Source organism: Neodiprion virginianus, chromosome 3 (genome assembly GCF_021901495.1).
Source record: "Neodiprion virginianus isolate iyNeoVirg1 chromosome 3, iyNeoVirg1.1, whole genome shotgun sequence".
In the NCBI taxonomy this organism is placed as follows: domain Eukaryota; kingdom Metazoa; phylum Arthropoda; class Insecta; order Hymenoptera; family Diprionidae; genus Neodiprion; species Neodiprion virginianus.
This window is the reverse complement of record NC_060879.1, coordinates 9,905,451-9,975,770: the sequence shown is the minus strand read 5'-3', so window position 1 is coordinate 9,975,770 and position 70,320 is coordinate 9,905,451. Positions and strand designations below refer to the sequence as shown.

The 70,320-nt window shown below is 40.1% G+C and overlaps 3 protein-coding genes across 8 annotated transcripts; all 3 read right to left on the bottom strand.

Moving 5' to 3' along the window:
* Positions 1 to 30,583: 30,583 nt before the first annotated feature.
* LOC124299512 (uncharacterized) lies at positions 30,584 to 35,509 on the bottom strand. Its single transcript, XM_046752768.1, has 3 exons — positions 35,446 to 35,509; positions 30,810 to 34,906; positions 30,584 to 30,640 (listed from the first exon to the last, which is right to left on the bottom strand). Exons 1-3 carry the CDS (start codon positions 35,507 to 35,509, stop codon positions 30,584 to 30,586), a joined length of 4,218 nt encoding a protein of 1,405 aa, XP_046608724.1.
* Positions 35,510 to 49,279: 13,770 nt separating this feature from the next.
* LOC124300644 (uncharacterized) lies at positions 49,280 to 59,218 on the bottom strand. Of its 6 annotated transcripts, none has more exons than XM_046754941.1 (5): positions 51,252 to 51,433; positions 50,658 to 50,942; positions 50,278 to 50,353; positions 49,968 to 50,136; positions 49,280 to 49,875 (listed from the first exon to the last, which is right to left on the bottom strand). In XM_046754941.1, exons 1-5 carry the CDS (start codon positions 51,393 to 51,395, stop codon positions 49,710 to 49,712), a joined length of 840 nt encoding a protein of 279 aa, XP_046610897.1. In that variant the 5' UTR covers positions 51,396 to 51,433; the 3' UTR covers positions 49,280 to 49,709. The 6 variants fall into 6 exon arrangements, 1 of the variants encoding a protein (XP_046610897.1); XR_006907269.1 differs by lacking the exons at positions 49,280 to 49,875; positions 49,968 to 50,136; positions 50,278 to 50,353; positions 50,658 to 50,942; positions 51,252 to 51,433 and adding exons at positions 57,192 to 57,281; positions 57,516 to 57,654; positions 57,718 to 57,838; positions 57,955 to 58,068; positions 58,663 to 59,218; XR_006907272.1 differs by lacking the exons at positions 49,968 to 50,136; positions 50,278 to 50,353; positions 50,658 to 50,942; positions 51,252 to 51,433 and adding exons at positions 57,718 to 57,838; positions 57,955 to 58,068; positions 58,663 to 59,212 and having other exon boundaries at positions 49,799 to 49,875.
* LOC124299511 (uncharacterized) lies at positions 52,870 to 55,778 on the bottom strand. Its single transcript, XM_046752766.1, has 3 exons — positions 54,257 to 55,778; positions 53,156 to 54,121; positions 52,870 to 53,075 (listed from the first exon to the last, which is right to left on the bottom strand). Exons 1-3 carry the CDS (start codon positions 55,776 to 55,778, stop codon positions 52,870 to 52,872), a joined length of 2,694 nt encoding a protein of 897 aa, XP_046608722.1.
* Positions 59,219 to 70,320: the final 11,102 nt, after the last annotated feature.

Genomic DNA, 70,320 nt, shown 5'->3' with positions numbered 1-70,320 from the left:
GGCTACGCTGCAGCTTAGTCAGACCGAGTGAAGTACGATCGTACTTTCGAAATTGGTTTTATAGGAGATATCTTTTGGTGAGGATTCCTTCCGGCTGTATGTGAAAAGAGTTTTACAAGTGAAAGCTCAAGAAAAATTTCGCTCCGAAACCTGCAAACACACCAATATGAGTCATCGGTATAGGTATACCTAAGCGTCGGTCGTTCAATAAACCGAATATCAACCCCCCGATGTTGAATGGGCTCGCGTTTTGGATTTGGCATTAGTCAGTTTTCAGTCATTTGGAGTTGTGCACAGTCAAAGGGCTCGATACAAGGGTATAAATGACTTACCTGAGCCGTACGAGAGACAAAATGCATTCCCGAATCAGTGGGAGGTTTAAGGTTGAGCAAACGTTCGAGGAACGAAGGACAAAGAAATCGGTTTAATTTCTCCACACTGCCATGCGAAGTCCTCGAGCCGTCCCAGATTTCGGGGCGACGATTTCGCAACGGCTCAATTACGCGCTAAAAATTCGTGAATAAAGTTTTGAAACTTGTGTGACTGTATACAAACGTTTTAATTAAATGAAGTAAAGGCGTTTACATCGATCAATTGTTTATTCGATCAGCGAGAATATGAAGTATTAATTCCTACGTGGAAACGCAGCTTGTAGATATTCTACCCTGGTTCAATCCCCTTATACCAATCGCCGAATAAGCGCGATAGCTGGCTTTAATCTTTGCACCAGCCGTTAAGCGGCTCGTGAAAAAGCGACACCGCGAATACGAGACTTGTGTGAAACCGAATGTCGAAATTTATCGCGAAGAAAAAAATCTAAGGCCGATTATCTCGTTCTTCGTCAAGGTATACGAATTTTATGTAATAATTGTGATAGCATTACCGTTAAAAAAAAGACTGAAACCGCCGTAAGCGCTGTGTTCAAAAATTCGACTTTCAAAAATTTCGTTTTCTCAGTTTTAGCCGGTAATCTGGTCCGACCTTCAACGAAGAGACTCACTTCGTTCCGTTCAACAAGCAAAATCCTTTCTGGTCTCAATTACAGCTAAGGATTATGGATTGACGAAAAAGCCATCATGACTCCATTTTCCCAGAAGTGTGCAGCGGTGGCCTTTATTTGACAACCTTACAGCAATATTTGTCTGGAATTTAGTGCCCTCGCAGCTAATTATTTCGATACTCCGCCAATTTGTCCTTCTTCGAATAGACGAGCCCGGGCAAAGTCCATAATCCAAATCCGACAATCAAGGATGCAGGTATAAGTCTCAAATGTCAACGGAAATGCGGTTATTAACCTGACAATATCGAGCGGCTTATAATTCCCCAACATGATCCTCGCCTTTTCTGTCCGGGGTAGGTGGTGAATTTTTAATTGCACTGGGCAGAACATTTTTCGGAATCAGGAGCGTGTAAATAGAAATAAAAATAATTCGCGATTGGACGATTGCTCGGAATTATCGTTTGCCGACAAAGAATGTGGAAAATCTTTCCAACGTGTTCAAAGTCGGCATTTTTTTAGCTTCGTACATCAATACATAAATGAGTATAATCGTTGTAGAAAAACAAATCCAAGAAAAATGATAAACTTGTTTTAAACTTGGGACAATCGTGTGAAAGAAAATGCTCCAGTCAATAATTAGAATCCTGAACAATAACAAACACTATAAGTCGAATAAATAAAAAAGCATCATCGCTCAATACGTACGAGAACGGGATTCGTCGGAATTCATTTCCGATAGACTTGAGAAATATTTTCGTCCGATAACCATGATAAGAATGGCACAAAATCTCTTCTTTTCCCTGAATAGAAGATGTACGCAAATTTTTCGGTTAAAGGATAAAAATGGTGAAGCTTTACAGCATAGAATTTTCTAAACCGCGAAAATCTATTTCATAGAATTTAAAAATGTAGAAATGCCAAAATATAAAGTCTTCGGAATGATTAAGACCGGAACATACAATCGTCATGATTCAAATCCAAATCTTGTGCTTCGCCTTATTCCACACTTCGACTTTTTACATTATTTAAATGTAAAAGTTACGCTTTCACGTTTTTGAATATTTGATATTGCGACCCTTCAAATTTTCGATGTTTCTACTTTTTCACCCAGATCGAAAAATGTTGAAATCTAATACCGCACCGCCTCTCTCCCGACATTTTCGAAAAGTCTGCTGCAAGGCAAGTGCAGCAGAGGTTCGGGCGGACCGTCGAATCACAAACACCCTTCGGCCGGCCAGGTAGTCCCTTTGCTCATTAGGGCGGCACCTGATTGGTCAGCCTGAAACTGGCGGTGATAACGGTATTTCTAGCGTAGAATATAAATATCGCACGTCTTGACCCGATGAGCATTATTCCTCAGTCAATCGCAGAGGTAGTAACACCTGTAGAGTCTGAGCTAGTCCTTGACGTTGCAAGGTTTCCCGAGTTGAAGTTTCGAACGGAATCTATTCAAGTCCAGTTGGATTTAAAGTTTGATTTGTCTAGTTGTTGAGTAGAAAAAAAAAATCGACTACGATGGCTTCGATGTCTGTTCCCGGCTGTTTCAGCAACACAACTTGCCAAAACGACGAAGAAGACGTAAGTTGAAAAGTTTTGAACTTTTTTCATTTATTCTTTTGGTAATTTGACACAGACGTTGATGTTTTAACGATATTAATAGACGTAATGGTCATTTTGAGAACTTTGGAGTGTTCGTCTTTTTCCGAATAAATGACTCGATTATAACCATGTTTCTTTCCTACTTTTTTCAGAAGCCACGTCGACCGAGCGAGATCGAAATGAGGGCCAAGAAATCATTCGAGCGGCTGACGGTGCCCGATTGGTTTAAGAATAGGCGTAGAGGTGGGCTGAAAATCCTGACTGACCCACGACCGATCCTGAGCCGCCCATCCCCTTGGAAGAGCTATCAATCGACTAGGACACGCTTGGTCAAACTCTGCAAAAAGCAGAGTGCGGCAATGGAAGGTAAGAATCGATGTGTCATTACAAAAAAGCGGTGTAAACGAACCAAGTTGAACGACAGTGAGATACGCGGTTGAAATCTTTAATTGAATGCTCCATACTCATCGTCTGAAGGATCTATGTTCCAGGTATTGAAATATTTGCAACGAACGTACCTTTGTATGAAAAAAGAGTTGAAAGAAAAATTAGAAATTTTAACCTCATGATTATCGAAAAACTTGGTTCTGAAATTCTGGAAATAAATTGAATTCAACGTCTCGTTTCTTTAGAAAAATCAATTTCTTGGCGGCTGACAAACGGTGTCTTATTTAAAATTGTATCATATTGTTTTTACAGCCGATGCGATGCCGATTCTGACAAGGGCCGCACAACGGTCTCCACGTCCGGAATTAGACATGCGTGCGGAGATCATGAAACTGTCAGCGGCTGACTCGAAGATGCACGTGAGTAAGACATTGCCGAAAATGTCACGGTCACGGAAGGTAGAGAACTTGAACCTGGTCCTTCCGCTTGTACCTACGGAGAAACTAGACAACCTGGAGGAAGACGAGATGGTCGTTAGCACCGACTGCGTAACTCGCGTCGAGAAATTCGCTCCGGCGAAGAAGTCGAGTTTAGAGGACCAGGAACCGCCCGAGGATAACGTCGACGATGACGAAGTCTCGTCGTCGGAAATTTCGAGCCTCGAAAACATTGAGCAAATACTACCATTAGCCACATCGACTCCGAAAAAATTTAATTGCCCGGTGAAAACGCAGGGCGAAAGGTGGCTGAGTGATATTGAAGAGATCCTGGCCGATAGCGAAATGAAATCCGAAGAGACAGAAAAGAGGGACAATTTTCTCGAAGACGAATTGGACGCGGAGGACCACAACCGCTTCTTCGTGTCGTCAAGGAAGTCGACTGTGATGGAAAAGATTATACAAAGACACAAACAACGATCGCCGACCAGAAGCTTCGTAGAAGAAATAATCGAGGAACTGAACGCGAAATGTCGTGATCCGGAGACGGCAATGTCAAGCTACTTATCTTCAACTTCTGCGAACTTCGTGAAGAAGCTGGTGGAGGCACTGGAATGCAAGGAGGACGACGAAAAAGAGAATCGGCCCATCTCGATCCCCGCCAAGAGTTCGGGCAGCAGTTTCTGTTCAAAGGCTCCGTGTTCGAGCAAACCACGTCCTTCTTGTAGCTTCCACAAGGCGTCGGGTTCGAGAACCAAACGTTCATCCTACAGCTACGTAGTGCAGGGGAGGGACAGAAACGGAGAGATAACGTTTACGACCTGCACCGTGGAAGGCGGTGCGATCTGGATATCGCTACCAAAAGACAAGAAGAAGAATGGTCAAGAGCGGGGCGGAAGTTGCATCCGTTCGCCGCAGGCTGACGGGCAAGACGGCTGTGGAAGGACCTTCGATCGAAACAGGAAAGCCAGTCCCAAGAAGGTCAGGTTCCACGACCCACTGGTGGTCGATTCAGGATTCTGTGAAGGTTCGCGAGCCGTTCCCTGTGTGAGTTCATTACTGAACGGGTTATCCTTGTATAACAAAGATACCACGTGCACCGAAAACGAGACTGACAACAGATCAGGAGACGGAGGAAATTTGAATGACGCACCGGACACATCCGATCGCCACATGCAGCGCACGACACTTGTGTAAGTTTTTGACGTGACTTAAGCGTCTCTTTCAAAGGAGCTTATCTCATCTTACGACAAATGGTACGCAAGTTATTGACTAAGACTTATGCTTGTATCGATATCTTAATTCTTCAGCACTTTTCAGTTTCTCCATTTTTGTAAATTTCTTAATCCTTGAACATATTTCAAAGTTTCTCCATTTTTCTTTGACGGCAGCTAGTAATTCTTTCGATTGACAATAAATGTTGAAGGCCGTCAAAGTAACGTGAACGATTTGATAATAATACTAGCGATATAGTAGAATAGAAAAAAAAAAAATTTCAAACATAAAAAAAAAATTTCATCCAAGTGTTTCTGTTAGAGGGATAGGTGTAACATATAGGTTTAAAACATTTAATGTTATATTTCTATGAAATTTATCATGCATTGATTAGAATGTGATGATAATTTTGAACCGATTATAACGTAATTCATATAATGATGTATGTATGTAATGATAAGAACTCGCATATTCAATTTGTAACGCTCTGTTGTCATTGTAAATGATTGAATTGACAAATAAATGTCTGATACTAAAATCTGTAATTCTGATACTATTATTTCACTTCATTAATCGTTTTAAAAACGGCCAGATTAGAAATTGCAAATCAGGATATTTTCGTTGATTTTATAAAATTATCCTTGCAGACTGAATCTATAATCTAAATTGTAAAATTTTACCAGTAAGTCATCAAAATGCAAGTGAATTTCTCACTTGAAACATTTGAAAACAACTTTTCCCCGAATATTATATCAGTAGTTATATTGAACAAGCATGCAATAACGTATTCTTTTACACTTTGTTGTCAGTGAACTTCGGGTCGAGATTAAAATATTCGATTTTAGAAATGTTACATTTTCTCATAAAAAAAAAAAACCTCAAATAGAGAACTCGGTTACCGAGTCTTATAACTAACAATAAAGAACATACAAGTGCAAGTATAACTCACAGAAATTTTTCTTGGGCTTTCACTTGTAAAACTCTTCTCAGATTCAGCCGGAAGGAATCCTCACTAAAAGATATCTCTTATACAACCCATTTCGAAATGTCGCTCTGAGAATTCAAAGTTTTCCCTATTTAAAATAACATGGGGAAGACATTAGATTTCTTTTTCTCTGAATTTGTAGAGCATTTGAATTCTTTACAAAAGTATCATGCGAATTCTTACCGTCAAGTTAATATAGTACTATAGTTTAGCCATTATAAATGATGTTCAATAGAGACGAATTTTTACATTACAAAACTGACTTTTCAGCCGAGGCTTATAATATTTTTGACTTGTTTAAGGCAGTTCTATCGTTTTTTCAAAATCTTACGAATCATTTGAAATTTTGATATTATATAGAAAATACAGTTATATAAGAAATGCTCAAATTTTTAAACCGATTCACCATCCAGTTTGTTGAATAAACGCTATCAAAAATCATTTTTCTGCAACACGTTTTCTATACTTAACCCGTGAGAGACTCTGACTTCAGTTACACAAGTAATTATAACTAGAGAACGGATCTTACCATTTGTTCGAAAAGTGAACACGATGTTCTCAAATACATAAAGATCATTCAAACCAAAAAATGAAAATGATTGACCATCTAGTTTCGGATTAGTCGTCTTTCGAAAGTAATAATTTGCACAGACACTGCACGTGGAGGAGAGTGATTGTGACGATGTGGCAACGATGTAAGGCGGCAGCGGGCAAGATGCGCGCGAAATTTGAATCGATAGAGCCCAAGTTTTCTGTTTTGGCAAGATAAGGGAAAGAATGTTCGTTTGTTTCTAAACGATTGACAAAGATTTATTGAAATAGTAATAAAGTAATGAGACGTAAACTTTAATTATAGAAAAACAAAGTATTAACGAAGATTATACCTGGAATAACGAAAACTCAATATTTTTCCATGTACTTAACAGTTTTAAGTTAAGACCTGTTTTGCAGGCGCGCTATGATCTTATCAATAATTTTTTTCATTTTAGTGACGCTTGGTTTTTTTGCAATCGTTTCTTTGGCCATTCATTCTCGAATTGCAGCTTCTCCGCCTGTAGAGTAAACTGTTGTCAGAATTTCGAAATCGAACCCAGCGCTTGCTATTCTTTTTATTATTTCGTCCAAAACTACGCCTTTCAAATTTTGCAATGATGGTGCACAAATTTTCATCAACACTGAGTTTTTGTATGGTTTACGGTGCAATCAAAAATTTTCTTTCTTGATAAGCAGATGGCACAACTGCTCTAATATTTCAACATCGAATAATGCTTCGTGAAATTCGTCAGTTATTTTTAATTTCAAAAATCACGCGCCAACGTCACCAGTTCAAACATTCCATTTTCTTTTCTTCTTTCAGGTCAAACTTTTCGCAAAATTGCCAAGCTGTCTGAAAATCCCGCGATCTTTCGAAAATTAGCAATCATTCCATTTTCGATAATATACCGAAGCAAATGACCGGAATCGAACGAAACATTATTGGCCACAAAAATGCAAGGTTTGGACGAGAAGTCGATAAATTCTTAAAATGATTCTAAAGCATCCCGCGGTGACATCGACGGGACTTGTTTGCCGTCAAAAAACAGATGTCCCTTTATGAACTTCAGTCCTGTAATTCTGGACGCAGTAGAATCAATAGCTTTTGATGGATTGACATACACACTGAACTTTCGATCCTTAAATTTTGCTGCAATTTGTAAAATTTTGGAATTTTTCGACAACTCAGATGTTTCAAGATCGAAAAAGATGATGTTGCAGTCATTCTTAGATGAAAAAACATCGGGTAAATTTTCAGCAGTATTTCTCAGTGGTGCATTAATACTTGTAGAATTTTGAACGTCGATATCCATACCACAATTTCTCTTGTATCGTGTCCCTTCAGACTTCTCCATTGATTTTCTACAAGTTTCTGTCTTTTGAGCGAGTACATTTCGACGTGCTTTACTTGAAGCCAATTTTGCCTTTACCGCTCTTTTTTTTTTCTTCTGGTCCAACTTGTTACTAGAAGATTTGGTTCATTTTCCAGGAGAAAGATTCAAATATTTTGAATTGACGTTCAAAATATACATTTCTCCTTCGTTTTTCGTGCACACGGTACTGGCTAATCTATAATCCGCTGCTTTGCTCAGACTATAACAACAGTTTTCCGGCGTTTTGTGAGCCATCATGTTGTTGAAACTTTCGTTCGGCTGACGTGAAGCGACAACCGAAAATTTAGCAGCGTTGCCCGCATATTTCTCGAATATTTCCGACAATTTTGCGTACTGTTGTACGTTTTGTAGCACTATTTTGTGCGGCTCTTTGCACCACGTTCCGCAATTTTCGTGGCGACCGAAGAAATGCTCGGGAGTGTTGCAAAGACCTTTGGCTAAGTTGGCGCTGTCCCCTTTATTTTGAACCAAAGTGTAAGAGAAGCATTTCTTTGAATGTAGGATAACTTCCTTATCCCTCACTTCTTTGAAATTTTTTCTCAAATCGTATAATGCGCTTATAAAATTTTTCCTCAGATGATTTGCGTCTGTTAATTTATGAACTGACTGGGGATTGCCTTGTCGTACTGCAGCGATTGTTGAACTGTCTTCGTCACCGATAAGCACTTTGACGTTTGATCCAGTTTCTTTGAGGATCGTACTGTCACTGACCAGAGTTGCTCCTACATCAGGCTCCATCGCCTTGGCACTACCAGAAAAGTTTTGTCGGCAATCATGGTCGGATTTATCATGACCAGCGGTGCAACGTCTGCATTTTCTATTACGCGCTGCAAAATCTAAAACTTTGCCACTTAGGAACCCGATTATGGTACCATAACCATTTAAGCTATTATAGCTCCGTCCGTTGCCGCGTTTGCTCCAACCCACATCATATGACACGATGATGTTGACGATATTCCCAACGTCTGCATCAAATGTTCTTCTTTTTTCCAAGGTGTCCTCTGTACCTTCAGGGTGCTGAACGTCGACACTAGTTGAAGCTCTCAGAGACTCCATGAAAGGGAAGATCTCTTGGACTACGTCTTTCGGCCTGATTACGGTAGAGAAACAAAAAAGGAAGAGAAAATCTGTAGGATGCTTGAAAAACTATAAAACTCAAAAATTCTCAAATGTTCCCGTTTATTTGTCAACATCCACTACAATTGGTAAAAATACAAGTATTTAGTGAACAACGTTTGTAGGTCAAAAACCAGGGAAAAATCGTATTATACAATTATTCATATACAAAATTCCTATAAAAATAGCTGTAAAATGCTATAAAAATCTAATAATTAATTTATGGAATGAATCCTATTGTTGCAGCTCTGGTTTTCCAATAATTGGTGTCAAAGTACTCTATAGTTCCCCAAATTAGAAGAAATCGTAGTCAAGAGTAATGATAGCGAAATTTTGCACTGCGAGGGAAATTAAAAATATTACTATAGCGTTGTGGGAGAAAATTAACTTTGATCCACGGCCGAGTTTCTTTTTGAATACAAACATTTCCTATTTCAGAATTTTTTTAAAAAAATTGTTGCGAATACAGAGTAAACTATCTACGGCCATCTAACCGCAGCAAAAAATTTTGTAATTTCTTATCTCCCCCAGTATCTAGTCTCATGATCATCACTCATTCTGCGAAGAATGTCTTCTCAATATTTTTTACTCACCGTAGCCAATGCTTTTGTTAAAAAGCTTTACTACGCTGAGGAAAAAAACATGAAACTTACATCTCCTGACTTGACTTGTCGACATTAGCTATCACTAATTGTTTTTCTTCCTCCGCAGCTTTCCGACATGAGTCTTTTGCAGCAGCTTCTATAGCTGGCCCGATTTCCCGTTCATATCTCTTGTACAGGTTTGCTGATATCGGAGGAACACTCAAACAGGCCAATAGCTTGTTCAAAGCGGTTTCCCCAATGCCGGAGTGAACAGCGCCTAAAAAAATATTTGAGATATTTAGGTTCTACCGGTTCTACTTAACTCATTTCGGAATATCAAATAGCATCCTATAATTTATAAGAATAATTTACGTACCCAACACAGCTTTCGTATTGACGTCGGCTCTTTTTTATTTTTCTCCTGTGCCATGCATTTTTCCGGTGTGCACTTGTGTCATCGTTGAACACTCTTCGCAGGGAATATTTAATATATAGTTCAGACCCTTTCGCGATTCCTCTACCGTATTCCTCAAGAAAATATTTTTTTTGCATTTGATGCATTTCAGATGGTCCGAAAGATATTGTAGGTCAACAATACGCCTACCGTCAAACATAAATTTGAGGTTAGGGGGCATCCATAAATTATGTAAGGTGGTTTTTTTTCAATTTTCTGTCCCTCCATCCCCCCCTGGTGAGATGTCGTGAGATTTGACTCAATCCCCTCCTCCTTGCCCCAATCTCACGTGAGATTTTTCAAAATGTGGGTTTCTTACGTAAACACGTCAGATTGTTATTGTAAAAAGAAAACAAAATTTGCTTTGTGCTTTTATTTACGACTAGCTAAAACTAGTAATCAATATTGCTGAGAGTTTAATTTTAAGTGTAATAAAAATTTAACAATAGAATACTTAAATCGTAAGTACTGTGATTAAAAAAAGAATATCTACTCTAATTCAGTCCATGGAGAATCATGCGCGGTCTCAAGAGAGACTATTGGAACCAACATGTCCATATGATTTTCACTAAATTCATCTGCTCCTTCAACTTCGTTCTGATCTAACCACTCTAAGCCGTTGGCACTTGCGCACAGTAACTCATCAGCTCGTCTTGTGACAATCCGTGAGGGTCGTACTTTGCGGAACATACGCGCTTGCTTAGCTGGTGCAATGTGGGCTGCTCGTCTGTGTTCTGCAGCTCTTGTGCTAGATGCAAAGTAAATACCGCATGTACTGCAGCATCTTTTCTCTAAATCATCTCGGACACTTGGGCAATAGAGATCATAAGGCGTGCTCGTGAAGGCATACAGCGGTTGAATCGGTAGGCAGTGGTGTATTGGAAATGGAGCAAATGACTTTCCGTCATGCTCTTTAAAGTCCGGAATTGTCAAATGTCCATCAACTTGAGTAATAGGGTATGGAGGTGGCAGAAAACGGTCGTGAAGAAACATATGCAGATCACTCCGGCCAGGGTTGCAGCACTTATGGTCATCGCATTTTACAACCTAAAAGAAAATTAAAAAACAATTTCCCTTAGTAACTCCTAATCAAAATTTTCTGATCTTCGTACTTGTTAAAAAATTGAAAAAAAAAATTAATAAAATAGGCACGCATAAAAATTTGATATGAACCAACTGCAATGTACCTGGAGTAAACATTGGCTCTTTCTAACGTGCTCAGTGTACCATTCTTCGGCTGGCAGGTCTGGAACGCTGGAACTGTCATTATTCGGGTCTATCTATATATTTAGCGACTACTTCGTGTCCGTCAATGCACACTGCAGACCATATTTCAGCCAAAATATCCCCTGCCTTTTTGAAATTATCCTTTTCGAGACTTTAGTCTAATGATCTGCCGCTGGAGTGAAGATGTGTCCCAAAAAAATCATGGGGAAGAACAACACCTGTTAGTTCTCGACTGAGTGGAGCCTGCGTCTCTCTACTCTGTTGAATGCTCTCCTGCCAGGGGCATTAGTCACAATAAATACTGCGTGTAAATCAGATTGTTTAAAATGCTCTATGGCGTGTGCGATCACTTTGCGATATCGCGGATTCTCGTCAGGCCCACCGTCACTTGAAATTATAAGAACAGGTTTAAATTTGCTGTCTATATTCTTTATAAATATGGAAAAAGTCTAAATTGTTGGAAGAGTGTCCGAATCTTGAGCGTGACTAGTTGCAGTTGACGAAGAGTGCTTGCCACTTCGTGTTGCTATGTAAGTTGGTCCACTATATAAAACAGCTTGAGTCGTCCCATTTCATTGGGTTTCACTTCACATAAAGCATTTACGCTTGGAATTAATTTGTGCCTCGAAGCAATCACAAAGTCGTGATCTGGTAACGACACCTTATAATCAACGTGCATTAATAATGGCGCCTGCTTGTTCGCGGCTGTCTGGCCGATGGGGACGCGGGCTTTGTCATCCTGAGATAAAAAAATTACGGAGTCAGGACCAAGTACTGAGGCTATCGTTTCCAGCGACCTTATGGAGGCCACAGAAAAGCATTGGTCTTTGTGTGCCTTATGATGGTCAGCTTCAGGACGACTCAGCTTCACCGGCACAGTCACCACATGGCGCTTAGCTTCTCGTGTATTTACTCGTCTAGGTCATAGTCGAATATAAGTAGCACTTCGTGAAATGTTAAATCCCGACTCGCTTAGTTTATTTGTAAGTTCTGAAAGCGTATGGACCGTTCGAACTATCTCACAAGGACGTCGCTCTTCAGCAGAAGCACCAAACAGGGCTAAATCACTTATTGTTTTTAGCAATTCAGACTGTTTTTCCTCTAAACGTGGGCGTCCAGGGTTAGCACGAGGCGTCAACGACTTAGCTGCATCGGGATTCTTTGAACATAATTCAATTATTTTTTGTTTTTGATTTTGTCTGTGCGTCATGGAGTACACTCTTTGTTTTTCTTTAAGCTTGAGCTTCTTCTCACAAATGTCAATTTCTCGCCGCAAATTACATGCTTTATCGAATTCAGTGCCGTCAGCTACAAGAGACCTTTCGCGCCTTTCCGTTAAGTCAAGCTCCATATGCAGCTTAGCAATATTTTTCTTCATAGTATCTTGTGCTGGAGTGGGACGTACGTTGGATGGTGTAGAGTTCAACATAGCTTCATCCTCATCATCGCTGATCAAAAGAGGCTGATTTTTCCGTTTCGAAGCGCCTGTGAAATGCAGCAAACTTTTATTTAAAATAGGACAGAATGAATAAGACGTCACCTATAGAAAGAAAGACAAATACTAACCTACCGGTTGAGGACCAACGTCCAAATTTTGATCTCTTGACTGCTGTTCAATAATCTCATCCTTAATCGCAGATTCCGCGTGTTGAATATTATGATCGTTAATCTGAACCTGACCTGCACATTCCATGTTTGGAACACTCGCAGTGCTTGTCCCAGCCTAAATCGAAGAACTGTTAGAGATTCTAGTGTTAGTCTAAAATCAAAGCATCATAATAGAGAAATGAATCTAATAAATTGAAAAGATAGATCAACACAAAATTAAGAAATATTAAATTATGTGAAAACAGTAAAAGTGACCGCGCTAATATTTTGTAGTTATGATTTTATCATATTTTATCAAAAGAATTTCACTGCTTCAGTTTTTTTTTATGCTATTGATTGTAACAATAAAGTTTATACAAAACAGTATTTTCTCGAAAAAATATATTTAACCTACCCTTTGAAGGAATGCTAAGGTAGACCGAACTTTTCTCTCAGTGGCTTACCTGAGAAGCCGTTCAATCTCATGTTGAACGTGATGTATCAACTCTTCTTTCTTCGGGAATTTTTGCTTTGCTGTATTCCACAATTTTATCACATCGTCTTGACAGGACTTCTTCGTCTTATAGACGTATCTTTTGACGTATGCGTTATAAAGATCTTGATAACTCATTTTGAATAAGTAATAGCATGCACTGAGTCGAGCAAAACATTTACAAGAATAAACAAGGCAGGTTGGAACCTGTCCGTGTGTCACTGCCACTCAGCTCGTACGCTCTTGTTCATCGAGTCGCGCGTTCGGCTGACAGTGGCGCGAAAACAAAGGACAGGCTACCCAGACCGTAAATTCAGATTAAATTGAGCTATTTGGTATAAAACAAATATGGTGGTTTGACAGTTAGTAGATGTATAACGTCGAAGTATGAATGAAATTATTTTCTTTCGATCGAATTAGTGAGTGATCTTAATAGTATTACGATTACGCTCAAGATTAAATCTTAAGCATGTACAATCTGGATTAAATGGGCCGAAATAGTATAATTTTTTTTTGTTTCAATCGGAAGAAAAATTGCTTGATATTTGCCGGGACCCCACCTCTCTCCAACGTAAGATTAGATGAGATCTGAATCGACCCCCTCACCCCCTCAAACACCTTACGTAATTTACAGACGCCCCCTTGAGCGGGGAACCTGGTGCGTTTTTAGAGAGATGCGCTTGACGCATAGCCGCCACGGCTTTCACTTGTTTGTCACGCACTTTTTTCATAATGAAACGACCCTTTAGCCGTACTCTATCTGACATTTCTTTGAAATTTTATAAAACCGTTGAACTGTTTATAAAAGTTGGAAATCGCGCTGTTGCCGCGTTCAGCGTCGCTATGCGTCCATGTGCGAGTGGCCATTTGTATATGACTGTTCTGTGTATAGGCGGTACAGTCTCTGTTGAAAATTTTTGCCCTACAGCCGAATCTAGAAATAAGACGTAACTATACGGAACGGACAAAACTTTTGGCTCATATGTACACCGATAGAACTGCCTTGAGACATATTCTCACAACGGAAGTCAAATTCGTTTGCAATTTACACTGCTATAGTTTAGAATATGACTAGATCGTAATTTTTTTATCGAATAATTGCTCAGTCTATTCATTGACGAGATTTCTCTCGATCGTATATTTTTTCCACATAATTTCTCCACATACTTGTTGTGCAACTGTTCGAAACAATGACTTGCAGACAGTGTTGACGCTGTGTCACTTTGCCATCTTTTGTGAAATGACGCCGAACTTCAAATTACAAAAGGGCCATCCTGGATCACTTCTCCTTGAGATCGAAACAAAACATTTTTTCATCAAGGCGAGGCTCACTACGGACGATAAAAAGCTAGAGTGCGGGAGAGCTGATGCAATGCGGTTCGTACAAGACCGATACAGAGGGTTTAGCTGGGTGAACAAAACTCCGAAGAAATTTTGACGTATTTTTCTCGAAAACGCCTTGGTGGAATAAAATTAAGACCGTGTACCGAATCTCGCTTATGCGCGCATTCAGCGCAGAACAGTATAACGTGCTCTAATTTTTTGAGATTATGTTGTCCTCATCCTTCGTCTTGGTTCTCTCCAGCGATTTATATATCTAAGTATATTTTTTTATCTTCAAAATGATCTTACTATAAAATCATTACGAAGGGAAGCTTCTCGTGAAATGAGTTTTTTTGCGTTGCAGAGAGAGTGAAGTGTCTCTCACGCAATGGCGACTCCGACCGACGAACCGAGGCACACCGTTCTCCTTTATCTCTCCATCCGTTTTGCGTACTATAAAAAAAAAAAAACGAGTATCGAAGCAAATATCGAAGGAAAAATATCGATATACGCTGATAGACCATGACCTATAATTCGATTCGATATTTCGGTATATCGAATTAACGATATCGATATATGTAATATCGAACTGATGTCGCCCGTCCCTAGCTAGTGGTGTCTTCCACTGATATATATATACACTGGATTGGATTAAGCGTGGTCCCGTCACGCCGATTGAACGGTAGTCATTTTGTGCAGATTCTTGTCACTTGAGATATGTATATATATATATATTTATACATATACATATATGTACGTGATATATGTATGTGTATATAATGGATTGCGATGGAAAATTACGGTAACAATTATTAAGGTAACAATGAGTACCTGCGTTTTTTGCTAAACAAAGCAATCAAAATATTGTGGGCGATCATTTCACGAGTGAGTATACAACGCTGAAGCGTTCTGCAAATGATAACTTACAGAGGTTATGTCAGCATACGAAGTATTTACTAATTATATTCAACGAGTATTATAACGTACGAATCGTGTCAGTAAAAATTCACAATATTTGAATTATGAACCGATCTTATTATAATTGAAATTGAAAACTCGGGTATTATTGACTCAGGGATTAAATTATATATCGATATGTAGATTACTCGAGAAAGATGTGTTGCGCCTTCAGCAGTGGTTAGAAGAAATGAAGAAGAAGGACTGGAAGCCAAACCGAAATAGCACAGTGTGTTCAGCTCATTTTACAAATGACTGCTTTGATAGGACAGGATTCCTAATTACATTGAAAAAGAACAGTCTACCAACTATATTTGACACAAAATCAGAGTGTTCATCTTGTCACCGATTAAGGTAATATAGACGTGGCCATACATCCTTCAAGTAAGTACCGTTACTCAATGCAACATAACGTGTGGATTAATAAATTTAAACTTTGCTTGTTATGTAGGTTCCCATTGGATGAACCTGATATTATGAAGCAGTGGATCGCAAATATGAACATTGGACCGTGGTCTCCTTCAAGTGATAGCTTTCTGTGTTCCGACCACTTTGAACCCTCTTACTTTCAGAAAAAAAGTAAAAATTATATAACTCTACGCAAAGGCAGTATTCCAACGTTATTTGGTAAGATCTGAAACTTTTAATCCCTTCTAGGTCAGAGAAAACTCAGTGTGCGTAAAGACACGTTGATGTGATGCACTATTGCGTCAATGCCATCGAAGCGGTTGATTACCTACAGATTATAAAGTGCTCTGTTACAGAAAAATCGTGTGTGACACATTTCTGTGTATTTCCATTGTCGTTATTTATTATTAACTTATCTGTAGGTGAAAACTTGCAGCAGACCGAATTTCAGGATGAATCCGAACGGCCCACCACAGTGAATGTGACCAAATTACATGATCACCCACACATTTGTACCTGATTTGCACGCTCAGATATGTACATCTTTTTTATTTTCTTTCGATTGTGCTTGTAACTTTTTCTTCATGCGAATGGATTGTGGATTGATGCTACTAATTATATTACGGTTGTGGTTTATCGCACGCAACTCTATAAAAATGCCTTAACGTTTGCAAGGAATGTTATATTCTCCATATTTTTGAATAAAGTTTTTACTCACCCAATTCGATATAATTTAATTCAAAACTTTTTTTTACATATCTGAAGCTCCACTTCGAAGATCAATGGATGGTGAATGGATTCTCTAACAGTTGAATTAGTGTTATACAAATTTTTGAATAAACCGTATGGAATTCAGCCCATCATAGGATAAAGGATAATAGACGGAAACTTCTTAGAATTGAGGACTTCTTTTGAACATGAAGAAAAATGACGCTTAAATACAAGTTTTCCGTCATAATATTTAACGATCTTTTACACCATATAATTGTAAATAATAATATACTTTCGAAAAAATGATTTGTTCTTCATTTAATGTATCAAACATTATTTTACTCGTCAAAAAATTTTTTGTGTGACGAATATATCGTTAGATCTAAATTGCATATATTACGCAGTTCAAATCTAGCGAGCATTTTGTGACAACTTTCTGTACGAGATGGCGGAAATTCAATTGTTCAATTGGACGCACGAGCTTACACGTAGAGTATACGGTAATATCCTAGTCCAGTGTATATAATATCACTGGTGTCTTCACCTACCTTCGTGACCTCAATGTCGCGTTGGGGCCGATTTCGTAACTTTGAACTATTCCTCTGTAGCGATATTCTGTAGACGAGATTCGGTAGCTAACGATATTGTTAATCGCAATTATCGACGAGCGTTGCTACGAACGATTCTGTAGGTAGAAGATAGCGATGTTTATCGCTGAAGTGTAGCGCTACTTCGCAAAAAGTATCGCAAGTTTTATTCATCGAGGGATCTCGGAGGTCTTGACAGTGTTTAGTGACGCTTGATACACATATTTGCGAGCGATAATTTAAAAAAGAAACAGGCGCGCGTATGGTTATGTACTCGAGTCTTTAAAGCATTGTGCAGTTATTGTAAAATTATTATCGTTATATAATATTTGTTCGAATAAGTATAATATATTTGTTAATTATCGAATCAATTATTTCGATGTACATGTCGAAATGTACATCTTTTGTAGGTTATGTACTCTGGAATGTTTTACTAATAAATTGCAGCATATGATATCATTTTTCAAATCTTGTATAATATTCCACGTATGATGACTTGTGGAAAAAATTGCCAATTGCATATACTGTAATCCTCTTGGTAGGACAGAATAGCAGAGGGGCAAGAAACTGAAATCCTCAGCCGTGACGACTGGTGGAAGAAATTCGAAAATATTGTAAAATGCATACTTGATGCAATTAAAATAGAAAAGCAATCAAATCAAATTCAAACCTCAGTTTATTTCAACTGCAAGGCATCGCAGGTAGGGAATACACGAAGAGTACCACTAAATATCTCTAATCCGGAGTTAATTGAACGGAAAGCTGCAAGAATCTGCCATTTTATTACACCTGTAGGACTTTCCGCCTCAGTGACCTCCTTAGTCTAGTGACCATAAAAGTACAATGAATGCAACTTCACAGAAATTGTAAAAGCGAAGAGATCAACCACGTCTGTTGAGTGTTTTTCATAGTGCATGACGCACAATAAGACTCGTTTTGATTGCTTCTACCCGTTAGGATGAAAGCGATTTCCATGCAGCAGCCGGAGTCGTCAAAGTGAATTGGGTGTATGGTATTGGTAAGCAAATGGAAAAATTGATTTTCAGTAATAATATATATCTATCGATAATAATTCGATGCAACCTCAGGCGCTTTCCGAATTAGGTATTGAACGATGCTGACATCGTGGAAACGCCATATCAATTAATTTGTATACATCCGTGTGACTGATGCCACATTTGCACCTGTCGGGAGTGGCTTGGGACGTATGTACAATACATACACTTCCATTGTTCAATTACGCATTATTTTTGGTTCTTATTTTGAATATTGACAATAGATAAATATATCTATAAACCTAGAAGCTAGAAGTATTCAGTTCTTTTGTTTGCCTGTAAAGACTTTGAAATTCATTCTCGGGATCATGAATGAATTTGAGGCATTCCGCAATCTTCGTCGAATTCTCGATAATCTATTATTTCGATTTGGCATGAAAAATACGACCATATAATTATATTTTATTTCTTACGACAAATGTTCAATGCTTGTGGCTTGTTAGGTTAACAGTTAAGGCTGACGCCGACTAAACCGCGGCGGACGGCGGTGGACGACGGCGAAATTTTCGCTCATACAGTTGTCCATACAGACGTTCATATTAGACGGCGGCGCACCGCGGCGATTTTTTGTGAGTTCCAGGTTGGGAATATTTCGGCTGTGTGCCGCGCGTCGCCGCGCATCGCCGCCGTCTAGTGTGAACCACAACCGATGCGGAAATTCACTCCAAGTATGAAAATAGGGCAACCCGCGTTACTTTGGTATGAGTGGTTATGGTTTATAAGGATTCTTCTCTTTCCGCTATTCTTGAGAATAATAAATGTTACGTAAGTAATTACTTCATTTTTATGGAAATGTACGGAGATGTGAGTTTTAGAACGACAAGTTGTAAACAACGGATTATTTTATGTGAAAATATTTTTTTTTTATTGTTCGGGTATAATGCCGATTTCGTGAAGACTATTTTTTATTTTGAATACTTATGAATTGGAAATGAAAAAGTATATTTTGAAATACAATTCGTTTCATTTTTACTACACATGTACTGTACAAAAATGTAACTCAATATATTATATTTGTACATTTATTGTACATTAGCTATACAGCATTTGAAATTTACTAAACATTCTGCTAGATTTCACGCAATATATGTACAATTGAATTTGATTACAGTCTGTTGAAATTAAAAATGTATCGCAGCACAAGGAGTTAAGAGGATCTCAAATATCTCAGAACTAAATTTGGAAATATCGCTTGTGGACCCTAAGTTCCTTAGTCAGATTTCGAATTTCCCAAATCTTAATTCTGAAATCACCCTGGAGAATTTTAGTTTTAGTTGATAGTATGTCACGCGTACTGTATCACAAGATTTCTCCGATGGTTTCTCAATGGATTTTGGAAACTCACGGAATTTTCTTGTGAATCTAATCAAGTTGTGCGCGTATAAACTTAACACAAAATACTCAACAGTATCAGACCTCAGCAAAGCCCAAAGAATTACCACGTTAATTTTGGTATAACTAATTTTTCAATTTCAGATAATTACACTGTAAATCACGGACTATCTAACAATTCACTAAATTTGAAAAGAAGCAAGAAGCTTTTGTAAATTCATAGAAAATTGTATCGTGAGTACGAATTCTGAAATTATAATCTTATTGATGAGTTTTCAGTGACTGCATTATCTGTCATACCTGTCTGTAGACCGTGCATTGTATTAGCAATAACATAAAGTCACGAATCCTACAAAGTAGTTTGGCGTAATAGGTAGGATACCCTAATAGTAAACTTGAACACTGCAATCGACGGGGTTCGAGCCCCGGTTAGCACAAAATAATGCGTTACGTTTTCTAATAATTGTAAAATGCGTTATGATGAATGTTATTTGCTAATAAGTTGTTTAAATGCTATTTGTGCTTACAGAAAATATTAACATCAACAATTTTTTTAATATTCTTTTTTATAACGGCAAATCCTGGATAGTTACCGTATAGCGCAACTGGGCCTAGGCTGTCTAGCCGAGCTTAACATTGTAACGGACTTTTCTTATCACGGTTTGTTCCCACAAAGATTCAAAGGGTATTGAGGAGCCTCTCGCAAATACAAAAATTATCCGTTATTATTTTTTTGTTATCTATTTGCCTTACAGGACACAGATTAACACGAGACTTACTTAATGTTTCAAATGATTGGAACGGAATTTAGGACATTTGGTTCGAACCAATTACATGACTATTAAACCGAAAACCGAATAAAAGAGACGAATAAATATTTAAAAGGACGATGTAAAGAAATTGTACAACTAAAATTGGTACGACGAACATCTATCACGATAATAGTTCAATAAAATGTGTACCAATAAAATTACCGAAATAACATGTCAAATTATAACTTATCATAATCGTTTCTTTTAGGATATTTTTTCATGTTCCCGCTTCCCTTTCCTCTGTTGAACTCACTAATTCTTGGCCTGGCCAATAGAACTCCCATCGTCCGTCATGTTCTGGTGCGATTTATTTGTTGCTGATCCGTAAAAATTTGGTCGCTGATAGTTTCCTTTCTTTGTAACCACAAGTTTAATCAATACGCGTGAACGTTATTTCGTCAAATTTTTATCTATATCTGGATTTTCGTTTTTGAAGAGCGCGCTCGAATAAATCTCGATCGTTCAATCGTCGTCCAAGGAATCCCTTGAGATCTGGAGAATCTATCATCCCAATAACCGTCCTGGTCAAGGCTTCTCCTACGGGCTTACCTATTAATGAGTCAAGTTGTCTTTGTTTTTGGCGGGCGTATTCAAACTGTTACAACATTACTGTCCGGGAGCTGGCCGGAAAAGCTGCTCAGCGCCCGGTTTGAAACCTGGAGAACTGATCGGTACCCGACCAGTTCCCGGTTTGAATTCGCGCACGGAATATATTGTATACCTTTCGACCCCTAGCATACGGACTATGTCTGATCCATCGCCACCGGTGAGTTGCAAAGGGCTGAAACTCGGTGGACTATCCAATCTGAGTACAAGTTATGAAAGACTGAAATTTTTGATCGAATTTCTGACGTCCCATTCATTTGTCGTTGATTGGTGGAGTTACCCATATGTACGATCTATTATTTTTTTAAATCCGTGAACAAACAATAACACTTTTAAATCCGCATCGGACGCAGAAGGACCTCGAGGTGTCTCATAAAAAACAAGATTTTGAGGGTGTCTATTAAGGGTTGTGGGGAAATTGATATTTCTATAAAAGCATGCTTGTCTGATACTAGCGAGCCAACAAATTATAAGAAAAACGTTAGTTGAGATCGGAGAATGACTTCTCAATTTCAACGAATCTCTATTGTATTCGAACACTTCTTCATCTGAGCTATCTATAATGACGAACCAAGAAGTAGGGGCAAATATGCATAATTATTTATTGTGTGCCCATGACAACTGAGACAAATGGCGGTCATCGGATAGTCGATAAATATCTCTTTACTGATGTGAGTCTAACTGTAACTGTGTGATCGATTTCAGTGTCTAGCATCTCGAAATTTCCACGAGGTACCGTACGACGTCACAAACCCTTGAAATCTAGTGTACACTATATTTCCGGCATTTTGATTGGTTACCGCTAGACCGCGCTGCGCGCTATCACGCCCATGTGAGCCATAGAACTAGTAACGTAAAACCGGTGTCACGTCGGAACGGTACCTGGTGGAAATTTCCAGATGTTAGACACCGGAATCGTTCACACAGCTACAGTTAGACTGACATCAGTAGTTTGGGTCACCAATTACCGATAAAGTATTGAAATACACCGGACAACGGGCCTTTCGTCGCTTTAATCGAACGAACCGAGGAAGGAGTAATTGTTGGACGAAAGGTTCAATTAATTGGCTTACCTTTAGAGAATAATCTGGATATGATGACTTACAGCGTAGATTGGTGAGAGAATTTAACGGAATGAGTGATTTTAATGTATTTGGATACTTCGATTAACTTGGATTTATTTTATAAGTTCAATATTTCGAGTCACAAACAACGGAGTTACTTAGTGTAAAATCTTAAATTAATATGACAAAATGGAGCTGAAAGCTCGCTAGACTTTTGGGCGGAGTAACGTTGTACGAAACGTTTGAATGCAAAAGGCAAAAGGATTTTACCGTAAGACTGGACCGGAACAAGATTGACGAATCTGGTGGTAGAAACCAAGAGGACGATCAGATGATCGGTCGCCGTTTTTATAGGTGTCGATCGTTGCGCAGAACGATCCCCTTCTTTAGATTTTGTCAACTTTTGCGAACCTTCCCCCTTTTCCTAGGAATTAGAATCAGGGCACGACATTTTCGCCGCATTCACGCCTGTGATCTTAGTTCTTTAGCTATTACTATGTTGCAAGCTTTTACAGATGGTTTAACGCTGCGCTGGTGCGGTGGTGTAGGTGCAGGGTCGTTGCTCTGTGATTTTCCATCCGGCGTGGGCTTTTGGGGACAAATCGACCTACTAAGGATTATGAGCCAACAACAAGAAGCCGCCGAAAGATATCAACGGCAGCTTCTGGATACGGCTAGTCAACAACAACAACAACTTGTCCAGTTGCTTCAAGAGCAACGAGAACAGCGGAGGCTAGACAGAGAAGCTCTAGAGCGTTCCGAGACTAGTCTTCACGAACTACTCCGGACAACTGTGGCGGCTCTTTAGTCCATTCATCAAATGAGTGGCACTGGAGGACCAGTTGTTACACCGCAGGGTTCCAGAGTTGTTACTCCGCTTCCCTCTCCTTTTCCTTTTCCTGTTCTCCTGTTCCTGTTGAGGAGATCCGACATCCAGGACGAATCCAGGATGTTCGAGATTCAAGGTCTGTGCCTTTTACTAGGGGAGTAGTTGAATCCCCAGTTTGTAGAAATAGAGTAAACAATGAGGTTGATTTTTCCGAGCCTCTGTCTCAGGTTCGGCCTCAATACTCTCATATGAGTCAACTAAATAATACGAGAACTCCTGAGGTTGCTTCTCTAATATTAACGAGAAACCTCCTTATCCTTTGAAACCGCCAATTTTTGACGGAAAGATTCCATGGGCAAATTATGAACGTCAGTTTAATACGATTGCTAAACATAACCAGTGGGACTCCGCCATGAAGGCCCACAGTCTTGCCTCTTGTCTTCGAACGCCGGCTTTGAATGTTTTAACGGCATTGTCTGAGGAAGAAATTTCCGATTATGAGAAACTTAGTTCTGCACTCAAATTGAGATATGGAAATGACCACTTGACGAAACTGTATACGGCACAATTACAGACAAGAAGACAGGGACGAGACGAAGACCTCGCGTCTCTTAGTCAAGATATTGAACGGCTTTCTCGTATAGCTTTGCCAGATCACGAGCCGTCTCGTAATTTATTAGCAACACAAGCTTTCTTGAATGCGATCAATGATCCAGAGATTAAAATGGCCGTTGGAACGTCGGGCCTCACTTCTCTGCGGGAGGCAACGGCCAAAGCCCTCGAGGTGGAGGCAATGAGGAAACAATATTTTGGGCTGAACAAGCTTCGTCGGATTGAGGTGTCCGAAAACACCTCAAAAAGACGAAGTTTTGAACACTCGGAGAAATCAAAACCTCAAAATTATAGAAATAAAAATAACAATAGTAATTTTAAACCAAGCAATCGAGGTTCTCTTCAAAACCAGCAAAACAAGCGTGTAAACAAGAACGCGGTCATGACGAGTCAAACCGGCTTGACCTGTTTATTTTGTCATAAAATAGGACATGATGCTAATCATTGCTTATTACTTAAAAAGAGTAGTAGAGAACCAATGCAAGGCTCGAATTCAAACTCTTTCAACTGGCGTAAGAAAAATATAGAAATAGGGGAAGCAAATCCTCAATCGAGTTCTTCGATAGGAACTCACCCAAAAAACTAATTTCAGATGATTTGTCAGGGCAAAAATCATCGCAGATTGTTAGAAGTGAAAGCCCTCTTAGAGAACAGTTTTTAATTAGAAGTCTACGACAGTCTGGTCTTTACGCGCGTGGTACTGTTAATGGCATCGATTGTCTATGGGGTAATAGACACCGGCGCGGAAGTAACCGTAGTTCGATCGGATCTCTTTAAATCCGATGACCAGATTGTTCCCTTTTTTTCTCTGCGAACAGCCACTGGAGAGACGACCCCGGTTTTGAGACAGGCTACTGTCCAAATTAACCTTTTTGGGTGTATCGACTCTCCGCATAAGGTTTTTATAGCAGATATAGAGGATGAAGGAATTTTGGGAATAGACTTTCTTACAGCTCATAACTGTGTTATCTCGACTAAGAGAAATTCACTAGCTTCAAACAATCGCGAAATAACTCTTTTTACAAATAGAAATGGAATTTATTGGACTCCTCCTAGAATTCGAGAAATAGAACTTTCGGAGGATAAATTGCAACGACATTTCCCTTCACATTTACAGAGCCTTGTTGAGAAATCTTCGATTTCGTTAAATTCAGCTCAGGTAAAATCGTTTAAATCTCTTTTGCTAGAATTTATAGATTCTTTCGCCAAAGATAGTGGTGATAAGGGCCGATGTACTTCTGTCAAGCGCAAGATCGATGTTGGAGAGAGTTCACCAATAAAACAAGCTCCTCGAAGACTCGCTCTCAACGCCCGAGAAGAGGTGAAGAAGCTCGTGGAAGACATGCTAAAGAATGAAGTTATTGAACAATGGTCTAGTCCCTGGGCCTCACCAATCGTCCTTGTTAACAAAAAGGACGGATCCAAACGATTTTGTATCGATTACAGAAAGCTGAACGATATAACGAAGAAAGATTCTTACCCTCTACCCAGAATCGACGAGACACTCGACCTGATAGCTGGTGCAACTTGGTTCAGCACCATAGATCTTCAGAGCGGATACTGGCAGGTCGAAATGGATCCTCTAGATAAAGAAAAAACAGCTTTTGTTACGGGTTTAGGAGGATTATGGCAGTTCAAGGTTATGCCGTTTGGTTTGAGTAATGTCCCGGCTACCTTTGAACGAATGATGGAAGCTGTTCTCGATGGGCTCACGGGCAAAATATGCCTCGTTTATTTAGACGATATGATCGTTTTTGGCAAGAACTTTGAAGAAGAAGTTCAAAATCTCAGACAAGTTTTCGCTAGGCTGAAGCAAGCAGGTCTGAAAATGAGCCCGAAAAAATGCCATCTGTTCCAGAAAGCAGTAGGCTTCCTCGGACATATCGTTTCAGCACAAGGTGTGAAGACCGACCCATCCAAAATAGAGAAGGTTTCTTTTTGGCCGACACCTCAGAATAAAGAACAAATTCAAAGCTTTTTAGGCCTTTGTACGTATTACAGAAGATTTGTAAAAGGTTTCGCTAGTATAGCTAAACCTCTCCATCATTTGACCGAAATCAAGATTCCTTTTGACTGGACCCCGGAATGCGAAGAGGCTTTCAAGGAATTGAAAGAAAATCTTATTTCTTCGCCGATTTTAGCTTATCCAGAGGTCGAAATTCCTTTTATTTTAGATACGGATGCATCTCTTTCAGGAATAGGCGGGGTTCTGTCACAAATTCAGGGAGGTCAAGAGAGAGTGATAAGTTATTTCAGCAGAGTTTTGAGTAAAACCGAGAGGAATTATTGTGTCACTCGTAGAGAGCTTTCAGCTGTCGTTAAGACAGTAGTACATTTTCATCATTATTTGTACGGAAGGAGATTTTTGATACGTACAGATCATGCTTCTCTCAGGTGGCTACTTTCGTTTAAATCTCCTGAAGGTCAGGTAGCTAGATAGTTAGAAAGGCTCGGTCAGTACGATTTTGATATTCGTCATCGAGCAGGAATTCATCATGGAAACGCCGATGCTCTCTCTGGAAGACCCTGCGAGGAAATGCCAGAGTGTAAACAGTGTGCACGATTAGAGAAAAATCGTGACCCCTCTCTTATAATACGGAAAATTTCTTTCGAAAATAACCAGGAGGAATGGAGAAAATCGCAACAAGAGGACGATACTTTGAATCAAGTGAAGACTTGGAAAGAAGCAGAAACTCGCCCGGACTGGCAGGATATATCTTTAGCCGAGCCAGATTTGAAAATTTATTGGGCTCAATGGGACTCTATTCTTTTAATTGATGGAATTTTATACCGAAAATGGGAATCTGCAGACTTGAAAGAAATCAGGTGGCAACTTTTGGTTCCCAGGTCACGAGTTCCAGAGATTCTTGCTCTTTATCATGATTCTCCTGCAGGCGGACATTTCGCTTCAAATAAAACTCTAGGCAGAATTCGCAACTTCTACTTTTGGCCCCGTTGCCGGATGGACGTTGAAGATTGGTGTCGAAGATGTCGAATCTGCACGGCAAAGAAAGGACCTCGAGCGAAGCGACAAAGCTCTCTTCAAATTTACAACGTGGGAGCTCCATTTGAAAGGATAGCAATGGATATTCTTGGACCTCTCCCGATAACCCATTCTGGAAATAAATATGCTTTGGTTATTGCTGATTATTTTACTAAGTGGCCAGAAGTGGTTCCTCTCGCTGATCAAGAAGCCTCCACTGTAGCACAGGCATTCGTTAAAGAGTTTGTTTGCAGACACGGAGTTCCTCTAGAACTTCATACTGATCAAGGCCGAAATTTTGAGTCAACCTTAATGAAAGAGGTTACTCAGATTTTAGGGGTTAGAAAAACTCGTACAACTCCTTTGCATCCGCAATCTGACGGCATGATAGAGCGTCTGAATCGGACTTTATTACAGTATTTGTCGTCCTTCGTGGAGCAGAACCAGAGAGACTGGGACTCCTGGATCCCTTTCTTCCTCTTATCTTACAGATCTGCGATTCATGAGACGACGAAGCAGACGCCAGCCCTTATGCTTACTGGAAGAAATCTTCGACTTTCGTCAGATTTAGAGAAAGGCCCTGTTCCTGTGCAAAGACAACATCAAACAGATTATGCCTTTTTATTACAACAACGTTTAGAAGAAATTCATCACTTTGCTAGGAATAGAATTTCTATGGCTTCAGATAAATTGAAAACTCGGTATGATATTCGAGCCAGAGATTTAAAATTTAATCCTGGAGATTCTGTCTGGCTCTTTCAACCTCGTAGACAGAAAGGACGGTGTCCAAAGCTACAAAGAAATTGGGAAGGCCCTTACTTAGTGGTTAACCGGATAAATGATGTTGTTTAGAGAATCCGAAGATCTCCTCATTCGCGTCAGAAAGTGGTTCACTTGGATCGTCTTGCTCCTTTTGAAGAGGATCAACCTGGAACAATCTCTCCAAGACCAGGGACATCCTTCGAGGATAGATCTTCAAACGAACACCCTTGACGACTGTGATCGACTTGACCTTCTTTACAGTCGGTTATCGATTGGGAGAAGAATTTACCTTTTGGAATTCATTTGAGTAAAACTCGACCGCTTACGATTATTATTGAAGGAAATATCGGATGCGGAAAAACAACTTTCACCAAGAGGTTTTCAGCAGATCGCCAGGTCTGTACACTTTTAGAACCTCTTGAAGAATATCGAAATGTAGCTGGAATTAATCTTTCAGATTTGATGTATCAGAATCCAGATCGTTATTGCTATTATTTTCAGCATTTCGCTCAAATGGTTATGTTAGATAGACATCTGCAGACGACTTCATTGCCTGTAAAGGTGATAGAAAGATCGATATTCAGTAGCAATTGTTTTGTAGAAGCTCGTCGAAGGTTAGGTAATTTTCGCGACTTCGAATCTCATTTATTGACAAAAAATTTTGATCTTCTCATTCGCTCGTCTGAGCTCAGAGTAGATTTGATTGTTTATTTGCGAGTTTCCCCAGAAACTTCTTTTGCTCGAGTTAGTTCCCGTTCTCGTGAGGAAGAATCGAGTATTTCTTTAGAGCTACTCAGAACTATTCATGAGGTTCATGAAGATTGGCTAGTAAAACAAACTTTTTCTCATTTATCGGCTCCTGTCTTGGTTACAAATGCAGAAGCTACAGCCGATCAAGTTTTTAAAGATTTATGTACGTCTATGATGTGCGGGGGTTAATTCAGAAATGAATAATGAAAAAGTATTCTTAATTAAGAGAAAAACGAAAAACAAAGTTTAATTTTCTTTATTAAAACAAGATAAAAAAAGAACGAATGGTGAAAACAAGAGGTTACATATATAAAAAAAAAATTAAGTTTCAAAAATTTGTTCCGCCATAATCTTTAGAGCGGACTTGACTTCTGCGCAATCGCTGCAACCTTCGGCGGAGTTTGTTGCGAATAATTTCTTCCGGCGTCCGCGGCAAGCTTTGCTTTCTCCCGCGAAGGTAAGATGAGTTTGCTTGAGCTCATAGAAGTTCTTCATGTCCGCGCTGAAATAAATCAGACACGGGGAACTTATAAATTTTTTTAACTAGAAATTTGCGTGAGAACTTACCGAGTAACCCAACAATTCAAGCATATTAGCCCCATTTTTTGTTTCTCTCTTATGGTCTCACCCCGACCACATTTTAGGGTCCTCCATTGATTTTCGAAATAGATCTTGAATTCTTGTTGTGTCATATTTTTTATGTTCTCCCACGAATAACTTGAGATGATTACGCCTGCATTGATGAAGGCGGAAACGGGTGGAGTCTTTATGATTGACATTTTTCTTTTTTTTGAACTAATTGGGACTGTCTTCGATGAGGACTTTTCTTATAATGATTTGTTATTTCTGCGTTGCTAATCAATTTGAGATTTGTTTTCTTCGGTTGTTTCCTTCTAGAAATTTCTTCTTCAGAATCGAGTTTTGTGTCGGATAGGCTTTGGTTTAAGGAATAATGTGAAAAGAGCCACGATTATTTTTCGAGGTCGATGAGCGATTGCTTGATTTTCACATTTTATTAACCTTAAGTGTCAGTTTTTGTGAGCACTTTTTCAGGGTATTTGACACAGCCTTTTCCTTCCAATCTTCCCCGATTCCTGAGGATGACTGGTGGTCTTATTTTGAAGAAGGACGCAGAAATAATTCAGATAAGATCGTTTCTTTTCTTTTGAATACATATTCAATTTATTTTATCCAAGTATTCTCCCAAATTCACTTGGTGAATTTGAATTGTTATACCATTACTCACGTTTGTCCTTCCGAAACTCTAGGGTGAACTATTTCTAAAGAAGTCACCCCACGATTTCCTTATTTCCTATGAAGAGAAGTCTGTTTTCATCTTATTTGGTCCTGGAATTGTCGGTTCCCGGTTCGATGTTTTCATCTGAACCTGTTTCGGAAGGATCCTTCATGAAGGAGATTGAATTTCTTTCCGACATCAATCTGGGCCGTTGCGGATAACTTTGAATTCATGAAGCCACATAACACCTAATAACACTAACCTTTATAAAACATGGCACATAAATTTTTGAGATTATTTAACGCTGAACTATCTGCTCAAGGTTTTCTGTGGTTTACCTTGAGACTGTGGGCAAATGCCAGATAGTAAAAAAGGGAGTTCTTAAATTTTTAGAGCCACAGCTCCAACTCACCTTTGAGCACTGACTACTAGACTATTTTTATAATTGTTTTATCTTTCCCGAGTCGGGACGACTCTTTTCCTCGGGGGGGAGTAGTCTTACAAAGGGTGAAATCACCCGTTTTGCCCCCTCTTCAATGATCTAGTAGTCAGCATAGATAAAAGACGTTTATAAACCTCTTATGTCTTTAAAAAGAATAAGGTTGCTGCGCCAACCGATATTATTGTAAAAACAGTCTTGTTTCAGACTTTAAACGAGAAACACGTATCTTGCATTAAAAGCATTTATCACGATATTTTATTCACGCTCTTGATTTCTTTCGATTTGATAATAAGTCAACTCGCGGATCCATATTTTATTAACGTAACGTCAAAGTACGTTACAGTATATATATTAATATTGTCATATCGGTTATTCGTCGTTTGTTAGTTTTATAGCGTGTAAGTATGTAAAATTGCATATGTATTATAATTGATTACTGTCGTTATTCACCTGGAGTACAATAGCGATTGTTTATGAGACATATGTTGCTATTTGCCTAACATTATTAGGATCGCGCTGCTGCGAATATTCTTAGGTGTGTGTGTTATAACTATTTTAACAGATTTAGGGTATTCAACAATTTGATAATTCGTAGTTTTAGAACAGATTCACATGTGTGCTTTCGTATATAATTCTCTTTTGTAATTATTAATTCTCATATTAATACTAGCTGACCCGACAAACGTTGTTTTGTCATATAAATTATTTCTAGAGAATATTTTTCTAGAAAAAAATAACTAACTTATTGTAAGTACGTAAGGGATGTGGTATATAAGTGAAAGAGGTAGGGAGCGTTGTGAACGGTGACGGAATATAAAAATAACAAAACACCGAACACTATTTTGTTTAATTTATTAAAATTGATTCTTTAAAATTATATACATATCGCTAGTTATGACAATATTACTAAAAAACAATATCAATCCTTTAATGCAACAGAGTGTACAATATTTTTTGTTATTCCATCTTTCGCCAACACAAATAAACTGGATGGTTTGCCCACTCGAGAGCACGCCACGTATAATTGTCCGTGTGAAAAACATGATGTGCTCAAATCTAAACCACAGACAGACATCGTTTGGCCTTGAGACTTATTGATAGTCATTGCAAATGCCAATCTAATTGGAAATTGAAGGCGTTTAAATTGTATTGGCACATCTGTGGGTATAATAGGAATTCGCGGCAGTAATACAATTTCACTCCGAAATTTGCCATTTAAAATGATGGCTTCGATAACATTTTTCATTAATTTTTTAATGACTAATCGCGTGCCATTACACAACCGTGGTGGGTTGAAATTACGAAGTAAAATAACCGGAGATCCAACCTTTAGTTGTAAATTATGCGGTGACATGCCTGGTAAATCCAATGAGTTTAAAAACTCTGTTGGAAAATTTACAGCTTCGGTGTCATCGCAAACTGTATCAATAGATTTGTATGACACCAATTCTCCTGGTAACAAATGTTGAATCTTAAGATTCAATTCGTTGACGTCCACGTTTTTTGCTGCTAAAATTGCTCTCTCTGCCAGCCACCCATGATTTGCGTACTGTCTGCGTACATCGGGAAATATCTGGTCAATGAGAGCATCTTGCGAATCAATGACTGTGCAGAAATCAGCCTGTAATTTTATGCATCCACTTTCATCTCTAGCAACTTTTCCATCGCCGATATCTAACAGTTGTTTTGAAAATGTTTCAGCGGATGGGTCTTGAAGCATTTGAACGCGCATATTTACTTTCAGTTGTACTTTTTCAACATTACGCCACAGTGGCGATGATTTTAAGCACGCGTTGATTTCATCAGCGTATGTTGAACGTGGAATAACGGGAAGTGTTTGTCTGAAATCACCTGAAAGGAGTAACAGAGTGCCGCCGAATAGTTTGTCGTTGTTTTTTATATCTTTCAATGACCTGTTCAACGCCTCAAGCGAATGTTTGTGCGCCATAGTGCATTCATCCCAGATGATAATTTTACAACGTTTAAGCACTGTGGCCATGGAAGATTGTTTTTTTATATTGCACACTGCGTCTGGGTTGTTTTGAATATTTAGCGGCAGTTTAAATACTGAATGAGCTGTTCTGCCTCCATCCAATAAAGTTGCCGCAATGCCAGATGATGCAACAGCCAATGCAATGCCATTATTTGATCGTATTTCGGCGAGAATTAGCGAAATAAGGAATGTTTTGCCAGTTCCACCTGGTGCATCCAAAAAAAAGAAACCACCTCGTCCTGCCGAAACTGCGAGCATGATGCGGTCGTAAATTGTTTTTTGTTCTTCATTCATTAGTGGGACATTGCGAGCAACAATCGCTGCCATTTCTGCAGTATTGTATTGTAGTTCACGATTCAATTCAGTGTTCATTAAATCAGATGCATTTCGATTTGGTGAATGCATACCGAAATGACTGAGTGGTAAGTTGGCAATGGTAATGCAAAGATCCTCAATAGCAATCAATGCTTCATTGTACATAGCGTCACTGAAAACTATCGTTAGATCGTTGCACCGTGTACGATGTTGATGCAATATATCATCAGTCATTGAATCTTTGTGATTGTCCCATAATGTCTCTGCTCGGGTCGGGAAACATGCAGTCAACACTATAGCGAATAGTAGACGAATTTGTTTTGCTGCACAGTTCAATCCCGCTTCAGCAAGCATACATTCCCACTGGTTGTCGTCTTCCAGCAAGCCGAGTGCATGGCATGCATCTTTATACGTTGGATACTGTTGTCCATCCACTTTCCGTATATCTTGAAATGACAATGGCCCGATGACATTAACCAATAACAGGCGAAGATAAAAGCACTCAGTCTGCCTTGGATTGACTGTAAATACTCGCCCCAAGGTGTTTGATTTGAGTAAACCGGGATATCCATCAATCGGCGTGCCTTGCTTGCGGGGCATCCATTTTTTTGTTGGAGCCCATGTGAAATAGCGTGGTATTTCTGAATACAGCAATGTCCGTGCAAACGCACCAAAAACATCCGCACGATTGCACAATTCAAAAAATTCAGTGAGTGTTGTTTTTGGTGGATTTATAGCACGATCGATCGCTGTCTCGGTCGTGAAATATACGCGCTGGCCGTTTTCAAGATGGACGGCCAAATGAATAACTGCTGGATCCCGTTCATGAATTGGGAAACCAAAGATACGCCAACCGGCTTCATTGGAGCTGACGTACCGACCAATTTGGTAAAGCGTTATTTCATCGTTAGTATTCACCGGAGGAGCATTCGCATTGATATTGTCAACTCGAAATACAGCCATATCGCTGCCTTTATTGACATACTTGCAAATGTATTTGATGTTCTTTACTGAACTGCAGAACTCAACATTAATATGAGCATTGAATGTTTTGCTCAGCAGAGGCGAATATGGGACCACCCAACGGTTATCAATGTCAATTTCTACTCTATTTATATTTTTAACGAATGATTGCCCGCCATTATCGGAACTTCTTCGACGATATATGGGGTATCCGTCAACATTTGTGATCGTATCGTTCGTGAAATTTTTCGGATAACTTTTGGTACATTTTCCATCTACCATGCAAGGCGATGTACGATTCAGAATGCCGCATGGGCCATGAATCATGTTTGCTGTAACAATATCAAACAGCATTTGATCAGTAGACGGATCTGGAATTTCCGCAGAAATTATACTGTCGATTTCTTCAGGTCGTATTTTATCGATTAACCAAACCAAAATGTGGGCATGAGGTAATCCCCGCTTTTGCCATTCAACGGAATACATCCAGCAACGTGTGGGACCGAATACATGTAGTTTTGTAATGAAATTTATCAAAGACTTCAATTTTTCTCTGAACACACGTGCTGTAATGTCATGACGATGTACTGCATTTTGGCCAGGCAATAGTAAAGATGTAATCTCCGGCCATTTTGGATTACATGTGAACGTGATAAATAAACACGGCCGCCCATATTCGCGCACGTAAGTCAGAGCATCCTGTATGTATTCTTGCATATGACGTGGGCTGCCGATGTATGATGATGGTAGAATGACAGAATTACCGATTTGAGCGGCATCGGCGTTGTTGACAATAGCGTCTCGCAGGTGAATGTATTCTTCCGCACGCAGCTTTTCTTGATTAAATCGCAAGTATCGTAATCGTTCGCTCTCTATCTTTACATACATGTCGACCATGAATTGTTGACAAAGCTCACGACATCGTAGAATAACGTTGTCCTGATCACGTCTAATCATCAACCGATACGCATAATAGTCCTTCGAACTAACATTCTTGTTCGTTTCGGCACCTGTTGCGGGATTTCGTTGTTTAATATTTATGCAATACCCGTCTTGTCCCTTCCAGAACATTAGCGGATATTGGAGAGCGTCATATGAACGGTGTGTATCAGCAATGAACTGTAGATTATTATTTCTTCTACGAATCACTATTTCTCGTTTAGCTGTACGATCGCCAACCATGATTCCAGCGACATCGTCAAGAACAGGTGCATTAAATCTACGAATATGCTCTCCAGCAGGTGTTTTATCCGGATTGATGACAATAGCGTGATTATCACTTTGTAATTTGTGCATGTGTGATTTGAATATTTTCAACAATTCATTGTGCTCATTCAATAGGGAATCCAGGTCACTGACGATGCGTCTGGCAAAAAATGAATCGAGGTTATTATAGCCACAACGTGCATCTACACGTGCATCCTCACCGCCCATAAAGTAAATTTGTAAAAATTTAGGTGATCCGTTTGGCATTGGCAGCAATGAGCCCACTTTATGATAAATTTGGCCTTTGATTTTGAATGTTGAATTAAATTGCTGAACATTGATAGCATTATTTCTAATTATTTCTGTTGCTCCGAACGATGTCATTTGAAAACATGAATTAAATGTTCGAATTGACTTTAGGAATAGATTAGAATCTGGATCCGTGCCGATAAGTAAACCGTTCAATGGTTCAGGTGGTGTCTCAATTGCAGGTAATTGCACCTTTCCTGACGAACAACACATTCCAGGTGGCTCAGTTTTAAACTTAAGAGCATGACAATGCGGACATTCCTTGTCCATAGCACCAATTACCACTTTTGAATGAGCATAATATTGAATATCGTGCTCATACTCGAATGCTAGACGCAGGAATGAATTAGATGTAAATAATCGATGCACCTGTTGGCGCTGTTGTTCATTCGCTCTGCATCTGCCAACTATAAGACGACGCGATTGCCTTTGTTCTAATCTTCTTCGTTCATTTCGTTCAGCTCGTACATCTTCTGATTTAGCTTGACGCAATCGCGCCATGTTCTCACGCACATGAGTGTTATCTTGCTGGATTTGGTCTTCTGTTCTTAGGGCTCTTGTATTTCGCCTGCTTGCAGATCTAGGTGTGTGACGGGCTATAGAAGCTCCTCTGCGTCTTGCTGGCATTGTACTAAACACTTGAATCGAAGAAATCCAATTAGTTAATGATGAAAAGCAGTATATTAATTAATTATTTGTGTATTTTCGTTTATTATTTATTTACCATTTACAAATTACCCACCGAATGTGTATGAGTCTCCTAGCAGCGACACCTGGCGGGCTAATTATCGACCGATGCCAAAAATTATTAAATTAAGCAGCGACACCTGGCGGGCTAAACTGGTATCAGCCGGTGATGAGCAATTATCACTTGTGCAGTTATCGACCGATGCCAAAAATTATTAAATGAAGAATATTTATTAAACAATAGCACTAAGAAGTATGAAAAAAGTTATAAACCTATTCTCAGACCTACCGAATGTGTATGCAAAATTTCATTGAAATCGGTTCAGCCGTTTCGGAGGAGTTTGGTGACAAACACAGTGACACGTGAATTTTATATATATTAGGATAAATCGGCTTGTAAGCTTCTAGAACGTTTTTCTTGTGTTTGTTGGTTGCCTGTTATTGGGCGTTGCCACGTATGCATCTTTGAGTTTATTGCGAGTTGATTTACCTTCAATCGTTTCGTCGCTAAGTTTCTTAATTTGTTCTCTACATGGAGCTCTGTATGGCTCCATATTGAAGATCGGCTATTTCACTAGCTTGAATCGTAGGCGGAGCATTAGGGTGATTCAACAAAATACCACCCACTGTCCCTCTTACAGCTAAAAACCTTTCAAGCATGTGCAATTAAGAATTCCACCGTGTTGAAACATCGCGTATCAGGTGTTTAATATTTCCTTCCGGTACATTTTCAGCCTTTTGAGAATTCGTCAATTCGTCTGCACCAACTCCGCTCTGATGGAACCATTGTACAATTTTGCGAACTTTATCAATGAATAATTTTATTTTTATCACCATGACAGAATTTTGCACAACAAGGTTCAACGTGTGTGCTGTGGAACGAATATGCTTTGCTCTTCCAAATGCTAATTCAATGGTTTTTACAATATTTGCACCATTGTCGGTAGTAACGGCCACAATTTTTACTTCAGGTATTTCCCATTCTTCGCAAATATTTTTTATGGTGGTTGATAGGTATTCGGCGGTATGACTCTTTGCAAGCGGCTCACAAGCTTTATTGAAAGAAACAATCCTAAAATTTTTGATAAAATGAATAGTTACTCCTAGATAGCTTTTCATTTGCAAATCTTTCCATTCGTCAATCTTTAAACATATATTGGTAACGGATTGTAACTTGTTGATTATAATAGCTTTTTCCTCTTCGTATTTTCCATCAATCATGCCGGTTATCGTTTTGCGACATGGGATTTTATATAATGGTGCAAGTAATTTAATCAATTTTCCAAACCCTTCTCCTATGACCACGCTGAAAGAAAGATTATCGCGGTATATCAATTGTGCCATAGCGTCTGATCCAAATTCTAATATTTTTGAGAATGATGCTTCTATGCCCATTTTTTGTCGTTTAGGAGATGAAGGCCCTACAGGATCTTCAATTTGAGATGCGGAAGTGGTCGGCATCATAATCATAGTCTTCAGAATATGTACTGTGACGTGGATTTTTCTGCACCTCGGTCACTCGGAGAAAATGACCGAGAACTTACCTCGTACACAATAAATCGGCGTCCACGATGTACCCTGGAGCTAAAACAATATCGCGAAATTTGTTGGGCGCCTGGCGTGATTAACACGCCTCGAAATCGGTAATGCGAAATACCGCGACCATATACCCGATAGCTCAGTACCGCGGAGAGGGAAGGGGTAATTTTTGGGTAGAGAGAGATGTAACACAAGTAAGCCAACGCGTGGTTTGGCCAAATCACTATGAAATTCCAATAATATATTTCTCGTCAGCGATATTACAAAAAAAAAAATAAAAATAAAAATAATCATACGACTGCGCAAGTCGTCCTTCGCGATTCCCAAATACAAAGGTTTAAATTTAATCCAAAAGAAATAAGCAAGGGAGAAACAAACCAAATAATAAAAAAAAAGAAAATAAATAAATCTAGGAGACCTCTACGGCCTACGTGCGCTAGTCGCCGTCTTAATAATACCCTAACTCGCAAAAACCAAAAACACAATCGGACTCGATGCGCTGCCCGCGATCGGCCTCAACTACGACGCTACTCGTCACTTAATTATAAACCGCTAAACAAAAACGTAATCTAGATCATACTCGACGCGCTAATCGCAATTGTGATTAAATCTAGCTGGTATCTTATTTCTACGGGCGCTAGTCGCCACCTTGCCGATGCACAATAATTCATAAACTAAATCAAAAAGACGTGACTCGACGCGCTAATCGCGACCAAATTAATCACACTAGGGGGCTTTTCTAATCGCGCGAGTGTATAGCGTATTATGACGCATCCGAGCTCCAGTCGTAGTCTCTATTCCCCCAAAGTTCACCACCCTTTTTACGTACGCAGACTCGACGAGACCCCGTGCAGCGGAATTTGGCCGCACTCAATTTCACTCCGAAATTGTTCCCCACGCGAAACCGTGACTGGACGCGAGACTTTACAGGGATCCCCTTGACTCTACGCGTTATCGCGAAACTCAGGCTACGGTCATCCTCAAGGAGATCGGCAAACAGATTTCGAGCGCTACTCTAACTCTAAGATTACTTGGGCCGACCGTTTTTTTTTTCAGTGTGCCAATTTAACTTGCGTTCGAAATATGCCCGCAAAGAATTATAAGCGCTTATCGCTCCGCAGCCACACGAGGAATTCTCCTACTCCCGTCTCTGCCATTTCGCACACACAGATCTCTTTTTCTTTTTTTTTTTTTTTTTTTTTTTTTTTTTTGAATTTGACGCAACTCAACCGTTGCGAACTGTCGCCAGGACTCAAGTGACGAGTCCTGCAAATCGGAGCCGCAATTCGAACATGCCCCGAACATAGGCGCCATCCATAGTCAAAATTTTCCCGATCGCATTGGGGTTCTCGTTACGCAATTCTTACAATCTAGCGTATCGCTATCGTTGAATTCCGCTGTCGCGGGGTGTTGATTGGCTGGCCAGTCTCGGGTACCCCGTAGCTTGGCAGTGGCGTGGTGATGACTTGGCGAGGGCACCTGTCGTCAGTTGGGCGACGGAGGGGGGGGGGGGGCTACGGCTCGCCGGCCACCAACGGGAATCTCGTCCGCCTCGGATTCCCTCGCGGCAGAGCTCTCCGTTGACGCTCTCTCCGTGGCCTCGTGCGAGGCCCTCCTTTCGTCGCGATCCGCCGCGATTGCCATCCAGTAACGTCGTTCTGACTTGCTGCCGATCCCCTGTCCGAAGCCGCATTTACTCGCCACCCAAAAAAAAAATAAACAAAAATCCTGAAAAGTCTTATTCGCTTAACCGGCGATGGTCCCCTCTTAGATTCTCGGATGCGTGACTGTTGTCCTGGCGCTCTTTTTCGAAATGAGCCGCGGTCTACTTCGCGTGCTCCCTAAGTCTGTGGTCCGTCTAGAGTTCGGGGAGCCGTGTGGAACGCGCAGTAAAACTGCCACGTTACAGTACATGAAGCTGCAATTGATTCTTCCTGCCAATTGTTTCCCGAATCGGCTGCATGATCCTACAACAAAATTAAAATTGTTTAAAAATATCCTTTAGCAAATGGCCACTGAACTAAAACAAATTAAGGGCGTTTATTTAAACAAACAATGTTCCCCCGGGCTCACATTGTTTGCCCAGGGGTGATATGTACACAGATTCTGCCCCTGGCGGTGGCTTAACAATAAAATATAAAATTGTATTGTATATAATGCCATAAAAAGATGAAAAAGATAAAAGGAACATGCATCTTTGGCTTAAATAAGAAGTGTTGTGTTGCATGCACTCTAGGGACCAACGCGTGTAGAGAAAGAAGTTTAAAAGTAGAAAAGAAAAGTACACTATATCCTAGAGTGCATGCAGCTTATTAAAAAGAGAAAGAGAAAACACCTCAGTAGAAAAAAAGAAGAACGGTGAAAAGAACCAAGTACATAAAAGAAGATGATGCAAGTCGGAAGTAGAGCAAAAAGAAACAATCAGTAAAATATGTAGCTAAAATGTACAAAATATTGAAATGTAGGGACCAGCTCCTAGCCACCGCCCTTAGATTTGAATATAATAAAATAAGAAAAAAAAACGAAAAGAATAGAAAAGAGAGTATGTAGATGTAAATTAGTATCTAGGACATACATTCAAGAAATACTAAAGAGTTGGGACGCAGCCTAGGCTTGGCCCGTAAGCGGCGGCCTTTCGCCATTTGAATTTTCCATCAGATTTCCATTAGAAATGAATTTTGACTCGATTAATCACTGTTTAAATCGTAAATCGATTTATTATCTGAATCGGTAACTACATCTTCCGAATTGTAAACACTCAACCCTAAACTACAACTGTCAAAATGAAACTTTGACTTGCATGTCATTATTCATATTGCCCGGGCAATTTAAATAGTACCCTGATTTATCATTTGGTTGATTCAAAGCACAAAATAGTAGGTACTTACCTCTTTATTTTCAATATTACTTATAATACCAGAGTGTTTCCTTTCCATGTGTTGCTTTGAATTGGTTGTATAACTACAAGTTTTTGAAATTTGAGGGCAATATTTACATTTAGCATTGCCAGATTTATTGTCAACATGAAAATATTGACGCCAACTACTTGCCGCTCTTTTCGTTGTTGACATTGTTAAAAACGAGATTTTTAGAAGTACTAATTTATTTTTGTCGCGAAAAACTTTCAGAATTGTCGTTTTAAGAATGGAGTTTCAATAACGAATGATGAATCACATATCAGCCGAATGTTGGTAAAATAAATGGTACAATCGTTGCCTAACTCCTGCGACGTGGATTTTTCCCGCTTCTCGGTCACTCGGAGAAAATGACCGAGAACTTACCGCGTGCACAATAAATCGGCGTCCACGATGTACCCTGGATCTAAAACAATATCGCGAAGTTTTGTTGGGCACCTGGCGTGATTAACACGCCTGTTTTGGTCGTTTGACCAGAGTTCTTCTCTAACTTCAATCGGGATGGGATGAGTGAGTGAGAGGGTGAATGAATAAATAACACAATTTCGCGGGAAAGACAAGATGCTTGCTTCGGCATAAAAACCCTCACGATGCAGAGGGAAAAGCCGAAGCAAGACCAGTGTTTATTAACTGCCAATTAGATCATCATAAAACAGGATAATACAGCCGCTGGTGCGTTCCTTGTCAACTAGATTGAATGATCATTCAATAATCTTAAGCCAACTTATCTAAGTCTCCATGAGAAACCGTGCTCCGCAACTTCCACGCACTCGTGGAAGCAGGGAGTAGGGAGCGTCAAGGTGGCCCAATGCCGTGCAAACAGCGGTCCCGACGTCTCGGGAACCAACGCTGAAGCAATGACGCTCGCCCAGGGAGACGCGACACCCCCGCCCCAACCGGAGGGTGAACCACGTCTCCCCCGACCGTGTTAAACGGATAAATCTTAAAACTACGCGAAACGAAATAATCGACGCGCGTGTCTAAAGCAAACCTAACACGTCTTACCTATTCGAGCGCTCGAGACTAACTAACTTGCGCTGCGCCCTCACCGGCCAAGCGAACGTACGTAACTGCCGATTCGAGTATCGGCCCACGAATTTCTGACGTGGGCAATAAGTACGTAATTTGAATTACTATAACGTTGAACTACTCGTCGTGTGGAACAAGAAAGTAAATCTACTGTTGTGACTCTTTAGTCACCTTATACGTGGTAAATAGGTGCAACATACAAATATAACGAAACTAAAGTATTTGCTATGATAAATTTACAAAACTAATATAATAATAATAAAGTGGCGCGAACAACGCCTCAAAGTCATTTATGCGCTATTCCTCGGGCATATGCTCGATAGCTCAGTACCGCGGTGAGGGGAGGGGTGATTTTTGAAGAGAGAGAGAGACACTCGAAATACACACGCTATTTAACAAAAGTAAAATAAAATCTTATATTTCCCAATAGCGAGTCTGAAATTGAACAGAAAATTACACGTAACCTACTCTAGTTCTTACTCTAATGAGCTCGCGGCTCCCTAACTAAAACGTCACTCAACGATCACAAAATCCTCATACGCAATTCTCGATTTGCAAATTCGCCATTTGTTCTCCAGGGCGATTATTGCTCAAAACGAAACTAAAACTAATTATTCGACGGTGCGCCGTCGGGCTACCGAACAGACGGCGTCCTCAATCTCACCCGAGATCTCACTCGACTCGGAGCTTCGACGCTACCGCGAGCTGCCCTAAGTCTAAACGAATCTGCAAACGTTACTATATTTTAAACGCAACCAAAACTCAATGCTCAAACTTCTCGTCTCAACTGCTGCTCAACGCAACGGCAATTTCGACTATACATCACCTCAACTCGACTAAACACTATCTTAACTAAACAGCAACTTAACTAAGCCCAAGCAACACTACATTTAACTTCAACTAAACACAAGCTCAAGGTAACGCAACTCAATCTACATTATCTTAACTAACGGGTACGGAACTCAATGCAGGCGCAACTGAACGTAACGTAAACTATACGCAATCGCAACGCATCCGAAATCAAATCTTTTCAAAATCCTCCAAAACGTTACCCGCTAATCCAAGCACTCCAATTCGGCACTTCCCGACCTACTCGAGAGGTGATACTTGAAAACCCAATAACGCGGCTCGACCCGGTACAGCGAAATTCGGCTATACTTGATTTCATTAACGAGAAAGACTCAACTAAAACCCGTGACTCTACTCAACTTTCTCAGGGAGTCAAAATTTACTCTACTTCAACACGCGTACTCAGACTACGGTCATCAAGCAAAAGAATCGGCAAAAGAATTTCGAGTACTTCTCTACAACGCAAATCCAAAACGGCTACCCGTTACTCGGCAAGCCTTTTGGCAATATGCTCGAAATTCAATCGCGGGGATCGAAGCAGCGCTTACCTTCTACATCCTTGCAACCCCCTTTCCGTTCCCCTTGCGATTTTTGGGCAACTCCATTACTTCGCGAAGCTCCCCAAAACGTGACTGCTTATCACGACCGCCAGGACTAGAGTGGTTTCAAAGACCTACTACCTGCCGCAACACGGATCTCGATACGTCATCCCATACGTGACGTCATACCCCCAAGAATACGCAATAATCGATCCGTCATCGATTTCGTCGATCGCACAACTCGACGCGCACCTTCGATAGCATCGCTGCGCAGAACTTGAAGCTAGCTCGCAATCTCGTCCTCCGCGCAGCTCCATGACGTCTTGGCGGTGAGCGTGGTGCTCCCTCGTCGCTAGTCGGTCCGTCGCAAGTTCGCTGGTCAATTGTTGGCGGGGCGAAGGGGAAGAGGCTGGGGCGCGCCGGCCGCCAGCGGGAATCGCGTCCACCTTGGATTCCCGCGATGCGGGGATCTGCGTCGGCTCCCCCTATATATATATATATAAAATGCCACGTTACAATATACACTTCTCGCAAAAATTAAGGGAACAACAAAATTTTCGCAATTTTTTGGTGATTTTCAACAGGCTGTATTTCAGTGAAAAATGGTCGTGCAAGAAATAAAAAACAAAGCTTTTGAAGCTTGAAGACTCTAGTTTTTGAATTTTTTGGTTAAAAATTTTTCGAAGCACTATTAGCCATGCAATCCTTGGATAAAGCAAGAAGAAAAAATTTTCAAAATTTCTTACATTTTTTTTTTCGCTCTACGGGCATGGAAAAACTTTTCCGAGCTAAACCAAAGCATAGGTCGCATAGCCTGTTTATTCAGCTTCAAGATGCTTTTTTTTAAACCTCGATACGACCATTTGTCTTCGAGATATCGAATTTTGAATGCCAAAGGATCCTTTTTCACTCAACTGCCGATATCTCTGGAACTACTGGTCGCACAGCGAGCCGAAGGGCAGTTTCTTTTTCTGCAGAAAATTTCCTACAAAAATCTGTCAAGGTTGATGTCAAAAAAAATTTTGTTCCACCTGTAGCGTTAACGTGTAAAAAGAGCAAAAAAATGCCATTTTGCCTTTTTTTGGATAATTGACTGTATCTTCGTCAATATTGGGGGGAAAGCTTAGGTTAGAAGAAAATTTTACAGCCTAATGTACCCCAAAGGTCCCCCTAAATCGGTAGATCGATCGGTTCAGCGGTTTTCCTGGACCGATTGATTGAAATTTTGAAAAAATTAAGGGAACAAGGTTTTTGTTTCTTAAGGAATTTTTGGATAATCGACTGTATCTTCGTCAATATTGGGGGGAAAGCTTAGGTTAGAAGAAAATTTTACAGCCTAATGTACCCCAAAGGTCCCCCTGAATCGGTAGATCGATCGGTTTAGCGGGATTCCTGGACCGATTGATTGAAATTTTGAAAAAATCAAGGGAACAAGGTTTTTGTTTCTTAAGGAATCTTGTTCTCTTAATTTTGTCAAAATTTCAATCAATCGGTCCAGGAAAACCGCTGAACCGATCGATCTACCGATTTAGGGGGACCTTTGGGGTACATTAGGCTGTAAAATTTTCTTCTAACCTAAGCTTTCCCCCCAATATCGACGAAGATACAGTCAATTATCCAAAAAAAGGCAAAATGGCATTTTTTTGCTCTTTTTTCACGTTAACGCTACATTTAGGAAAGAAGTTCGTGACCAGGAGGTAGAATGAAGATGAAAGGTTCGTCGAGATTCCGGTCAGGAAGAAGAAGAATTTAATAGTTGAAAGACGTGAAAATAAAAAATCGACGTTTCGGCCGGGCCCTGCCGACCATCCTCAGGAATAAAGTCTAAATAATTAACAAAAAATAGGATGCTTCAACACAACAATTCAGAGTTGAGAGCATGGAATATGTTTAAAATACAATATTTGTTGTTTTACAGAATTAAGTGAAAATTAAACAGTTGCAAGAAACTGTCAAAGTGACAGTTTTAGGTTACGTGTCAAAATTTTGAAGATAGGTTAATCAGAGGAAAAATTGGTTTATGAGAAATGAAAATATGTCAGAAAATGCTTATTAATAATTTGGAAAATGGAAATGGGAAAAGATTAATTAATTTTGAGAAGATTACTCACAAAAAATGACGACCAGTACATGCTTAGGTGTTGTTAGTAGTACAGCATTTCGGACGGAAGTGAAGGTTAGCGGGTATCGATCCGTAAATCTATGTTGTTGATCACGTGTGAACTTGATCTATGTTCGAAAGTCATGGAGTACAAAGGCAGTGACCAATCGGAGTAAGGGGCGCCAATGATTTGAAAACACGATAATGTAAACTAGAGAATGTTAGAGTATAGGTGGCTAAGATGTTCAATATCTGTACGTTTGTTAACAGAGTTCCTTTTGTTCTTAAAGATATGTATCATTTCTTTGATGATGCGTTTATACCAGTTCGGTTCTGTAGCAAGGGTTATAGAGTTGTTAAAATCGAAATTGTGACCTAGGGTCAAAGAGTGATCTGCTAAAGCGCATCTGTCAGTGACATGGCATTTGATATTAGAACGATGACCAGAAATTCTATTTTTTAGGTGTTGTGACGTTTGTCCAATATAACTCATGCTACAGTCTCGACATGGTATTTTATATACACAGTTGATTTTCTCTAAATTAGGAGTAACAGATTTAAGATGAGAAAAAAGAGACAGTTTGGTAGTATTAGATATTTTAAAAGTAATTTCAATTCCCTCGTCATTAAGAATTTTTTTGATTTGGCTAGATAGATTTTCTATATACGGTATAGAGATAGAGTTTTTAAATTTATCATTAACATCAGTTGGATTGTTGGAGTCTACATTCCAATCAATCGAGTTGTACATTTTTTCTACTCTATACTTTTTGATATCATTGATGAATTTGATAGGGTAGCCATTGGCAGTAAGAGTTGTTTCTACAAGTTTTAAATTCTTTTTAAGGAATTGAGGGTTTGATATTCTAAGGCAGCGATCGAACAAGGATATGGCGACAGATTTTTTGTGTTTGATGGGATGGTGTGAGTTGAAATGAATGTATCTCCCAGACCAGGTTGGTTTATGGTGCCAATCTAAGATTATGGTGTCATTGTGGTTGATTACCATAGTGTCTAAAAAACTGATTTTACCATCTTTTTCTAACTCGAAGGTGAATTGGATACGTGGGTGAAAGTTGTTAAATTTATTAAGAAGGAGTTGTAGATTTTCGTTTTTGACACACGTTATAATATCATCGACGTACCGATAGTAAAAAGGTAGGCTGAAGGGAAGATTTGAAATGATTTTTTTTTCAAAATGTTCGAGTACCAGATTCGCTACTACTGGGCTAATCGGTGAGCCCATTGCTACGCCAAAAATTTGTTGGTAGAAATTATCTTTGTAAGCGAAATAGCATGAATCTAAACACAGTTTGGTGGCGGCTAGGAATTCTTTTTTATTAATGTTAGTGTGACATTTCAAATTGGGCCAGTTTTTACTGATGATCGATATTGCTAGTTTAGTTGGAATGTTGGTAAACAGTGATTTGACATCTAGGGAAACTAACAGGTGATCAGGCGGAATTGTTTTTCCCCTGATTTTGTTTACAAAGGACCAAGTGTCCTTGATGTGATAGTCTGATGTACCTGTTATGTTTGATAATACACAAGAACAAAATCTCGAAATTTTGTAGGTGGGGGAATTGATGTTAGAAACAATCGGTCTGAGAGGAACATTTTCTTTATGAATTTTTGGTAGAAAATAAATTTTGGGAGGAAGAGAGTTATATGTTTTGAGGTGTTTAGCCGAATTGGAATCTATAAATTTTTTCTGTTGCCATAGACTTATCATATCGTTGACTTGTTTTTGTACTTTTAATGCCATAGATACCATGTTGAGCTAATGAGACATCCTTTTCCTGATTGTTCCTCTTCTCGATAGGCATAACATGATGTCCCAGTCGTAATTCTTTCCTCCTCAATGCAAACCCACTTAAGAAGTTTAAAAGAGGGTTTGCAATTCCATACCAATTTCCAGGGTCACGGCCATCATATCGTTGGAAGGGTATTCCTTGAGCATTGGCTTCAGCCAATACAATAGCTTTGATTGCATCCTTTGATTTCGATATCTCATTGCCCATGTAAGTAATTTTGAAATCAGTAGATGCAATTCTAGCTTCTAATGTTCCACCTGTATTATTGTAATGCTGACGAAGGAGAGTGTAGCTAGTGAAGAGGATGTTGTGTATCTGATCTCCCAATGATATGTCCGTTGCATCAGGTTCATTGAAGAAGTGATGTAAAATCTTTTTATGAGCATTTGCAATGAATTTCATTACTTTTACTTTCTTTTCCTTTTCTTGAGGAGCCTGGACTTTCTTTGAACTTGGCAAAACGCGGTTGGGATCATTGACATCAACTATCACACGTGTAGGCTCACCATCAGGTACAGGGATTTGTCCGACCTCTAGTTGTTGGTCCACTGCCATTGGAATTGCTTGTTCAGCCATCGTGGTGTGGGTTTTCCTGGAAAACTAATTGGTTTACAAAAGGGTCTGTTTATACTACGTGCCCACTCTCTGACAGATGCGCTTTAGCAGATCACTCTTTGACCCTGGGTCACAATTTCGATTTTAACAACTCTATAACCCTTGCTACAGAACCGAACTGGTATAAACGCATCATCAAAGAAATGATACATATCTTTAAGAACAAAAGGAACTCTGTTAACAAACGTACAGATATTGAACATCTTAGCCACCTATACTCTAACATTCTCTAGTTTACATTATCGTGTTTTCAAATCATTGGCGCCCCTTACTCCGATTGGTCACTGCCTTTGTACTCCATGACTTTCGAACATAGATCAAGTTCACACGTGATCAACAACATAGATTTACGGATCGATACCCGCTAACCTTCACTTCCGTCCGAAATGCTGTACTACTAACAACACCTAAGCATGTACTGGTCGTCATTTTTTGTGAGTAATCTTCTCAAAATTAATTAATCTTTTCCCATTTCCATTTTCCAAATTATTAATAAGCATTTTCTGACATATTTTCATTTCTCATAAACCAATTTTTCCTCTGATTAACCTATCTTCAAAATTTTGACACGTAACCTAAAACTGTCACTTTGACAGTTTCTTGCAACTGTTTAATTTTCACTTAATTCTGTAAAACAACAAATATTGTATTTTAAACATATTCCATGCTCTCAACTCTGAATTGTTGTGTTGAAGCATCCTATTTTTTGTTAATTATTTAGATTTTATTCCTGAGGATGGTCGGCAGGGCCCGGCCGAAACGTCGATTTTTTATTTTCACGTCTTTCAACTATTAAATTCTTCTTCTTCCTGACCGGAATCTCGACGAACCTTTCATCTTCATTCTACCTCCTGGTCACGAACTTCTTTCCTAAATACAATGCATCGAAACGGCTTCGTGGACGTCTCGTACCACCGTGATCCTACTTCATACCGCACTTCTAACCTGAGATCACTTTCCTCTACAAATCACTCACAAACCAAGAAGATCTGGAACTACCGGCAAAAACTAGCACGTATCAAAAACCGTAAAGTGTTCCTTCTTAAATGCCGTCAATTTGGAATTATTCCAAACTTTCTAAATTTTAAAATCAAAAACCTTCAACATTTAACAAGTGAAAAAACTTTCATCAAAGCATTACGCTTTTTTCAACACAAGTGTCTATCGCTCGAAATTAAAACATGTTATCGACAGGAAAGGCTGTTAATCCAAGAACTTAATAATAATATCAACTTTTTCTTTTCGAACCATTTCACAAACTTGGATTATAAAAACTTCAACTTGGATATAAATAAGGCCAATCGTTTATTCAATGCTATTAAGACAGATAATATTAGAAAATTTAACAAACTTAAATCTATACATACTCCTAAAGAGTTTCACAATAATAATTGGTTAGTTAACCTATCTAAGACAGAGTTACCTTCTGAAATTAAGGATACCTTATCACTCGGTCCTAATCATGGTTTACCATTTAATAATATTAATTTACCTATTGATGATATTGTAAGCAGCGTAGAATTAGCTCTTTTTAACAAAAGTGGAATCACCAAAGATAAAGTAAGATCAAATATTAGCCAACTCATTGGCAACAAACTTGGCAAAAATCCTCCCACTTCTCACTTTGAAATAACTTCCAAGGTTAAACATACCAAAGAATTTTTAAAACAAAATAACCACCTAGTGGTCACCGATGCCGACAAAGGTAACATTACAGTCGTCATGGAAAAGATGGAGTTTGAACAAAAATGCCAAGATATCCTTAATGATTCGACTACCTATAATCTTATCTCTCGTGATCCCACTTTGAAAGTACAAAAACAAGTCAACGATATGATAAGTCTATGGCAACAGAAAAAAAAAATTTATAGATTCCAATTCGGCTAAACACCTCAAAACATATAACTCTCTTCCTCCCAAAATTTATTTTCTACCAAAAATTCATAAAGAAAATGTTCCTCTCAGACCGATTGTTTCTAACATCAATTCCCCCACCTACAAAATTTCGAGATTTTGTTCTTGTGTATTATCAAACATAACAGGTACATCAGACTATCACATCAAGGACACTTGGTCCTTTGTAAACAAAATCAGGGGAAAAACAATTCCGCCTGATCACCTGTTAGTTTCCCTAGATGTCAAATCACTGTTTACCAACATTCCAACTAAACTAGCAATATCGATCATCAGTAAAAACTGGCCCAATTTGAAATGTCACACTAACATTAATAAAAAAGAATTCCTAGCCGCCACCAAACTGTGTTTAGATTCATGCTATTTCGCTTACAAAGATAATTTCTACCAACAAATTTTTGGCGTAGCAATGGGCTCACCGATTAGCCCAGTAGTAGCGAATCTGGTACTCGAACATTTTGAAAAAAAAATCATTTCAAATCTTCCCTTCAGCCTACCTTTTTACTATCGGTACGTCGATGATATTATAACGTGTGTCAAAAACGAAAATCTACAACTCCTTCTTAATAAATTTAACAACTTTCACCCACGTATCCAATTCACCTTCGAGTTAGAAAAAGATGGTAAAATCAGTTTTTTAGACACTATGGTAATCAACCACAATGACACCATAATCTTAGATTGGCACCATAAACCAACCTGGTCTGGGAGATACATTCATTTCAACTCACACCATCCCATCAAACACAAAAAATCTGTCGCCATATCCTTGTTCGATCGCTGCCTTAGAATATCAAACCCTCAATTCCTTAAAAAGAATTTAAAACTTGTAGAAACAACTCTTACTGCCAATGGCTACCCTATCAAATTCATCAATGATATCAAAAAGTATAGAGTAGAAAAAATGTACAACTCGATTGATTGGAATGTAGACTCCAACAATCCAACTGATGTTAATGATAAATTTAAAAACTCTATCTCTATACACTGTAAAAAATTTTGAGGGTAAATTTACCCGTGTGGGTGGTGCAACGCCTTGTTACCTAGTCTGGGTAGAGAAATATGCCTACCCATGGGTATGTAGTTTTATTTTTTTTTTGGGTCGATAAATTTACGTAGTATGTGGGGACATAAATCAAGATTATCCTCGTTGAAGGGTAAAAATAACTCCGAGGTGAACAGAGTGGATTTTACAACCCGTGTAGGTAAATTCAATCTGCGTGATAGGTGATTTGAACTACCCGCATCAACAAATTTATGGCATTAGAAATGAATTAGTGATAGCAAATGATACATTTATTTCAAACTTATGATATTTTTCTTCGGTAGTGTTTAGGTACAGATTTACATGCTTAACCTAGGACGTAAACTATATGAATGCTATATTTATTTGGTAGTTGTTGAGTATATACATTTATATGCTCAAAATACCCTATAATCTAAATACCCCACAAGCTCCGATAATTATCAAAATCCCGCATTAACGTTTTGAATTGTGGAGAAATCATTGGTGGATTTTTGAACAACACTCCTTTTGCTGACTTTCTTCTTTCCACCCTGCTACTACTCTTTGTAGTTTCATCTCCCTTGATGTCGTAGATAGCCCTATTCATAGAGGATATACAATTTTGAATCTGACAATCTTCTTGATGGGAATTTTCCTGTCGAATGACCGAATAAAAATGAAAATCTCTGACCTTTGGAAGAATTCAAGCAGGCCACCAACTTCTTGTGGGTAGGTGATTTTGAATACAAAGTAAGCCATGAAAGTCAGCATGAGAGCTTTGAATGGGGAGATCTTTTCAGGGCTGATACATCTCTTTTCGACGACGACATAGCACTTCGGGTTGTTCATCAGATCAGATCCTTGAAAAGAGAAAGTTTTCAATACTTCCAAGGAATATTTCCGATATCCCTTGCTATGAAATGTACTGTAGATATTATTTGAAGAGAAACAGCTGAAAGTACATAATTGTAGAAGGTGAAGCATAGTCGAAGTAAAATTACCAAGGACGGCTACTATAGGCTTTCCGCTATCAGGCAATTTCGACGAAGCCTGGATTTCATCAAAGCTAGTAGTTTCCTGTCCAACAAAGTACCATTGTGAAAATCAAAGTACCAATACCAATCTTTTTGAGAATTAACCCTACATTTTCATGTGCGCAGTATTTTATCAGAGAAAGTAAACAAAGACTTATGTCAATGAACATCATATTTTCTTGGCAGAAGATGCTCTAAAAGCGTAACAAAGTACTGTATATCGAAGATACAAGATACTCTTGCAGCAAAGCTCACAACTGCACACAAAATTTGCATAGGTATTACAGAAAAGAGTTGTTTTTATTACATACTTTATCAAAAACTGTTGGGAGCAGTTCTGTACGTACCTCGAAGAAAATAAAAATCTTGGTCATGTCTTGCTGCATCCTTTCACCAAGACACATAGTCATAGCAATTCGTTGCAAATCTGTAGTAGGCTGCTGCTTATCAAAGCGCTTCAGAATTTCGAGTATATTGTTTGTAGCAATACCCAATTTGCCCTTCCTTGTTTTGCTACTGTCTGCCCTCAAAAATTGCAACATTTTTGAAACGATTTCGTTCAAGTTATCTCCAACCTTCACCTGTTCAATCTCTGGGATAAGAGTAAAGAAATGTTGTTTCAAAACGGCGAACTGTAATCAAAGGACAAAAAAAATACTACTCTGAAATTTACAAACAAAAATTGGGTAAGAACCGTGAAAAGTGTAATAGTATTTCAAATTCTACATGATATGTACATAGTTTCAGTAATAAATAACATGCAAAGCAGATTCTTATTCTAGAACCCAATCAAAAGTTTGCCACACGTGACAGAATGCGTTTTTCCACCATACTCGGTTGGTCTAAAACACTTTCTCTGTTATGTTTGCTGATATTTATCTACAGAACATTAGCATTGATCATGTAAGCTACAACTTCAGTAGTATCTTGAAAAAACTTACATAGCCAATAAACGGCCAGAGTTTGATGATATCCTCCATGTTGAGACCTTGGGCGATGGAAGCACGTTGCGAGGGATATGTCTTAATCATGAATTGTATCACGAGTCGCATATCAATTTCCCCAGTTTCAGCCATTTGTTGCATCCGTTTTTGTTTTTCTTTCTGGCTATCCACAGTTTCATCCTCCGGCAGTTCATTGGGCAGGTCCATATCTTTAGTGATACCGAAATTTTCTCGAACTGAAAATCTCTTTCGGCTTGCCTTCTTTTCTGCAGGATCATCTGGATCATCCTCCACAAGGCTTTTTCTTTTATCATCAAGCTTTTTCATGTACGATGCGTGTGCATGAATTTGCGTGGCCAAGGAGTCAACCCCTACTTCATCATGCTTCAAAAAATCTAAAGCTCCTTCATAGTTTTTAATCAAGCCCGTTGCGATCCTTATGCACGTGTGTTTTGTTACAGGCCTATAAAATAAGCCAATAATTAGCAATCAACGATTCGGAGGTTGAAAAGTTGAATCATAGGAGATACCTGGAGACGGTAAGAAAATGAGAATGCACGGTTTACATAATTTATAAAAATTTGAGCATACATATGGCAATTTACGGGTGGATTGACTGCAAGCATTAAAAAAGGGTCAAAGTCTTACCGCATATTATCATATACTTCGTCCCCCACTCTCCTAACAAATTTTAGTCGATCAGAATTGCTTAATCTCTGTGATCCTGTTAATTTTTCCATAAACTGTTTTGAGAAAAGCTTGTTTGCATCAATAACTCGGCACATAGATACATTCTGAGTGCCAGATTCACTCGAATCTGCATCCTCTAAAGACGAAATACTATAATATAAACCTTACCGTAAACATTGCGAGCAAGTGGAATCTCGCAATTTGTAAGACTTGTGATAAATTGGACCAAAAACTAACACAGGGCTCAGAATATTTCAATCATAGTCAACATATGTACCTTTTAACAGTTCAGCTTCCAGACGGCGACATTGAATGGGTTTTATTACCCCAGAAAAATCTTTCTCCATATTTGTGACGAATTTTAGGTCTGACAGAGTTTTAATACCTAAGGTGAAGAGTCTTTCTAAAAGCACTGTTTTGTCTTCTGCAGTTTGCAGGTATGGAGTGAGCTTCTCAAGTATCATCTTCATGCTTGCATCTACTTGCATGGTATTATCATTATTTCCACTGTGGTTACGATCATTAATCTCGGTCCTACTGGTTGATGCACTATTTGACTTCTCAGTCGTTGCGTGGCCTAGGTCATTACTAAATTTCTCAACTCCATTTTGCTCATTTATTGGTCGATCATCATTTGTGCTGTACTCATCGACATCGCTATCCAGATCACTGGTGGTATTGTCAATGTTATCGACGGCACTCATCTAAACATAAAGAGACGATGAAAATTTGTCGAAAATGATAACATGCTGCTCTCTTAGCGAATGGTTAAGCTCAATATTCTACAGTACTACATGAAGCGTAAAGTGAAATAATCTGCTGCGACTACGTGAACCATGAATACAAATATTTGCGTATACCACGTATGTAAAAGTGCAAAAAGAGTACTGTATATATATAGAATACATTATAGGTATATCGTTGTTTAGGTAGCCCTTCCAGATGATGCAGTCTCAGATTTGCCGAGAAAAAATAAGTGTTTCAACACAATCACACGATTCGTTCCTCTTCGGTAGATTGAATAGGGGACGTAATCTGCGATCTCAGACAGAGATACAAGAATATAAGTACCAGTGTATTTCAGCTGATATAATTGAAGGTCTGGGTCTAGTAAGCCCTCATATTTCTTGCCTGCAAAAAAATATAGGTATACGTATGAAATCATATAAGACCATGCACACATAGATTCAAAGCACAAGGTATATACTCACCGACAGCGTATACAGCTTTCCCCCGTGTAAGAAATAGTATGATTTTACACAAATCAAGAACAGGGTGATCTTTAGTGTTGGCAACTAGAATCTTGCCCTTTTCGTATGCCGTGCCATGATAGGATAGCTTTTCACTGGCCGACATGGAGTTAGCGAACTCTTGGCCAAATGCATTCAAAACACACTGTAAAGCTCCATCCTCAAGAACGCATTGCCGAAAGGGCAAATCATCTTTTAACACTGGGTAATTATTGAACAGATTATTGATTGAGAGAGAACTTTGCAGCAGTTGATGTGACAAGGTAAGGGATTTTGTGATATTCTTGAAATTTTTCTGACTTCGTACAGCAGGTTTGAAAAATGTATGTTTTGATTCAAATCTGAGAGTAGAGAGTCTCATAAGTGGTCCGAAAATTGAGATGAGTTTGGGATAATGCTCCAAAAAATGATGTTTTGGTCGCAGTTTCATGCTTGGAAAATTGATCTTCCTCAGATGTAGATATTGTTGAATTTGATTATGAAGATCGGGCAGTATATTTGACGATATCTTAGGTGAAGTAATCATTTGCAAGATTTCTATGAGCAAAAGAACCATCCTCCACACAGGATCTTTCTTATTTGTAACTGCGTCACCGATCAGCATGGGCAAAAACCTGATAAGCACCCAGTTTTGCACTGCTTGTCCTCCTAATGTTTTACTTCTTTCACCAATCTTTGAAGGTCTATCACGACTCTCGTCTCCAACGAATGAAAAAGACGCAATTTTACGATTGAGTGATTCAATGGTGAATTTGTATTTTTTGGATAGATAGGTCACGGCTAATTTTGCGTCATGTGCACCCAAACCCTCCAATATATCATGTGGAAGACAAGGTGGTGTCGCTCCGACAACATGATAATGTGTGAGTTTGTTGAATTGAGAGTCAGCAACGATACCTTTTACACCCTCTGGTCGATTCACAAGCCCTGCGACGCACATATTATAAGCTTCTTTTGTACGCATAGGTGCTACAAATGGCAGCTCCCGATCTTCTTCTTCGACATCATTTTCAATATTTCTTATACTTCTTTCTTCCACTTCTTCTTCTTCGCTCAAATCACAATCGACAGGGCGAGGCACTCTTTGAGTTTCATCATTTTCAGAACCTTCTTCCTCTGTAGAACTGGTATAACAACTGATTTCACTTTCACTACTGCTGGCCTCACTTTCAACATCAGATTGCGGATTATTAGAATTACCTGCACTCACTCGATTCATTCTTGAGAACCACTCATCACGACTTTCTTCACAATATCTGCAAAAATATTTTGCGGTACTAAAGTTTTCAACGAAGCCACTGACTGTGTGAGTGCCAAGATTATCACCCAACAGTACAAGGATATTGACTTTCAAATTTTGCCCTCGTATTTCAAGACCATGGTCTTCAAGTTTTTTCAATTCATCAATTAGAGGTTTCAGTACACGTGGCAAACCAAAGTAGGCCACATCAGTTTCTCTGCAGAGCAAAATCAGCTGCAGCGGGTCAACGGACGACCGACTCCAGGGATGCAGATTGGCCAATGTATAATAATAAGCGGTGAGTTTGTAAACACCTTTTCCAGATCCTAGTGGGTTCACTATTTCCATGTCATCTTGGTATATAATTAATTGAATACTGCTTGGATCGGAGGAAAACACTGGATGAGTCTGAAAAAGGGAGCCATCCTCGATATCCGTTAGCACATGTGATCGTGTCACTTCCTTATTCTTCCTTTCAGTGTACTGTTCATAAACTGATGTATCATCGAAGAAAGCTTTCAAGGTTTTTTCAATCGATACATAATGATATTTTCTCTGTATATTATTTTGATTCAGACCTAGATTATACGATATGGGATTCACAAACTCAAATAATTTCGTATACTGCTGACGCCTCATATATCGAGAGCGCATTGGACCATCAGCACTATGTAATCGAATCAAAGTATCTTCGGAAAAAATACTTTCTATCAGAGGCTTCAGTGGATCACAGTCAATTCCAAACGATGTAAGTTTTGAAAGTAACTTTGTACTTAATAATCCCAATGAATGTTTTAGCAGCAAATGGTAATCGTTGATGATATAATCAAGAGTTGAATCAGGAATATGGAACTTGGATGTCAAAGTAAGATAAATGTGCACAAATTTATTGAAAAGTATTTCTTCTGAGTTGAAATCAGCTTCAATACCGCCGCCATCATTTGGAACTTGAGTGTCCTGGGCTTCAATTCCCTGAGAGTAAAAACTAAGTGCACCACTGCAGGGTTCTTGATGCGTGTATTGAGATAGATCATTATCAGTAGTTGCAGTAGGATTTGCAGAAGTTTCAGGAAGAGTGGCTGATTTATGATATCTGAACCGATGTGATCGTAGAGTACTTTTGGAAGTGCATTTATAAGAACATGATGGATGGGGGCACTGAATGAGCAATTCGGAATCTGAAGGATCTTGAGAGGACAGTTGCTGATGCTCCGTTGCAGCTACAGGGTTGTTCGTTCGCTCTACGTTGAGTTGAGTTATAGGTCTAGTGTGGTTTATATTGATGTGTTGAATATAACGCTCCAAAGAGTGGAATTGTGCGTAACAGTCCATGGCACCACACATCATTAACGAATGAGCTGATACTTTATGGCACAGGTTGAAATGTGCTCCAAAATTCTGTGCCATTGACGTTTTGAAGGAGCATAGTTTACACGTTAAGTCCATCGTTGCACCATTCAGGTAACTGCGAAAGAAAAACTTCGCGTTAAATTATTATTCTCTGCTTCAGTATTCTCACAACCAGACCTAACCTTACTAAACACTATCATCAAATAAAGTCTTTTCACATGGCAGTGATTGAAACAATAAAAAATGGTGAAAATGGTAACGCTAGAACTGTATGACTGCATCTCCTGTTTGGGGTATAGTAAACTAAATAAGCTCCCTGTGTAAAAATGGTTTACATATGATTAAATGCAAAACATATACAGTTATATACACCTACATATAATATATAACTTTATATAGGTCTATACAATCGCATCATGTAATTGTATAGATCTATATAAAGTCATATATTATATGTAGTTGTGTACAATAATTATACATGATCCACATATAGTTATATATAGTTAAATAAAGTTGTATATAGTTGTATATGATGGTAGATGTTTTTATATATATACCAGGAGTAACACTGGATGCGGGCCGATCCGTTTACCAAAGATGGCGGCGGCGTGGCCGTAGACTGCCAGTGATTCCCAGTTTTCTGACCCGCACAGAGAGGATTTTCAACCATGTTTCATTCAAGCTACAGAAGAAACAGAGAAAGATGGCATTCTTCGTCGAAGAGTCGACGGAGAGTTCTTAGCCTCAAGTCTACGGAGACTAGATTCTTCGCCTCAAGTCTACAGAGAGGAAATTCTCTGACGACGCCTCAATTCTTTGTGAAAGAGTTGCCGGAGAATTTCCTCTTGGTAAACTTGAGGCGAAGAATCTAGTCTCCGTAGACTTGAGGCGTAGACAGAGAATTTCCTCTCCGTAGACTTGAGGCGTCGACAGAGAATTTCCTCTCCATAGACTTGACGTGGAGAATCTCATCTCTGTAGACTTGAGGCTAAGAACTCTCCGTCGACTCTTCCACAAAGAATTCCATCTTTCTCTGTTTCTTCTGTAGCTTGAATGAGGCATGGTTGAAACCCCTCTCTGTGCGGGTCTGAAAACTGGGAACTACTGGCAGTTTACGGCCACGCAGCCGCCATCTTTGGTGAACGGATCGGCCCTGATCCAGTGTTACTCACGGTAAAGTCATATATAAAGCATTTTTACCTGAATCCGTAAGTTTAAAAATATCTGGTCAACATAGAGATTATTTCTAAGCCGAAGGCATGGGCTGCTGAGGGCTATTTCAATATGGCGAAAGGTTTTTCCAAGTTCACTGGAGGCTAAAGAGCTCGTCAAACAATTTTTACCTGATACTATGAGCATGATTGAGTATTAAGATTCTATTTGGGATTTCATTAAGTGCTCTGATTTGCTATTTTACCATTCTCTTGCACTTTCATTATTTTGACTATCGCATAGCCTTCGATAATGTATTTTGGTTATCATACAGGTATTCTATACCTGTGAAATGTAATTTTTTAGCATGCTCACTCTTATTTCAATTATGTGATACCATAATAGCAGAATATAATGACAGACTCAATCCCAAAAAGGAGTATAAAGTATTGTCGCCCCTGCCAAATGTTCATTCATCTGCCGCTTCATAATACTATAACTTGAGGCTCGCTGGGAGTACCAAGGCCCATTATAATGTATATGGTATAACTGACTGCAAGTTGTAGCCTGGGAGATTACCTCATAAAAGTCCTGTTCAAATTGATGAGCCGGAGAGATGGTACGTGCTTGTGAGTCATTCAAGCAGAAGATGAGTTGTGGCTTAGCATAGTTAGCTTAAGTCTGATCGAAACAGAAGCTTTCAGAAAATCATGGATATCTAAATAGACCATTGGGATGAATGTCATATTATTAATTTTTTAGTTTGGAGCTTAGTACTTACTTGGCTTAAACGAAGGCGTGGTTTGAAAGATAAGAGTCAATGGTCAGCGCAGTAAGCTGGAACGGTTCAAAGGAAGTGCAACGTGCAAGATTACGAATCATTGTCGGCATAGCATGGCAACCTAGGGAATATTTAGAAACTCAGAGTCAAGCGTTTTAATGCAAACTATGAAAATCTGCCGAAACCTTTGGTTAGGGAGACAGACGAATAACGCATCTGCCTGGTCTATGTACTTACTAAGGTCCTTCAATAAATCATAGTAAAATGATTTCACTCAATCAGAGGGTGCGGTCCGATGAGACAATCGCAAAACTCATTTCGCCAGATGGATCCGTATTCTTGCCCACGAACCTTTGTCCATGAAATTATTTGGATTTGCAAAATTTAAAATACGTATAAATTTATACTACATATTATTATTTGTCTCTATCACTTCTTAGTTCATTTGAATCTACAATATAAATTATGGAGAAAATCATGTTGAAAAAAAAAACAAGTAATTATTTGAAGAGATTAGTCCAGTTCTGATCTGAAGGTTATAAGATAATCGCAGTAATTTAATAAATCAATTGATGGGTTGGGTGAAATTATATACTGAAAAGTGACAACGAACAAGCGTAAAAGTTGATAAATATATTTACAAAAAAATGGCAACAAAACAATTTGACAATCAATAACAAAACACAGTCATCAATCAATGAGTAAATATTATACTTGATAGCTGTAACTTGGAAACAATACTCTGATCAGTATAAAAGAAAAAAAATTTGAAAAAAGAGAAGAACTCGACGATCAGGCTGAAGCAAGTACCTTCGAACCTAACCTTAAAAAGTTAGTTTGAGAACTACATACGTGAAATAGAAGCAAACTCCACCATCTACACCAAAACATGCGTTGCTACTCGTACCCCAAACCCCAAACGCAATGTCAATTGATATCACATACCTTTATTCTCTGATGAAAAATGCAAAAAATTCCACTTGATCCACTCCACCTACTTAACCGCACACACAACGCGGAAGCGTGTCTAAACGCTTCTTGCGTATCTCCCGTCTGCGATGGAAGCGCCATCTCAGACTACGCAAAACTCAGCATAACTTGGGTGGTCACAGAAAATTTTTCACATTCTCACTTGAAACTAAACTTGAATCTGAATTATTATGTTGCCAGAATACAACTGCTGTAAATTTCGTAACGAAAATCACATCCATTTAATTTATCTACCGAAAAGATCGTTCGCGAACGCCTAAGTTTTGCCGAATTTCAGTCGGTATGCGCGTCGCACACATTATTTTATCGGTGATGCAGATAGATAATTTTACCACTTTGGGTACGTTTAGCCAAAACGCATACCCAAATGCTGAATTTACAGTTCGGCACCAAAATTTATCTGTCTGTATGCGAAAATTACGTATAACTTGGGTAGTAAAAAATGTCTGTATGGGTAGACGATCGATTGTAAAAGACCAGTGGGGAGGTAAAACTGATTTACAGTTGAATGATGAAAAATTACCTACCCATGTGACGGTTAAATTAACCCTTATTTTTTACAGTGTAGGTAGAGTCTGAGCGCAAGCAATATTACCCAGTATGGACACTTCCGCGAAACTTGTTGAATTAATTCGCTATTATCCACAAGCCACAGCAGAGCGTGAGAGAGATACTTCCTCGTATTATCGAAATCACCGCTAATATATTAGCGATATAAGTATTTGCGAAATAAAAGCGTCAGCAAAAGAAATATCGTACACAAAAAGAAACAAAACAAAAAAACAACAAAAAAAAGACAGGCTGAAAGAAAGAAAAAGAGGAAAAAAAATATTGTTGCACCAGCAACAAAAAAAAAATTCAACCGCAATGCTAAAAATCCGTCGTTGAAACACACAAAAAAAAAAATTTTCGAAACCGCAGAAGACAAGAGAAAAACAAAAAGAAATCAGAAATCAAAAACAATAACAAAAGAAAATAAAAATGACACAAGCAAGAGACAGGCGATAAAGGCAAGCGATCTTATTCGTATTATTAGAAATGGAAGGTGCGGATATACGCGGTGTACTTTCCCGTCACCCGGTGTGTTCGTCAACTCGTAGCCTGAGTCGTAAATCGCAATTTTCGGTGTTATTCGCCACCCTTAGTATACAATTTTATTTTCTCGCTACGTATTCACAATTGTCTCACTGTACTCTAAACGTCAACACGCTTGGCCGAAGTGTCTCGCGACCTCTCTCTCCCGTATTCTCCGAACGCTGTTGTTTTCGTTCCGCGAGCGCTATCAGTTGCTAAGTCGAAATTTCCGAAACGCGCAATGCTACTATCTTACTCGAAAATTTACAGCGGAGATTTCGCGAAGGCCCCACGTTGGGCGCCAATTTGTGACGTGGATTTTTCCCGCTCCTCGGTCACTCGAAGAAAATGACCGAGAACTTACCGCGCGCACAATGAATCTGCGTCCACAATGTACCCCAGACCTAAAACTATATCGCCAAATTTGTTGGGCGCCTGGCGTGATTAACACGCCTCGAAATCGGTAATGCGAAATACCACGACCATATACTCGATAGCTCAGTACCACGGAGAGGGAAGGGGTAATTTTTGGGTAGAGAGAGATACAACACACGTGCCCTTTTGGATTTCAAAGCTCTAATGCTATCTATTGACAAATATGTGAAGCTTTACCTCGGATGATAACTTTCGGTTTTGGGGGTTTTGGCCAAGAATTCGAGCTTTCGGACCACTGTGGGACGATCGGAAAAACTTTTTTGAAATTCACGAAAGATGGCTGTTCTTTTAGGACTCGCATTCAAAAACGACGCAATGTTCTTAATGAAAGAATTAATTTCCTTCGGAATCACGGCATAAGCAGCACTTGCGTTTAATGCGAGGGAATGGCGGATGCATGGTATCGTAACGAGTTGAGGGATTTGTTCCGATAACAATTTACGAATCCCATCATCACCGACGCGTTATCGCTCGCGTAGCCAATTATGTTGGACAGTGGAATCTGTTTTTTACAAAATTCATTTTTCAACGATTTGAAAAGCTCATTGGCTGAGCAGTCAGCTGCATCTAAATGAATTCATTGTAAGAATTCAGTTTTCACAGCCAACGTATTTGGCTCAACGTACCGGACCATTACTGCCATCCATTTGTCGTTTGTGCAACCTGAAGTTTCGTCCAGATGCACAGAAAAACGATTTTCGCGTAAAATTTCGACAATTCGCTTGGTTTCAACTACGCCAACAACTTTATCAATAAGTTTTGTGGCTTTCGTTTTACCGACTTTCATGGCCTGTAGCACAGCAGGCTCTTTCCCTATCGTTTTAAATAATAATCTGCCGTAACCCGGGACCTAGTGCATGTGGGCCAAAAATTTAACCACTCGTCCATCGGGACTAGTTTAGACATTATCAAGTAATCTTATATTGAAGTTGCGCTTAAGGCTTTTTAATTACCATAATAATAATTATAAATTATTAATATTCATGCTTAAAATTATTTAATTATGAATTATTTTGCTGCAAAAAACCTGAAAACTTAAAAAAAAATTCGACGCGTGACGTCATATGCGAGTTTCTCAGGCTTCGCGCTAGTTTCATTTTTTTCCAAGCCTCGCTTTTGGCTTGGCTACTCACGCACGTGCTCAGCTTAGATGTGTTAGTACACATGCTGGCCGGTCGACGGGAGAATATTAACGCGTGAGGAGAAGCGATCTTCGGCCGCTCTCGACTATTTTCGAGTAGCGTCGTCACCGCCTGTTCACGGACACACTAGTTGTGATTGTGTGCGCTGTGGGTAGAGAGTCGGAGAGGTGGCAACTTCTACCCACGATCTGGCTGCACTGGTGACGACTTCGCGAGGGGGCCTGTCGTCAGCTGGGCGACGGGGGGGGGGCTACGGCTCGCCGGCCACCGACGGGAATCTTTGGGTTCCCTCGCGGCAGAGCTCTCCGTTGACGCTCTCTCCGTAGTCTCGTGTGAGGCCCTCCTTTCGTCGCGATCCACCGCGATTGCCATCCGGTAACGTCGTTCGAATTTGCTGCTGATCCCCTGTCTGAGGCCGCATTTACTCGCCACCCAAAAAAAAATAAACAAAAATCCTGAAAAGTCTTAATCGCTAGACCGACTATGGTCCCCTCTCAGAGTCTCGGATGCGTGATCGTTGTCCTGGCGCTCTCTTTCGAAATGAGCCGCGGTCTGCTCCGCGGGCTCCCTAATTTTGGGCTCTGTCTAGGGTTCGGGGAGCCGTATGGAACGAGCCGTGAAAATGCCACGTTACAATATATGAAAGAAAATTTTTAATTTCTTTCAGATTTTTATTTTGAGCGAAGAAAGTCACGGGCCAGCAAGGTCACTCAGGGCTCAGAATAAAAATTTGCAAAAATGAGAAATTTGAAAAAAAATATATTTCAAGCTGATCTACGACCATCCAACATTGAAATTCCAAAAAAAGCCATCTAACGACCACCCTTGTGTACATAGTAAAACGACAGTAATTTTCAGACGAACGGTAAAATCGCTAACCCGCGTACGCAAAATCGTGAGAGTTGTGAAAGAATATCCTGTATCAACTGTAACGTGGCATTTTTGATGCCCGTTACAAGGGGCTCCGTGAACCCTGGGCGGAACCAAAATTTAGGAATTTCCGAAATTGAATCGCGAAGTTTTTGCAAAAGAGCGCCAGGACTAGAGTCACGCATCCGAAACTACGAGAAGGGACACCTTAGCGAATAGCGTAGGATATTTCAGGTTTTTTTTTTTGTTTTTTCATTTTTCGAGCTACAACGGCATCAGGCAAGAAGTCGACACCGAATTCGAGGAAATTGCGAAGTGGCGGACGAGCGACAATTGCGAAGGAAGGATGTCGAGGCTGCGGAGGGGGAGCCGACGCAGATCCCCGCATCGCGGGAATCCAAGGTGGACGCGATTCCCGCTGGCGGCCGGCGCGCCGCAGCCTCTCCCCCTTCACCTTACCAACAATTGACCAGCGAACTTGCGACGGACCGACTAGCGACGAGGGAGCACCGCGCTCACCGTCAAGACGTCATGGAGCTGCGCGGAGGACGAAATTGCGACCTAGCTTGAAGTTCTGCGCAGCGATGCTATTAAAGGTGCGCGTCGAGTTGCGCGATCGACGAAATCGATGACGGATCGATTATTGCGTATTCTTGTGGGTATGACGTCACGTATGGGATGGCGTATCGAAATCCGTGTTGCGGCAGGTGGTAGGTTTTTAAAACCACTCTAGTTCTGGCGGTCGTGATTAGTAGTCACGTTTTGGGGGAGTTTCGCGAAGCAATGGAGTCGCCCAAAAATCGCGAGAGGAATTGAAAGGGGGTTGCAAGGATGTAGAAGGTGAGCGCTGCTTCTATCCCCGCGATTGAATTTCGAGCATAAATGCGAAAAGGCTTGGTGAGTAACGGATAGCCGTTTTCGATTTGCGTTGTAGAGAAGTACTCGAAATTCTTTTCCCGATTCTTTTGCTTGATGACCGTAGCCTGAGTACGCGTGTTAGAGTAGAGTAAATTTTGAGTTTCTGAAAAAGTTGAGTAGAGTCACGGGTTTTAGTTGAATCTCTCTCGTTAGTGAAATCAAGTACAGTCGAATTTCGCCGTACCGGGTCGAGCTGCGTTATCGTTTTTTTTTTAAGGTCACCTCTCGAGTAGGTCGAGAAGTGCCGAATTGGAGTGCTCGAATTAGCGGGTAACGTTTTGGGGGATTTTGAAAAGAATTAAGTTCGAATGCGTTGCGATTGCGTATAGTTTAGGTTACGTTTAGTTGCGCCTGCATTGAGTTCCGTACCCGTTAGTTAAGATAATGTAGATTGAGTTGCGTTACTCTGAGCTTGTGTTCAGTTGAAGTTAAATGTAGTGGTGCTTGCGCTTGGTTAGGTTTACGTTTCGTTAAGATAGTGTTTAGTCGAGGTTAAGTGATGTATAGTCGAAATTGCCGTTGCGTTGAGCTGCAGTTGAGACGAGAAGTTTGAGCATTGCGTTTTAGTTGCGTTTAAAATAAAGTGAAGTTTGCGGATTCGTTCAGATTTAGGACAGCTCGCGGTAGCGTCGAAGCTCCGAGTCAAGTGAGATCTCGAGTGAGATTGAGGACGCCGTCTGTTCGGTAGCCCGACGGCGCACCGTCGAATAATGAGTTTTAGTTCCGTTTCGAGCAATAATCGCCATGGAGAACGAATGGCGAATTCGCAAATTGAGAATTGCGTATGAGGATTTTGTGATCGTTGAGTGACGTTTTAGTTAGGGAGCCGCGAGCTCATTAGAGTAAGAAATAGAGTAGGTTACGTGTAATTTTCTGTTTAGTTTTAGACTCGCGATGAGCGATTTTTGGATTATATTTTTTTTTGTTTTGTATCACCGCTATTGTGAAATATAAGATTTTGTTTTACTTTTGTTAAATAGCGTTCGTATTTCGAGTGTCTCTCTCTCTCTCCAAAAATTACCCCTCCCCTCTCCGCGGTACTGAGCTATCGAGCATATGCCCGAGGAATAGCGTAATAATGATTTCGAGGCGTGTTAATCACGCCAGGCGCCCAACAAAAACTTTGCAATATTGTTTTGGATCCAGGGTACATCGTGGACGCCAAATTATTGTGCACGCGGTAAGTTCTCGGTCATTTTCTCCGAGTGACCGAGGAGCGGGAAAAATCCACGTCACACAACGTTTCAGTATACGTTGTCGATTAGCATTTTCATCGTTCATAGGACGAAACAATGGCAGTCGTAATAAACTGAATGCTGCAAACAGAATTATCTCATATTCCTTGTTTTAAGTACTGTAACGCTAGTTCTGTTACCGTCGGATGAAGACTTACCGTTGACACTTTGGCGCGATTCCCTACTCATTCACAATATCAAACTATAACAAAATCAATTATGTTGGGCGCCAGACGCGTTAGCGTCGATTTTCAAACAATAATACAAATCAATAAAAATAACACAAAACCGTACAAAAAAGATGAATAGAGAACCCGTTGTATGGCTGGCTAGGCACAGGTACGTTCGCGTACATCCCGGTAGAGCAGCGGTATTCAAGGCAGCTAACAGTAATTCCAGAATTAAAGAAAATAACAAAATAAAGAATAAACTCCAGTCAAAAGGAAAATGAACAGGTCAATCGATCATATATTGTCGAGAAGTTTACATGGTTGAGCCAGGCAAATAAAATAGTATTGACAGCGGTAGTTAATAAAATAAGCAATCGCTGTTCACAATAATCTCGGTAGAATAGCAGTAAACGGTAGCTTTAACACGAGAGACGGTAGTTAACAGAGAAAAATAGACGTAGGCCGAGAGATGCGATATAATGCAAGAGTTGACTTAAAACTACACGTCACTGGGCGACGTGATCTTACCCAAGATGCAAATGACGCTACGAAAATTATTATTCTGTCAATTAGAAACGAGAGAACTTTACTACGATCGGTAGAAAACAACGTAACGATAGTTCGGTAGATAATACCACGAATTTACCATAAATTAGAACCAGTACGAGAGATTGACATTCATCAACAATTTACAAAGTCGGCAAACGATCGACTAGGTAGCTTTCGGTACAATTATTCATAAACGGTAGATTCGATAATTTATAATTATTACGGACTTGAGAAATCAACTAATGAATTCCTAAACGTAACTTATGAGAGAATACAAAATACAAAATTATGAGAGGGTGAGAATTTTGGACAGTTTACAAAATAAAGAAATACACTAAATACACCGCAGTACAAAAGAATAATTCGCAGAACGTAATTTGACAAAATACAGAGAAAGAAATAGCAGGCAAAAATAGTATAAAATTGCCAATAGCAATGAAAAAAAAGTGCGGTAATATCTGGGGGCTGATTCTACGCTCGGTTGTACTCCAAGGAACTCGATATATGATACAATCGGCACAAAAATAAATAAAACATAATAAGCAATAACAGAAATAAAATATGAAGCACACTACTATTACAAAAGAGTATGAAATGAAATATAAAGCCAATAGCGCTCAAAATAAGATAGAAAGTACAGAAGCAGGCTAATAGAGATTCACAAATAATCAGAAAAATCATCAATACAAGAGAAATAATTATTCGGCAGTTACGAGGTCGCTCAGATTCGAGAATAATAAATTACTGAAATCATGCAGTCACACGGCGGCTTACTGCAACTTCAAGCCGTGGACCATGATTCACACAAAGTCGATAAATACCATAAGAAAGAATAGAATTTATGAGCAACTTCGTAACGATACACTTCAAAGACACAAGCCTTACCTTGGCTGTTGACTTCAGGCACACAAACTGACTCTAATTTAAATCAAACTGAGAATAATAAAACGAAAGTAGAAAGGAAGGAAAGGACTTGAATTTACAGGAGGAAGTTCACGATAGTGCAACGATAGAGAGTATGGAAAAACGGTAGATACAAGAACGGTAGAATGGGAGGAAGAAGGATCGGTAGCTCAAATCGAGAGAATAATCGGAAGGATGCGGAAAACAAAGCTGTCGCTCAGCAGGTCAAGCGTAGAATAGGAGGCCGTAGTTCGGCTCGCCGATCTCGCGGTTGTGGTGAGGTGATTCTTCTTCTTTGATTGGTTGGTTGACCCCCACCGCAAATAGGCCATCCCCCTGTGGCAAGTATTGGTTACGGCGTGGTCATACGTTTTCCAAAATTACCGCTAGATGTGGCGTAATGTGCTGCTCGCGATTTCGTCGTTGACACCAACTCGTACGATTTTGTAGCTGCTTCGTTTTACGGTCCAGGCTGCCTATCATCGGGGACTTCTTTGACAGAGGCATACACAGGGTGCCTCTCGGCCAAAGTTACCGGTTGGAGAGTAACGCCTCATTGTTCACCTCCACCGGCTTTTTGCACAGACAGTAGCTAGCTGCCTGTACCTGAGGTCGTGCAGTCAGACGGTTGGCCAAACCGTCGACCACGACCCACACAATTAGTCCTTGCCGATAGGGAGGCAGCGTCGATCCTCGGAACGATGGCTTTATCAACCTGAACGTAGTGGTTTGGGGTCGGTCCGGCACCAGGCCGGTAAGTCGGAGGATGGCAGGCTACGGTCTGCCCTTCACGCCAACCTTACGGCATCCGATAGAGCTGGCGGCTGGTTCCTCTTCGAGAAACGGTACCCTCGGCCGCCGGAAGGATTTTTATCTCCCTGTTCACCGGCAGTCGAGGCGATACGGAAGGTACGGGTAGATGCTACCCCAGGTGTATATAACGGTGCACTAAGGTAGCCAGTATAGTCTGATTAGACCGTCGGTAGGCGTAGTCGTCAAGAGCTGCAAACGGTAGCTAGTGATCCCTTGTTGGTCGGGATCGTTGTCGTCCAAGTACCTTATTAGCTTGCGCCGAAGCGCGAAATAAAGAATTTACAAAAAAGAATTAGTTAAAAGTAGTTATTGCCTATTTTGTCTCAAGTTCGGTTGGAGTACCCTGCTGAGGACGCGTAAGCTAAAAATAACAACGGTTGTGTGCCCTTGTGACGGGCGATTCCGAAACGCCACGTTACAACTCCCTCCCCCCAGGGGGAGACCGGGCAGGTCTTCTACCTAGGTAATGTCACGAAGGCTCTTATCAGAAATTATGGAGGCTGACCCGTAAACTGACGAATAAGTGGTTTTGTTGTCCATTGACAGTACTAGCAAAAAGAATTAACGGAAATTACGTAAGAGACGATAGAAACGGAAAACGCGTATGCTTCGGTAGTTTTCAACGTATGATAGTGTGCGTCAGTTAATAAAATCAGAAAAGTATGGTAAAAGATCACACAAAAGGCAAGTTAGGTAATTTTTGGCTTGTACAACCGAGCGGTGATTGTTGGTTTTTGCTTTTGGTTTAAAAGTTTTGCCTTTACCTCAGTCAGTGACGGTTTTTGCGAGAAATCAGCTGATATAGAGGGTTGTTTAGAGTGATTACGAAACAGGTGACGTCGACGGAATAAGTCAGAATCGGAGTTTTTTTTTTTTTTTTCACGGTAGCTTAAATCGGTAGGAAGGACGTTAAATTTTCACGACAGCTCGGAACGGTAGAACTGAAGTAAAGTATTGACGGTAGCTCAAGACGGTAGAAATGAAGTTACGCATTTGAGGATAAATCAAACGGTAGAAATAAAGTGGAATTTAGACAATGACTTGAACGGTGAAGGTAGAATTAAGTTTTCCGATAGCTTAGCGTTGCGGAAATGAAGTTAGATCTTCACGGTAGGTTGACGGTAGCTGAAAACGGTAGATACGGTAGAATCGGTAGAATCGGTAGAAAGAGAAACGGTAGCTTAGAAAAATCGGTAGAGAGAAAAAAAAATGGGTTTAAATGAATTTAGTAAAAACTCGAAGGTCGAAATAGAATTTTGAATTAGATGGGCCGAAATAGAATTTAGAAAAGAAATTTAACCGAAGGGCACTTAAGGTGGCGGATCCTTAGGCTCCCGGCGTTGGTATGGGCCCGTAAGGTGAGCGCTGTCCGCCTTGCGGGGCCGGACTTGATACCGTTCCAGAAAGTCGAGCGCCCAACCGGCGCGGCACCGTGGACACTCGGCTTTGGTAAAACCGGGCTGCTTACAGCCGTAGCAAAACTTTCTTCGGGGCTTCGTGCACTGGCGTGCAAGGTGCCCCACCTGGTCGCAGTTGCAGCACGCTCGGGGGTCGCGTACCGCCGGGGCTGGCGCTGGGGCCGACGTGGATGGTGCGGGCGGTGGAGCGGCTGCGGTCGGAGGTTCGTTGATGCGGACCTTCGGTGTAAAGCTGAAGTCCGGCGACTCAGCTCGTGATGTGCGTGGCCTGGTCGTGTCGTTTTTAACGGCCTCAGCGAACCTGACTGTTTGCTTCGGTTTTCGGCTAGCTGGTGGTTGCCGGGTCTTGCTTAATGCCTCTTCCGGCCTGTCGCTCATTTCGGGAGAGGAGATTCGGGAGGAGGATGAGGAGGGAAAGGAAACGGTAGCGTCGAAGGATCCGGTAGAACAAGTGGAGTCGGGAGAGGTGGTGAAAACGGTAGATGACTGGGGCTCGGTAGAGGACCGGGAACGGGAGAAGGATCGCGACAGCGGCAGCAACACGGTGGGCAGGCAACCGTCTCGTCCAGCGGCTCGGTCTGGACCACCTGGTCCACTCCCTCCGGCATCTCTCGCACCGTTCCCCGGGCCGCTTGGGCCGCTTGGCGTATCCGATGGTCCTCCTCGGCCTCGATGTACGCTAGCCGGATCTCCCGAGCGAGGTCGGGGCACCACACTGGCATGAACCGTATAAACTCTGCAAACGGCTCCAGCCGACGCCAGCCGCGCAGGACGTAGGCAGGTGGAGGGGCCTCGTCTCCCATGATTTTGGGCTTGGCTTGGCTGTTGAGTTACGAAGGCTAAGTTTTATAGGTCTTTAGGTCTTTTACATGCACTTTTCCCACTACATTATTCCCATCTACTTGTTGTAGTTCAACCACCACCGGAGAGAGAAAACGGGAGATTCGGTAAGGTCCACTAAATTTTGGCGCCAGTTTGGCAGCAACGTGTTGAGTAGCAGACGACAGCGTGTGCTGTCGTTTTAACACAAGGTCGTTCACAGCGAAAGCTGGATCTCGCCGTCGGAGATCATAGTATCGCGCTTGTTTAGCGAAGGCGTCGTCAAGGTTTTCCGTGACCCAGTCCCTAAGTAGTTGGATATGTGTCATCCGCTCCGCCCATAATTTTGGAGGTGTGGGTTCTATCTCGATTTTGTCGGTAGCTGATCGTCGGTAGGAATTAATCGGTTCGGGTACGCGGCCTAGATTTAGGAAAGCGGGACTTGTATTGAGTGAGGTATGGTGCGCGGTGTTGTACGCGAATCGGAAGTCTGAGAGGTGTCGGTCCCATTCTCGGTGATCGTCGTTCAAAAAGGTAACTATCATGGTCTTTAGAACGCGGTTAACCCTTTCGACCGGGTTGGCTTGTGGATGATACGGTGGTGTCGTGGTATGTTTTATGCCATGGGCTTCCGCAAGTTCCCTGATTGTACGGTTATTAAATTCCGTTCCATTATCCGTGAGCAATACCTGGGGAGTTCCCCACCTCGATAGTACTAAATCTTTGAACGTTTCACTAATCTTTTGTCCGGTGGCTTTTCTAAGGGGAGCGCATTCAATCCATTTGGTGAAGAGATCTTGCATTACCAGTACGTACGCAAAGCCAGATTTACTCGGGGGAAATGGTCCCATTATGTCGGCTGCTACGACGATCCACGGTTGTTCTACGATGCGCCTTCCCATTAAACCCGCGGGGGCAGCTTGGGTCACTTTACATTTTTGACAAGTATCGCACTTTCTCACGTATTCGGTAGCGGTATGGTACATCCCTGGCCAATAATATCAGGTAGCTAAACGGCGGTAGGTTTTCTCTATTCCCGGATGACCGGACTGAGGGTCATCGTGAGCTTCTTGTAAAACAGTTTCGCGTTGCTCTTCGGGTATAACTAATTTCCAGGCGTTTAAATCTTGTACTAACGTACCGATTAAAGGGTCCGTGCGTCGAACGTATAGATGACCAGTCTCTATTTTCCAATCCGGGAACTTTCCGGGAGTGTTTTCGACGTCGCGTTTCCGGCGGTCGTACCAGGTTAATTGATCTGGTACGA

Bases quoted from the DNA above. Each gene is read 5' to 3' on its own strand.
- LOC124300644 (XM_046754941.1), bottom strand. From the start codon at position 51,395: ATGCAACAAATGGCTGAAACTGGGGAAATTGATATGCGACTCGTGATA. The intron at 50,354-50,657 runs GTACGTACAGAA...TTTGTTGGACAG, and splicing joins AGATTTTTATTTTCTTCGAG to GAAACTACTAGCTTTGATGA. The intron at 50,137-50,277 runs GTAATTTTACTT...TCTCTTTTCAAG, and splicing joins GCCTATAGTAGCCGTCCTTG to GATCTGATCTGATGAACAAC.
- LOC124299512 (XM_046752768.1), bottom strand. From the start codon at position 35,509: ATGGAGCCATACAGAGCTCCATGTAGAGAACAAATTAAGAAACTTAGC. The intron at 34,907-35,445 runs GTAAATCAACTC...CTTCGATTCAAG, and splicing joins TAGCGACGAAACGATTGAAG to TGTTTAGTACAATGCCAGCA. The intron at 30,641-30,809 runs GTTGGATCTCCG...TTATACCCACAG, and splicing joins CGCATAATTTACAACTAAAG to ATGTGCCAATACAATTTAAA.
- LOC124299511 (XM_046752766.1), bottom strand. From the start codon at position 55,778: ATGTGTGGTGCCATGGACTGTTACGCACAATTCCACTCTTTGGAGCGT. The intron at 54,122-54,256 runs GTGATTTGAGCG...TGTGCGTCGCAG, and splicing joins AGTGCCTCGCCCTGTCGATT to GGCTTGTGAATCGACCAGAG. The intron at 53,076-53,155 runs GTGAGTATATAC...ATTTTTTTGCAG, and splicing joins GAAAGCTGTATACGCTGTCG to GCAAGAAATATGAGGGCTTA.